The sequence below is a fragment of the Scyliorhinus torazame genome, chromosome 1 (genome assembly GCF_047496885.1).
Source record: "Scyliorhinus torazame isolate Kashiwa2021f chromosome 1, sScyTor2.1, whole genome shotgun sequence".
NCBI lineage: Eukaryota > Metazoa > Chordata > Chondrichthyes > Carcharhiniformes > Scyliorhinidae > Scyliorhinus > Scyliorhinus torazame.
Window position 1 is genome coordinate 340795724 of NC_092707.1, and position 72089 is coordinate 340867812.

Genomic DNA, 72089 nt, shown 5'->3' on the forward strand with positions numbered 1-72089 from the left:
GCATCCTATTGGGCTGCATCACAGCCTGGTATGGCAACTGCTCAGCCCAGGACCGCAAGAAACTTCAGAGAGTCGTGAACACCGCCCAGTCCATCACATGAACCTGCCTCCCATCCATTGACTCCATCTACACCTCCCGCTGCCTGGGGAAAGCGGGCAGCATAATCAAAGATCCCTCCCACCCGGCTTACTCACTCTTCCAACTTCTTCCATCGGGCAGGAGATGCAGAAGTCTGAGAACACGCACAAACAGACTCAAAAACAGCTTCTTCCCCGCTGTTACCAGACTCCTAAATGACCCTCTTATGGACTGACCTCATTAACACTACACCCTGTATGCTTCATCCGATGCCAGTGCTTATGTAGTTACATTGTATATGTTGTGTTGCCCTATTATGTATTTTCTTTTATTTCCTTTTCATGTATTTAATGATCTGTTGAGCTGCTCGCAGAAAAATACTTTTCACTGTATCTCGGTACACGTGACAATAAACAAATCCAATCCAATCCAATCTTTCCCCACCTCTGCCCACCTCCCTCACAAACTGACACCCGCAGGCCCACCGGTGACAAGCACCACCACCTCCGCCCATACACGCCCCCCCCCCCCCCCTTCGCCGACACAACATCTGGGTGAAGAAGAAGAAGACAACACGCTCCTGGACGCGCAGGTCGCGACGCTGGCGCCCACACCACAGCCGGGACTGAGGCGATCACGGCGGAAGGTCAAGGTCCCCGACAGACTTGACCTTTAAGACCACTTCACCCGCGCTGGACTCTTTTTTAAACAGGGGGTGAATGTGATAAACCACGTTATTGCATTATATGTACTGTATTGTATTGTGCATGCCTGGGCTTGTACAGGCTGGCTCCACCTGTGGGTCCTCCCCTCGGGCTTCTGTATAAAGCTGGCAATTCTTTGCCTCCGGACCCAGTTTGGATCCGGAGGCAGGAGGCTTGCTGTTTAGTGTATTAAAGCCTCAGTTACGTTCATCACTCGCATGTGATATTGATGGTGTATCACAAACATCATTGCTTTGTTTCTATGGTGACTAGTGAAAACTATCACGTCATCTCAATTTCACCCTTTGGCTAACTGCGTTTCCAATGTTCATGTTTTAGAATCGAAAGACCGATACCTCACTTTTACAGTATTCGCTGATTAATTTTCATGAGTTTTATGAGTCGTAAATTTGGTTGGATTGAATATTTTAGAACATTGTAACAACATACTTGTTTTACATTGATTTTCATTACATTTGTACAAACTTTCGCGGCACACTTGGACAGTTCTCACTGCACACCAGTGTGGCGCTGTTGCTAACTTTTGGTTGGCTCTTAATTTGGCTCTGTTTAATCACGTTTGCTCAAGAGTTGTCAGGTATCTTTCGACACCGCCACAAGGTTCAGAACCAAATACTGATCAATGACTCGATACACCAGTTAGTAAGTTCAAAAGCAATGCTCATTTATTTACACACAGTCAAATCTACTCATGCATAAACTCTACAAACTAAACTACCACTATTACTAAAGCCTATACTTAGCTTCGGGTGCCCACTCAGTCAGAGGAACAATGGCCATTGCTCGGTTTTGAGGCTGCTGGGTTGAGCTGTTTACAGGGTAGCAACTAGGAGCGTCTATCTTGTAGCGTGCGTTGACTTGGGACTTACTTGGCCTGGTGCAGCTGCTAGGCAGGTCTCTCATTTCGGTGAGAGCCAAAGCCAAAGGAGGGCGGTTCTCCCTTGGGGAAAACCTTTTATACTAAAAAGGGCTTCGTGCACTTTTGGGCGGGCCTTGAACTTGGCCTCAATTAATTGGGTCTTTCCCAATCATCTGTATCGATTTTCCTCCAATAGAGGGGTGGTTCCCTGATCACTGGGCATGTCCTGGTGACTGTCAGTCTGCTTTGTCTTAGCTTCTTCTGGCGCCGGGAAGTCTGCCTTAACATTGTGTATCTAAATGTTTCCTTTTTGTCCCCAGTGATGGCTCATTAGTATGTAGATTGTTTGATAGTTTCTGTCCTGTCTGAAAGTTTAAGGTTCTAATCAACAGACAGAGCTTGCACCTGCTTATTTTTTAGCATTGTCCAATTTTCCCTGCATTCTTTGCAGGTGTCCATTTTGTAATCGGGATGTGGCCATCCCAGATGGCTCCAGCGCAGTCTCACAGTTGAAAACCAATGATCTAATCAACTCTTCCTTTGTGTAATTTATAGGCTTGACCGCTGGATCTCCTGCATATATATGTATGTAGTTAATCTCCCGTATCACTGTACATGAGGAGAGAAGATGAAGCACAGACCAAGTAAAGCAGAATTACATGGTGCCGAATAACAAGTGTGCATAGGTGGAATTCAGTCCCCATTTGGATATCATGGCCGGGATTCTCCGAAATCTCGTGCTGGAGAGCTGTGCGCTGCTCCAGCGCCGAAAGGCGGCCCTTAACGGCCGGCGCGGGCCCACGTGCAACGACCGTATCTGCGCTGGCGCATGTGCATGGTTGCCATCTCCGCGCCAGTGCATGCGGGTGCTTGCCGTCTCTGCGCCGGCACGGAGCAACATGTCGGGGACCTTACAGCGGGCCACGCGGAAGGAGGTAGGCCCTCTCCAGATCGCAGCCGCCAGCCGATCGAAAGCCCCGTGGGCCTGGATCCCGTGGAGGTCCCCCCCCTCCCGGAGTCAGATCCCCCACCCCCCCACCAGGATGTCCAGCGCGGCCGCGGGTCCAAGCTCCCGCCGGGTGGTACCAGGTTGGAACCACGCCGGCGGGACTCGCCGGAACTCAGCGTGGGTTTGGCCCGTCGTCTGCGGAGAATCGCCGCGGGGGCCTATTTCAGCGGCTTACAATCCCGCCCCTTACAATTGCCCCTTACTTTGATATAATTTTTAAAAGTTAGCGACTGAGAAAAACACGCAACAATTATTGAATCAAAAATGTAGAGTTGTCTGAAAGCTGGATTTGCCCTGGAATACCTGCTGAACAATTGAAATACCTGAGACTGAGGTGTTCGAGCAGCACCAACTGGCAGGAGAATGTAATTACAGCGTGACACGTTTACATTGACAGTTTCCATTAGAACGAGTGGGCAATTCACAATTCTCAGACACTGACAGGCAGCTTGCTAATTTCAGCATGATAAAAAGAAAGGCAGTCTCTCTTAAAGCAAGATGCACTCCTTTAGAGTGGCAGTACCAGCTCAGCCTTACAGAATTTGGAGATTGCTGTATTGCGAGATGATTGATGAGGCAGTGTTGAAATACAAAAGAGGTTTATTGAACTAAGGCAAACTATATACACTGGACAGCACAACTAACACACAGTTCTTGTTCCCACGACTCCCGGGCTAACTCTGACCGGGATCATATGGCCAGAACCACGCCAAAACTCCTGAAAGGCTAACGTTTGCATGTTATGTCCCCAGAGGCTCTCGGTGTATTATGTGGCCCATGAAGTGTCAGCCCTTAAAGGGACCATGCTACCACATTCCTCCTCCTTTAAGTTCCCTTACAGACCTCTGTAAAACAGGAACAGAAAAACTCTTATTTACAGTTATATACATACAAAAGGGAGTTTAAAACAACGTTCTTAAGGTAAGTCTATCAGGTGACTTCCTAAGGCTTGCTGAATATCTCAACGTGGCCACTGGCTCTTGCAGCGTAGGAGCATCTGAGTCTCCAGCAACGATAGGTGGACAGTAGAGGTCACAACAGGGGTTGCGCTGACTACCATGTCAACTTCCTCAGTGGCCCTTGTTGAATTCCCTTGAGAAGATCTCGCTTCTAACACTACCGCCTCAGTAATGGTATACTGGTAACTGGGATTGGACCCATCTGCCCCTTTTAGGGCATGTCAGATTGTCTCCTCCTCAGATGGTTAACGGACTTTCTAGCCTCACGGCCGTGGAGGTTTATGACATTGCATCCTGGCCCAGTCCTTCTAACAACTCTACCAGACAACCATTCCAGTCATCCACCAAGGTTCTGCACGTATACTAAATAGTCTGCTTGAAACCACCTATTGTTCTTGGCTGTATTGGGGTGACTTTTCTGTAAGACTTGCTTAGCCTCCACACTCCCAGACAAATTTGGAAAAGTAAGGTCGAGCTGGGTCCTGAGACGCCAGCCCATTAACAACTCAGCCGGGGTAACCCCAGTGCTGGTATGCGGGGTTGAATTGTACGAGAGCAAGAAGCCCATTAAGCGAGGTAGTGACCTATGAGCTTATTTCTTCATCGATGCTTTGAAAGTTTGGACAGACCTTTCAGCCAGTCCATTTGCGTAGAGGTGGTAGAGGGCTGTCCTTACCTATTGGGTCCCATTGGATTTCACGAAGAGTTGAAACTCCATGGCTGAAGGCAGTACTATTGTCTGAGAGAATCACCTTAGGCAAGCCGTGAACTGCAAAAAATTGCCATGGCTTGTCCACTGTGGTCGAAGGCAGAGGCTGGACACCCAACCACTTCGAGCGGGTGTCAACGACAACCAAAAACATCATACACAAGAAGGGACCCTCAAAGTCTACGTGGAGTATTGTCCACTGATGCCCATGCCATTCTCACAGATGCAAACTTGCTGGAGGCGGAAGGTTGTGTTGAGACTGGCAGTGGTCGCACCGATTAACCATACTTTCTATGTCCACCATACATAACTTCTGGCCAGTACCTTCATTTAAGATTGCCCCCAGTGACCACTGTGTAATTCTTGAAGAAGAGGCTGCTGCCCCAGGGTGGTGCTATTACTTTGCGACCCCATACTCACAAGTGATTTTGTCCCTGCGTTGCATATCAGGCCTCATCTATTCTGACTTCTCAAAATGCCAGGCTTAAGAACCATCTTTTTTACTCTTAACAACGCCAAAAACGGCGCGAATCAGTCCGGCATCGCGCCACTCCAAAGGTGCGGAATTCTCCGCATCTTGGGGGGGCCGAGCCCTCACCTTGAGGGGCAAGGCCCGTGCCGGACTGATTTCCGCCCCGCTAGCTGGCGGGAAAGGCCGTTGGTGCCCCGCCAGCTGGCGCGGAAATGACTTCGCCGGGTGGCGCATGCGCGGGAGCGTCAGCGGCCGCTCACAGCTTCCCCGCGCATGCACAGTGGAGGGGGTCTCTTCCGCCTCCGCCATAGTGGAGACCGTGGCGAAGGCGGAAGGGAAAGAGTGCCCCCACAGCACAGGCCCGCCCGCGGATCGGTGGGCCCCGATCGCGGGCCAGGCCACCGTGGGGGCACCCGCCGGGGCCAGATCGCCACGCGCCCCCCCCAGTACCCCGGAGCCCGCCCACACCGCCTTGACCCGCCGGTAAGAGAGGTGGTTTGATTCTCGCCGGTGGGACAGGCATTCCAGCAGCGGGACCTCGGCCCATCGCGGGCTGGAGAATCACCGGGGGGGCCCGCCAACCGGCACGGCGCGATTCCCACCCCCGCCGAATATCCAGTGCCGGAGAATTCGGCAACCGGCAGGGGCGGGATTCACGCCAGCCCCCGGCGATTCTCCGACCCGGCGGGGGGTCGGAGAATCCCGCCCCTGATGTTTCTTCAGGGTCTGCCTCAAGCTTGTTTACTGGAGTCGCCGTTATTATTTTGTTTTTTGAACTTGAATTGGACCGTCTGCCTCTGCACGTGGTTTGCAAATGGCCCTTCTTATTACATCTAAAACAACTGAATTCTTTGTACCTGCATCAGTCCTTGGAGTGTTCTCCCCCACAATGGTAACGAACCTCTAAGCTTTGTGACTGCCTGTCACTTTTCATCTTTTCAGGTCCTGCTGCTCCCTGGCTTCAGGAACCTCCAGTGGCCGCCGTTTCCCGCCATTACTGTTTCACCTCGGTCTGCACTCTTTGCAATTCGAAAGCATTTCGCTCAATGCTTTCAGTCACTTGATCCCAACACAACCACCTTGTTTCTGCCAGCAACTCCTTCTGAATATTTAAGTTTTTGATCCCACAGATCCCATTGGACAGCACAACTAATACACAAGTCTTGTGTAAGGCAAACTTTCTACACTGGACTGCACAATTTATACACAGGTCTTGTGTAAGGCAAACTTTCTACACTGGACTGCACAACAAATACACAGGTCTTGCTCTCACGACTCCTGGGCTAATTCTGACCAAGCCCCAATGGCCAGAACCATGCCTAAACTCCTGATAGGCTTATGTCCATACACTGTGCTCCCACACGCTCTAGGCCCATCATGTGGCCCGTGGAATATCGCCCCTTAAAGGGGCCACGCTACCACAAAGATGAATGACAAGACCAGCAATATTTCAAGAAAGGGTACTGAGATCTTCCGATACAAAGGTACCGAGATCTTTCGATGCAGCCTCGGAGATAATAATGCAGGAAGTGGGGGCTGGTATGGTCTCTTGTATCCCCTTCACTATAAGTCTGATCTTGTGCTGAACTGAAGAGATATTCACATCAGATAAATGCAGTCAGCTTCACCCTCTGGACTTGGCTTCAATACTGGAAAGCATTTAATGATCCTACACAATTGGCCAAGGTAAGGATGATTTCTTTTCATGTCTCTTTCTATGCATCACACATCACACACCCAAGTACGCCCACCTCTCGCTGCCATTGCTTATATTCCAATGAGCAATGGGAAGAAAACCTTGCCTCCTCATTTCAGCTGGACTATCACATTCTGCAACATATTCCTATTAGCTGGTTGCACTTTTATTTTCTGAAATGTGAAATATCACCCTGCTGCTGCTTATCTACTGTGTAAGACCTCCTCATTCTGCTCATTGGTGGCTCATTGCTGGGGTGGCACGGTGACACATTGGTTAGCACTGTTGCATCACAGCTCCAGGTTCAATTCTGGCCTTGGGTAACTGTCTGTGTGGAGTTTGCACTTTCTCCCCGTGTCTGCGTGGGTTTCCTTCAGGTCCTCTGGTTTCCTCCCACAGTCCAACAAAGTGCCAGTTAGGTGGATTGGCCATGCTAAATTGTCCCTTTGTGTCCGAAAGGTTAGGTGGGGTTACAGGATAGGGCGGAGGTGTGGGCTTAAGTAGCGTGCTCTTTCCAAGGGCTGGTGCAGACTCAATGGGTCAAATAGCCTCCTTCTGCACTGTAAATTCTAGTGATTCTATAATATCACACATTGACATACCTCACAATGCTTCTCACACTTTGATATACTCACTCACCTATAAGCTCTCCTTTCTTCTGCAAAGAGAGTATAGTTCCTGCTCTGCCCAAGACCGCAGGAAACTACATCCATCATGCAAACCAGCCTCCCATCCATTGACTCTATCCATAATTCCCGCTGCCTCGGAAAGGCAACCAGCATAATTAAGAACCCCACGCACCCCGGACATACTCTCTTCAACCTTCTTCCGTCAGGAAAAAGATATAAAGGTTTGAGGTCACGTACCAACCGTCTCAGGAACAGCTTCTTCCCTGCTGCCATCAGACTTTTGAATGGACCTACCTCGTATTAAGTTGATCTTTTCTCTACATCCCAGTTATGACTGTAACATTATATTCTGCAGTCTCTCCTTCCTTCCCTATGTTCAGTATGCGCTGTCTGTATAGCATGCAAGAAACAACACTTTTCACTGTATACTAATACATGGGATAATAATAAATCAAATCAAATCAAAACATGTTAGCACATAAGGACCAGAAGCATTTCACAAGTCAGTAGTAAAGTAAAACAGTAGAAGGGATCATTCACAAGCAGGTCTTGAATTGAATGAGGCATTGAGGCTGGAGGGATGAGAGGTTCAGAAAAACATTGTCAGTGATTTGATCTATTTCATTTAAAGATGCATGACATTAAGGGGAAAGTAGGAGCATGGATAGAGGATTGGTTAATTAATAAAAAGCAAAGAGTGGGGATTAATGGGTGTTTCTCTGGTTGGCAATCAGTAGCTAGTGGTGTCCCTCAGGGATCAGTGTTGGGCCCACAACTGTTCACAATTTACACAGATGATTTGGAGTTGGGGACCAAGTGCAATTTATCCAAGTTTGCAGACAACACTAAGATAAGTGGTAAAGCAAAAAGTGCAGAGGATCCTGGAAGTCTGCAGAGGGATTTGGACAGGCTAAGTGAATGGGCTAGGGTCTGGCAGATGGAATACAATGTTGACAAATGTGAGGTTATCCATTTTGGTAAGAATAACGGCAAAAGGGATTATTATTTAAATGATAAAAAATTAAAACATGCTGCTGTGCAGAGAGATCTGGGTGTGCTAGTGCATGAGTCGCAGAAAGTTGGTTTTCAGGTGCAACAGGTGATTAAGAAGGCAAATGGAATGTTGTCCTTCATTGCTAGAGGGATGGAGTTTAAGACTAGGGAGGTTATGCTGCAATTGTATAAGGTGTTAATGAGGCCACACCTGGAGTATTGTGTTCAGTTTTGGTCTCCTTACTTGAGAAAGGACGTACTGGCGCTGGAGGGTGTGCAGAGGAGATTCACTAGGTTAATCCCAGAGCTGAAGGGGTTGGATTACGAGGAGAGGTTGAGTAGACTGGGACTGTACTCGTTGGAATTTAGAAGGATGAGGGGGGATCTTATAGAAACATATAAGATTATGAAGGGAATAGATAGGATAGATGCGGGCAGGTTGTTTCCACTGGCGGGTGAAACCAGAACTAGGGGGCATAGCCTCAAAATAAGGGGAAGTAAATTTAGGACTGAGTTTAGGAGGAACTTCTTCACCCAAAGGGTTGTGAATCTATGGAATTCCTTGCCCAGTGAAGCAGTAGAGGCTCCTTCATTAAATGTTTTTAAGATAAAGATAGATAGTTTTTTGAGGAATAAAGGGATTAAGGGTTATGGTGTTCGGGCCGGAAAGTGGAGCTGAGTCCACAAAAGATCAGCCATGATCTCATTGAATGGCGGAGCAGGCTCGAGGGGCCAGATGGCCTACTCCTGCTCCTAGTTCTTATGTTCTTATGTTCTTAATTGGCATGCATCCCTGTCAGGGAGACAGGTAAACTATTGCTGGTTCACAACTCCCATGTACCTGAGACCCTGAAGAAGTGGGCCTTCATTTTAGAGAAGGTGAACCAAGCTAGACAATAGCCTGTATGCTCAACTTTCAGCACAGATCAACACAGAGATCAGTGTGCCGGGTGGGAATTGGAATGAGTTTGAGGGATCTGCACAGAATGAAATTTATGAAGGATTGTGAGCAGGAGCTGTAAGTGTGGAAAAATGACACTGCTGAGAGGACGGAGGTGATCGGATCACAAGCCTAGACACAAGCACTCTTGAAGATCACAACACTTCAACTTTTAAGAAGAAGCTTAAATGTACATGAGCAGATGGTGAATGCATTTGACAACTTGATAAGGAAGAGTACACATCTAGCACAAGTGGTATTCTTCTATAATAAATTTAAAGTACCCAATTTCTTTTTCTTTCAAGTAAGGGGCAATTTAGCGTGCCCAATCCACCAAGCCTGCACATCTTTGGGTTGTAGGGGTAAGACCCACGCCAACATGGGGAGAATGTGCAAACTCCACACGGACAGTGACCAGGGCGAGGATTGAACCGGGTCCTTGGCGCCATGAGGCAGCAATGTTAACCACTGTGACACCGTGACACCCTAGCAGTCTGGTATAATTAATCTGTTTCAGACTACCATGCAAACAGGACATTGCATACTCTGCTCCATTTTTGCAGTACTATTATTTAATCCCCACCAGATGGTCCAAGTTAAAATCGCCAATATTAGCGAGGACATTAAGTATTTTAGTGGTGAAACTTGAAGGAAGTGTGCATTGATATAGTATTTTTAATGTATTATATGCACAAGAAGTGAAAAGCTCATGTACTTAATGGGTCACCAAGAAGAGCATCAAGTACTGCCAATTTATTAATTACATGTTTTTAATGTATTGCATTTACTGAAACTGAGATGGGATTTCTACATCACAAAACACTGACAGGGTTATATATTACTAAATACTGTTTTATTGAGGGAGAGCGAGGGCAAGTGTCTATATCTGGTCTGAATGTGCATCATAGCAGTGCTATTTTTTCCTGGAAACATAAGTCAGGATTACATTGATAAGATAAACCAGGGGTTACAAATGGTCCCTGTTAAATATGTCTAATTATACAGCCACTCGATATCAGTGAATAAGCCATTAGAGGTTTTAAAACAAAGTTGTACTGTGTGCGAACAAAACTACAGGCTTCCCGTTTGCACTGGCATTAAGTCCTACCATTTCTCTACTGACTACTAATAGGGAAATAATATTTAACAAAAGGAAATGGTTTGTAACTACAGCAATGCAACAACTGTCTCCTGTTCAACTAATTGCATAAAATCCATAAGGGATAAATGTCTTCTAAAGTACCTGGAAGCTAAGACCTTTAAGTGCATTAAAAGCTTACATTTACAAAATAATCCTGGCAAGATTTTTATAGAGTGAGATGTGACAAAGGTGGAATTTGATCTGATGAAATATTTTGGGGCCCTATTTTCTAAACCTCAGCAATGTTACCCTGAGTTAGAGCCGGGGGGAAATTGCACTCTTGCTGTTAAAGGTTGATTCAATGGTGTTAATGCCATGTCACATTTTCTGCGATTGGTTTATTTGAGTGGTAAACATTTAGCACTGCTGTGTTCAAAACACCAACTGAGCCAATTATTTGAGAATGGGCAGACCCTACCTACTGAAGCAAGTCAACCATTTTCTGTTTTGTTCAAGCTTTTATGCAACCTGCGTTGGACTTGATTTTATTGGCATTAACAAATTTAGCTTGGTATGTTTGCTCTTGCTTGTTTTCTGTATTGGGAATAATGCTACACATATGTGAAGCTACTGGTGCAGTAAGAAACAATAGAATTAATTTTGAAAACAGTGGCAATGGTGCAGTGGCAATTTAAAAAGTTTGCTTTCTGTTTATCCAGCAGAGTCGATCGTCATCCTCCCAAAGAAAAGTGTAATTTCAGTATTTTCTTTGGTGTTTTTTTGAAGGACTTTGCATTGTAATCTTCAGGCAAGATAACAGAACCCACTGATCTGAACAATAATCTTCCATGTGGTTCTTATATGTTGTGGTAATACTTAATAAAATATCTGCTGGTTTCTCGTGTTGAGACTTTCCGCTCCCGCCCACAGCAGGTGGAACGGTGGGCAGGAAGGGAAAATATTGTGGGTGCTAAAAGTCAGTTTAGTGGGAAAACAGGTTGTGATCGTCCACTCCAGTAACGTTTCCAGCTGAGCCATGTCAGGAAGGCAATGTGATTACATTAGAATATCATGATTGCTCATTATCAAGGCAGCTTACCAGAATCATGGCGCGACGCCGGATCAAAAGGCCACGTCGGCATCTAATTAGAACAATGTACATCACGACTGGGCAGCACGATAGCACAGTGGTTAGCACAGTTGCTTCACTGCTCCAGGGTCTCAGGTTCGATTACCGGCTTGGGTCACTGTCTGTGCGGAGTCTGCATGTTCTCCCCGTGTCTGCGTGGGTTTCCTCCGGGTGCTCCGGTTTCATCCCATAGTCCAAAGACGTGCAGATTAGGTAGATTGGCTATGCTAACTTGCCCTTAGTGTCCAAAAAGGTTAGGTGGGGTTGCTGGGTCGGGGGGATAGGGTGGAGGTGTGGGCTTTAGTGGGGTGCTCTTCCAGGGCCCGGTGCAGACTCGATGGGCCGGGTGGCCTCCTTCTGCACTGTAAATTCTATGATAAATTCTATGACTGGATATAAGTGACGTGCGCCTTCTGAATGACACTTTGCTCATTACTTCGAGGTACATTCACTTGCCATGCATTGTGCTTCACTGCACCTCCACAGACTCCATGCCAGGCTTTAGCATATTGACTTCAGGAGGCTATCTTCGGCAGACTCAATTTACCATTCTCAGTGGGAAGGCAGGGGGAAGGGGGGGTGGTTTCTAATCTGCTGCGGGTTAAAGGTTTGACTCGGTAACGGGAGACAACACAGAGGCAAGGAAAGGGGCTCAAAGACAAAGGCTTGACTGGGGTGTTGGGGGGAGAGGGGTGGAAGGCTGGAGAATGTTGAATGCAGATTCATAATGGTTTGGCGGGGTGGGTGATGTTAGAGAGAATCAAGGGCAGCAGTCCCAATGGAGTGCCGGGCAGAATAGCAAGACAGCCGTCTAAATAACCACTTAAGTTGTGATTTGAGCTTGAAAAATCTATCTTTATCTGAGTCGAGAGAGGGAGAGGGCTTGTCAGTCCACTATTAGTAGTGCTCAATATGTTGTGCAGGGGCCGTAATTGACACTGCTCACATGGTGATCCAGGGGGTTTCTGGCATAGTGTACAGCTGCAAATGGCACAGCCATAGTGAGGCATTTGTAGTCTTAGATTAGGATAAGGTAGTATATTGGTGGACACTTGATGGTCTCATGGAGCTGGGGTCCCTACATGCCACGGGAACTGTAGGCCTCAAGATGGGGAGGGGCAAGATCTACAATCAAGCTCAGGAACATCCACCTGAAATGACTCCGGGGGGTAACACAGGGATGTTAACCACCTTGGCAATAGGATCCAGAATTACAGGGGGAGGACTGAGAGTAAAGTTACAAACCTGGTGACTGTAGTTTATTGGGCTCAACCAAGGACGACAGGTATTTTAAGTAAAATCAAATTTCACCTGTGTTGCAACTCCAGGCCAAATGGAGCTGAAATTGACTGTGCACTAGCCCCGGGTGTCATGAAAATAGTCACATTGGGAGCGTTGAAGCTGGTCTGGTAATTACCCCTGAGGACCACCATCTTGAAACCTGAAATAATTGAGCAGTGGAAAATGAAACTTAAAAACAATGCTGCTGTGGGGTCTATCCTGGGAGGAGTGCCTCACAACACTGAGGGGGGTGGGGGGGCAATTAAAGGGGCACCCATTTGAAATCTGCATTGCCAAATGAGACACGTTAGGAGACAACTGAGACACGTTAGGAGCATCACTGTTACAGCAGAGCCAATAATGAGGCAACAATGTAAAAGCACATTCATACAAGATTCATTCCAATTAATTCCAATTATCAATCTCTGTGTAATCACCTTTTCCAACAATTGTGGTTAGTCTCCTCTGTGATAGTGACTTCAAAAACAAGAAGGCACTTGGACAAGCAGGACAAGCCTTTTGGAAACCTCACCTCAGAATCTCGTAGCTGCCGGGTTATGAGATGGGAATCCCAGGCCCCCCAAAAGAATCTCATGCCCTCACAGAACACCTGCCCTCGTGTGTATTGCAAAGAATGTTGCCATTTAATCCACTGAATGAGTAATGTGTAAACTGGAATAAATGCAGGCCATCCAAATGCCTGGCCAAGTCCATCTCATCGCGATCGAGATAAGGCAATGGGTGGCGTGGGAGGGGGAGGGGGTTGGTTTGTCAGGGGGAAGGATAGGGAGGCACTGAGAGTGTGAATAGCCATGGCCATGATCGCTTTGGCTAATAGGTGCCTATACTGTAAGCAAGCCGTTAAAGTCATAGTCACTCACGTCAGCAAGAGAAAAATAACCTGTGGAGACTGCTACTAAGTCATGTATTGATTTCAATGATCCAACAGAATGTGAAAAAAATGAAGGCTGCATTTAATGTCTGCACCATCGCAAGGCAGACAAGACCATGCACAACCTCTGAGTATGACCTTTTAGATCGCTATCCATCAGGGATGACAGAGAGTACATGGAGATGAAGAAGAGGTTACTCTTCTTCATGCACATCTGCATCTCTCCTAGCACACTGTGATGAATGGTTACTGATTTACTATAGCCTTATCATCATGTAAGGTGATGTCCCCTTTAAGACCGGGCTTGGAACCCTGGGGGATTCCGCCTCCGGCTCCACCCACCAGGGAGTTGTATATAAGGGGCCGCCCTGTAGGCAGCACCCGGTAAGCACCCGTCTCGGCATCAGGCTGGTTCTCAGCTTATTAAAGCCTTCTTTACCGTTCTAATCTCTTGCGTCGTTATTGAGGGTACTACACACACTACACCTTCACCTCACCACATTGCAGATGAGTCAGAGGACTACATGAGCCTCCATCTTACATAACCAATAATGAGCATCATTTATACCCGCAACCTTGTCAACAGGATTTAACGCACAAACACATTGTACATGGAGGGTGGCACATCGCTGATGTCCAAGATGAACTGAGAAGGGACACATACAGTTATGAGCTGGCTTCACACAACATGCACCGGTGAAGGTTTACATGCTGTGGCCTCTGATAGACCACAACATAACCCAGCATACAGAGGAGGAATACACAGAAGGAGATGTGGAATGGGTGCAATTGTATTTACATATGAAGAAAGTAGATACATGTGGTGAACACCGGTGCCACCATTGTGCTCCAACTATTTCTTGATCTTCCTAACCTTGCCATTGTGTCTCGTGGCTTCCCCGACATCCACAGCGGAGGTGAAGACTGCCTACTGATTTTTATGCCATGTTGTCTGTAACAGATTTGGCTGGTATCCCTTAGAGGGCCGAGACCTGGAGGGTCCTGTCGGGATTTGGCTCTCCTGCTGAGGGGCAAGTTCACCCTTCTTGGTCAGTGAAGCTGATGGGGTCGCAGGCAGAAGGGGTTGGGTTTGGCTGGACACGCCTGGAGTCACCTGGGTAAATGGCTCCAGCGTGTCCAGTTGCTGGTCCTGGTACCTATGTTTGCCCAAGAGCCTCTGGCTGACTCTGAGAAGAAGGGGCACCTGGAGTGAACTTGAGGTGCCTTAGTCTTCTCTTGCATAACCACTGTTAGATTCCACCAATGTCTAATGTGATGGAGTGCAATTTCTGTTGTGGTCCCTGCAGGAAGGTCCCAATGGCAGTTGCTATCCTATCAGTGTTGACCTCTGTACCCTGGCATGCCAGCGCTACGACCTCAGACTGAATACAGAAAGATTATTTGATTGTATGTTGCAATCCGTGGAATGCAGATAACAACCCTGCCTGATATTCCATTGTCCTTCACTGCAGCTCCAACATCTGCATTAAGACCAAGTCTGGAGACTTGTTATCTGACTGGGACTCAGCAGAATCTTGCAGCCATCCTCGGAGTGCCTTCAATGTCAATGTTACCATGACAGGGCGGGCAAACCACAGGCTGCCCACCGACACTACAGTATGTTTCCTGTTCATAACTCTTTAATGAGGTGGGAGGCAGTCAATAGAGCACAAAAACCCCACTATTACGTTCAGAGGGGAAAACACCCCCAACTTCCTGCCACCGTGCATAGTCCACGGAGGGGAAACTCCTGCCCAGGGTTTTTATTTCAAGTCAGGATCAGGTGAAATTGATGTGGGCATCCCCTTATTGTCCATCAGGCACGCAGCCAGCACTATCTACACAATTCATTGGCTGTATGCCTGTGTGTGGATACTGGATATGAGGTATCCTTGATTCCACTTAAAGGTAGCCAACACCTCCTAAAGAGGAGGCACAATCTGGTTGTAGACAGCTGGGAATACATGTAAGGAGAGAAACGGCTGCAAAATCCCTCAGTTTTCGATGTTGCTTCGGGGACTCTGCTCCAGTGTCAGATCTGTACTTCACTGGAGTGTCAGATTAGATTTAGTGCTCAGGTTCCTGTACGGGACTTGAAGCTACAGCATTCTGACTCTAGGTGAAAGAGCTACCGCTGAAAGATTTTGACATTTAAAAGGCCAGAAGATAAATAGGGTAAAAAAAGAATATTTCAGGAACTATTAGATGAAGATTTACTTGGAGTTATACATAAAGACAGGTCAGTGAAGTAGAATGGAATCGGACGTGAAAGAAGAAAAGATTGAAAGTGAGGTAGTTTGAGGCAATACTGCAGAAACGTCTTGTATAACCAAAAGGGATGTGTTAAGAACAAGGGAAAGGTAAACTACACACAGACATAGAGGCCTCTGAAACAGGTCTTCACTTTACTACTCCTGGGACCACACTGCCCAGACCCTTGCTCCAACGGCCCTGTGCTTTTTCCCCATTGGTCGAGTTCTCACGCTCACACATGATATGTGGACCACAAGGGATCTCCCCTCAAAGGGGCCGCGCTACCAAAGAGAGGGATAATGAAAACCATTTACTCACTCTCCTGGTGATTCAGGTGGGAAATACTCTGTGATATGTACCAGAATCAAATATGGGTTCATATTGTCTCTTTAATTGGGATCCTATAGCAGAACCTCACTATCTTCTGAGGTTGTCCTGTACACATTTAGACTTGAGGGTGAAATTGAAAGCATAAAAGTCAAGAGGTGTTTATGGTTGTCAGTTTCGTTCATTGAATTTCGACAAACCTTTCCTGGTTTGATTTTAAGTAGGGTCCAAACCAAAGACAAAGTTAGGGGAGCGGCTGCTGCACATGCCCACATTCATGCCAACATCTGCCCAAGATATTTTGAGGCATGTCATCATGAACACCCTGGTGGCAGCAGTGCCCCTATTGGACCCACCAAAAGAAAAGAAAAACAAGTTTCCTCAGCCATTTTATGAGTGGATTTTCAGCAGTGGCCCTTTTCAGGACCACTGGTTCGGTCAAGCGACGTCTGGTACACGTGGGCCGAACATGCATTGCACACATTTGGCCGATAGATACCTGGAAATATCAAGTGTGGCCCTAATCTCCAACCGGAACTTGCATATGACAGCAACCTCCTTCCTATTTGAGGTGATGTGGTGCTCACCCATTTACAGGCTCACCTGAAAACTCCAGGCAACCTTTGGGCTTTAATGGAGCTTCCAATGAGACCACCCTCCTCCTGGATTGTCAATGGTTGTGCAGCTGCTTTTCAGGCCCACCCCGCACCCACCCCACCCTGGTTTCTGTTTCCCCGCCCCCCCCCCCCTGGTTTCTGCTCCAGAAACTTACAGAATTCTGCTTTACAATAATGCAGAAATTACATTTCAATGCACCCCACTGAATTGGCTATAAACTACTTGGTTGAACGCTGTCTGTGGTTGATGTGGGGAATTGTTCATTGGCAGTTTTCAGTGGAAAGGGATTGTACTAATACACTAAAACCTTCTCAGCATTCACATTTAGCTGGCAAACAGGAGTTTAAGTTTTGCATGAGCTCAACAGGGATTACTCACTGGATTGCATGAGCACAGTAAGCAGTGCCAAAGGTCATTGAATACATTTCAAGCTATAGAAGATACAGCAGAAAAACAGTCTTTTGCAATAACTTCGGCCCAGTACACATATTCAATGATTTTAATATCACTCTGAACTTTAAACAGCTCCTGTAGTCCACAGGTTTAGAGAATGCAGTGTAATACTGAACAGTCACAGAGATGTTTCTGTAGATCTCATTGGATGAAAAATGAAGGGCGGCACTGTGGCACAGTGGTTAGCACTGCTGCCTCACAGTGCCAGAGACCCGGATTTGATTCCGAACTTGAGTGACTGTGTGGGGTTTGCACTTTCTCTCCGTGTCTGCGTGGGTTTCCTTCGGGTCCTCCGGTTTCCTCCCATAGTTCAAGGTGCAGGTTAGATAGATTGGCCCCTTAGTGTCCAGAGGTTAGGTGGGGTTACGGGGATAGGGCGGGGGGATTGGGCTTAGGTAGAGCGCTCTTTCCGAGGGTCAGTGCAGGCTCGATGGGCTGAATGGCCTCGTTCTGCACTGCAGGGATTCTATGATTTTATGATTAAAGACGCATTGGAGATTATTTTAAACAGGTGTTCACCTATTTACTGTTGATACGTGGAGCATTAGGATTCTGGCAATTGAACTGAAATCTCACCTGCCCAATCTGCACCAAAAGCATGCTCACAGCAGTTAGGGTTGCACTTCTTCATAGGTATCCAACAACATTCCGACCTCCGGTGACTGTCTGTGTAAGGTTGCACATTCACCCTGGGCGGAATTCTCCGCAATCGGCGCGATATCCGCCGACCGTCGCCAAGAACGGCGCGAATCAGTCCGGCATCGCGCCGCCCCAAAGGTGCGGAATCCTCCGCATCTTGAGCGGCTGAGCCCTCACCTTCCAGCTGGCGGAAAAGGCCTTTGATGCCCCGCCAGCTGGCGCGGAAATGACTTTGCCAGGTGGCGCATGCGCGGGAGCGTCAGCGGACGCTCACGGCATCCCCACGCATGCGCAGTGGAGGGGATCTCTTCCGCCTCGGCCATGGTGGAGACCATGGCAAAGGCGGAAGGGAAAGAGTGCCCCCACAGCACAGGCCCGCCCGCGGATCGGTGGGTCCCGATCGCGGGCCAGGCCACCGTGGGAGCACCCCCCGGGGCCAGATTGCCCCACGCCCCGGAGCCCGCCCGCGTCGCCTTGTCCAGCTGGTAAGAGAGGTGGTTTAATCCACGCCGGTGGGACAGGCATTCCAGCAGCAGGACTTCGGCCCATCCGGGCCAGAGAATCACCGGGGGGGGGGGGGGCCCGCCAACCGGCGCGATTCCCACCCCCGCCAAATATCCGGTGCCGGAGAATTCGGCAACCGGCGGGGGCGGGATTCACGCCAGCCCCCGGCGATTCTCCGTCCTGGAAGGGGGGGTCGGAGAATCCCGCCCCCTGTGTCTGCTCGGGTTTCCTCCCATGGTCCAAAAATATGCAGGTTAGGTGTATTAGACATGCTAAATTTTCCCTTAGTGTCCAACTCGGTTATGTGGGGTTACTGGATTATGGGGATAGGGTGAGAGCGTGGACCTAGGTATGGTGCAGGGTTGGTGCAGACTCGATGGACCAAATAGCTTCCTTCTGCACTGTAGTGTCGTGTGGTGAACATACCCATTTGAAATTAGTGGGCACCTAATCAATAAGTATGACTGAGGGATCTATACTTATTTAAAGGATCCAAAAACAGTTCAGCAGTTTTAGCATTCAATTTGTTGGTTTTATGATGTACCAACAATCAAGGGCAGCAGTACTTGAGAGGACGTATTACGGATGCCTGGTCAGCTCTCAACAGTGGTTAAGGGACTGGACCAGATGCCATAACTTTTTTAAGTTTTAATGTGGTGCAGAAATATCAATTCATTCCAGGAGTGATAATATAAGAAATGAGGCTTGGTTATTTTATTAAAATATTTTATTACAATTAAAAAAAACAATATTTAAACTTTTACTTCAGATCTAACATGAACAAATTATATGCAGTTTATTAACCTTAAAACACTAGTTCCTGTTAAACATCACTCAGAACAATCATACGGCTCTCATGCTGCTTACACAGATAGGCCAAGACAATACTTGCATTTCCAATGCAATTTTTCTTCTGTTAAGGACATTGGTTCAGAACTCTTTTCCAAAGCCGGCCTCAGTGACAACATTCATGACTGTTATGACATCCTGGGCTAGTACACAGTCAATTCCAGTCCCACAGGCCCCAGAGTCCCAACACAAATGAATTAACCAATAATTTGTATAAAGTTTCCGAGACCTTTGGCTCTTGACTGCTCCAATGACTTACAGGCACCAGATTTGTAAGTGAACCACAACAACTGTTTATTTATAACAACAGTAGAGATAAGGCATGCAATAATTATACTATAATAACGGCCAGCTAATCTACTACGCCCTTCTTTTACCGTACCACCATCTACCTAAACACACACAAGACATATGCATGCAGAGGGAGGGAGAGGAGAAAAATAAAAGAGGATTAATGTGAGATTGAAGATGAATGTCCTTACTTTGGGTGTTGAAGTTTTTTTTTCAGCTGACGGTCCTTCCTGTGCGCTGAGTGATTGAGAATCTCTGGTTGAAGGGCTAACGAGGATCTTCTGGCAGGAACATTCAGTCTGAATCCCCAGACTGTGGTTCCCCTCACAAGATTTTAAAGTGTGTTCTTTAAACAACTGGCCCTGCCTGCAGCTTCTGCTGGACTGAACTTATTTGCCAGTAAATCTGACTGTAGAGAGAGAAAGGTCTTTATCTTGAACATTTAGACAGAGTCTATCAATCAGAAAGAGAGATCAGGCTTTGATCCTCCAGCTTCTTGATCAAACCAAAACTAAAAACCAGATGAAGCATTCTTGTCCCTGGCAGAACATTCTGGAATGGTCAGCATCAATCAGCACAGGCTATCAGCCAAGAGCAGGGCAAAGTAAACAGTTCATTGGCCGACAGCCAAGTCCATCAAGATGAGTCATCATCGATTCCAGTAAATCCTGTTGGATTCCTTTTTTTAAATTTATTTTAAAAGGCCATCTTACATGTGTAGGTATCAGTAGATGTACAGGTACTGTTGCTCTTTTTAGCCTTAGTTTATTAGCTCTGATTATGTCACCTTTGCTCACGAGTCGCCAGGTATCTTTCTGATACCGCCACGTGGTTCAAGCTCGAGTTATGATTAATAAGTCAGCACACCGCTTAGTAAGATTGAAATCAACGGTCATTTATTATATACAACAACTAATGCTTACACAATAATCCTACCATCTATATCGAAACCTACTACTACTGGCCAATACTTAACTTTAGGAAGGGCCCACCAGGTCAGGGAAACAAATGGCTTATCGAATCGGATCTGGTCCGCGGGATTCAAAAGGCTGATACGGGTCGATGGCTAGGAGTATTTATCGGGTAGCGATCGCTGGAATCAAACTTACGGTACTTTGCTAAAGGTTCTTGCGAAGGCTGCGAGCAGGTGAAGAAGGGAGAGAGAGAGAGATCTGAACTTGGCCCCTTACTTTATAGTGCCCAGGGGCTTCCCGCCTCTCGGGGTGGCCCTTGACCCTGAGTCCCAAGTGATTGGACTTGTCCCCAATCACTGGGTTCGATATGCTCCAATAATGGGGCAATTCCTCGATCGGGGGGTGGTCGTTCACCTGTCTTTGTTTCGGCCACTGCAGGCGCCGACAGGTCTGGCCCGGCATTCAATTGCTAATATGTTGCAATTGTTCCCGGGGATAGCCGATTAAACTGCAGATGTCTGGGTTGATGTGCTGCTAATAGTCTTGTGTATCGATCTGGGCCAACATCCCCAGAGCCGAATACGTTATTCTGTCTGCAGCTGTCCGTTTGTGTCCTGTTGGCTGCTTTTCCCATCAGCCTTTTCGGTTAGCCATTTTAAATCAGGTTTTGGCCAAATTAATAAGGAATCAGCCATTTTAGGTGGCTACAGTACAAAAATGATAAAAGCCAAAACAAAAGAAAATAAAGGGAATAAACAAGGGACAAACAGGGATTAACAGGAGGATCCTTACATCACCCGTCTGGTCGAATTTCACAGTCTTCTACTCTGTTACTGTTCACAACAGCATTTCCTGTCTTTCTCCCTTTAAGCTCCACCCAGTCCCTCAACTAAAGGTTCTCCCCTGAGGTGGTTAAACTTGAATCCATTATCGTTATCTTGGTTGATTGCCCTACTCCCATTTATACAAAAGAACAGAGTCATGCCATTCATATGAAACTAACCTTCCATTGATGGACAAATAGGTCATCAGACTCTGTGATAGGCTAATGGCTGGTTAAACAAGGTTGTCCCAAATGATAATGGATCTTGAGTGGATTATCCTGGCTGAATCGGGGCATCCTGTGTCTTCCCATTAATGAGGTTAAGTCTGGGGCTTCCGGTTGCGGCTATGCCTAGGTAGGTCGCACGTTCGGCATCTCCCGCCGGGAACGGACCTTTGGGCTCTTTAGAGGGGCCCCAACAGCAATTGTTCAACGGCTTCCAGTGTGGGAAGGTGACAGCAAGGTTCCCCTGACATCATATGGACTGGACCAGGAGTGGAGCAGTTAAAAAAGTGATCCTGGTGCAGCGAAAAGTGCGAGGGAGGAAAAGCAAGATGGCGGCGGGTGGAGACTGAGCAGCGTGGGCGCAGTGGTCGCAGGAGCAGCAGGAGTTTCTTAAACGCTGCTTTGAGGAGCTGAGGACAGAAATGCTGGCGCCAATGAAGGCGGCGATTGAGAAGCTTGTGGAGACCCAGAAGGCCCAAGAGGCGGCGATCCGGGAGGTGCGGCAAAAAGCCTCGGAGAACGAGGACAAGATCTTGGGCCTGACGGTGAAGGTAGAGGCGCACGAGGCGCTGCACAAGAGGTGGGCGGAAAGATTGGAGGACCTGGAGAATAGGTCGAGGACGAAGAATCTTCGGATTCTGGGTCTCCCTGACGGAGTGGAGGGGCCCGATGCTGGGGCATATATGAGCACGATGCTCAATTCGCTGATGAGCGCGGGAGCTTTCCTGAGACCCCTGGACCTGGATGGGGCACATCGGGTCCTGCCAAGGAGACCCAAAGCCAACGAGCCGCCAAGGGCTGTAGTGGTGAGGTTTCACCGCTTAATGAACAGAGAGTGTGTCCTAAGATGGGCCAAAAAAGAGCTGAGTAGCAGGTGGGAGAACACAGAGATCCGAATTTACCAAGACTGGAGTGCAGAGGTGGCTAAGGAGAGGGCTGGTTTCAACCGGGCTAAGGCGGAGCTCCATCGGAAGGGGGTGAAGATCGGGATGCTGCAGCCAGCGCGATTGTGGGTCACGTTCCAAGATCGGCACCACTATTTTGAAACGCTTGATGAGGCATGGAACTTAATACAGACTGAAAAGTTGAACCCAAATTGAGGGTTTGTCGTGGGGGGATGTTTACTGTGTTTACTGCGTTTGGGGAATGTTCTTTTTGTTTGAGTGCTGGGTGGGGATGGGTGAATGGATTTGATGTGGGGGCTGGGGGAGAGTGTGGGTGCCAGTGTTGGAGGGGCATGGCCCCACGGAGGAAGAGGGGGGGGGGGGAGGCCGGGGGATGGGGAGTTGGGGTAAGGCCGTAAAAAGGAGCTGCGCCGGAGGGGGTGGGGCCGGCTCAGGAAAGCGCGGGCTTTTTCCCGCGTTAGGGAAGGATGGGTGCGGGGCCGGGGGGGGGGAAGGGCGGTGCTGGAGAGGAGCGTACATTGGCTGCCAAGGGGTGGGGGGATTCTCACACTGGGGGGGTCGAAGGAATGGCAGGAGAGGCCGGGGTCAGCAGGAGTCAGCTGACTTACGGGAGTGTCATGGGGGGAGCAAAATGGCTAGATGAGGATCTAGCGGAGGGGAGGGGGGGTGAGGGGGGTGAGGAGGGGGAACTGGGATGCTGCTGCATTGGCCAAAGGGGAGCTGGAAGTAGGAGAGGTGGTCGGGGCGGGGGTCCGCCGCCTGGGGGACTGGAGGGTGCGGGAGGCGCGGGCACGTGGCTGGCCTAGAAAATGGGGGATTTTAAGGGTGGACAGGAGTTATGCAGAGGCCCCCGAGGAGGGGCTACTTAGGGAGCGACGGAACCTCCAGGCGGAATTCAACCTGTTGACCACGGGGAAAGCAGAGGCACAGTGGAGGAAAGCGCAGGGGGCGACGTATGAGTATGGGGAGAAGGCGAGTCGGATGTTGGCACATCAGCTTCGTAAGAGGGAGGCAGCGAGGGAGATTGGTGGAGTCAAGGATAGAGGGGGGAATACGGTGCGGAGTGCAGTGAGACTAAATGAGGTATTTAGGGACTTCTATGGGGATCTGTACAGGTCTGAGCCCCCAGCCGGAGAGGAGGGGATGCAACGATTCCTAAATCAGCTGAGGTTCCCGAGGGTGGAGGAGGAGGAGGTGGCTGGTTTGGGGGCACCGATTGGGCTGGAGGAGCTGGTTAAAGGATTGGGGAGCATGCAGGCGGGGAAGGCCCCGGGGCCGGATGGGTTCCCGGTTGAATTCTAGAGGAAATACGTGGACCTGCTGGGCCCGTTGCTAGTGAGGACTTTTAATAAGGCGAGGGGTATCGGACGAGCCGGGAATGCAGGAGGCGAAAGAGGCCGGTATTCTGGCCTTTGTGTCCCTAGTAGCCCGGCGGAGGATTTTGCTACTATGGAAAGATGCGAAGCCCCCTAGTGTGGAAGCTTGGATCAATGACATGGCAGGGTTCATCAAGCTGGAGAGGATAAAGTTTGCCTTGCGAGGGTCTGTGCAGGGGTTCCTCAGGCGGTGGCAACCGTTCCTAGACTATCTCACGGAGCGTTAGGAGGAGGTCAGCAGCAGCAGCCCAGGGGTGGGGGGGGTGAGGGGCGGGGGGGGGAGGAGGGAGGGGGGGTTTCTTTCTTTTGGGGTGGTGTTTGGGTGAAGGTATTTTTTTCCCCCCTATTTGTGTTTTTAAATGTTATATGGGGGGTTATTGCATATGGGGGAAATCCAATGTATACTTTCTGATTGTTGTGTTCTTGTTTCTTTCTTTTTGTTGGGGGGGGGGTTTGTTGAAAATTTGTTGAAAATTTTGAATAAATATATATATATTTTTTTTAATGAGGTTAAGTCTGAATGGGACATGCTGACGCAGGTGTATCCTTCTGATTCTGCTGTTATCAGTCTTTTCCCTCAGTCTGTTTAACCCCGAAAGTGCCTGCTACATTTGGACCCTATTTCTGGACTCACATTACTAATATATCCCCATCATGACAGATGCCATTAGCGCTGTGTCTCAGGTAAATCACTGATATGTTCATTTTGATCACTGGAGTATTGCTTTACACTTTTTCTGCTTTGTTGCCTATAGGAGCTGACATTAAACATTCCAAAGATGTATCTGACTGATTGGGTTTGGTGATTGGGATGTCTGTAAGAGGAGGAGGATCAGAAACAGGCAACAGTCTAGTCAGGTAGTTACAGAAAAAATGGCAGAAGGAGTGAGGCAAAATTAGGCCTTATGCCATTCGTGTGTACAACACAAGGACTTCACAGTTGCAGTTTAATGCGCAAATAGGGTCTGGTTTAGCTCAGTGGGTAAGACAGCAGGTTTGTGATGCAGAACAAGGCCAGCAGCGTGCGTTCAATTCCCGTACCAGCTTACCCTGGAATGTGGCGACTAGGGGCTTTTCACAGTAACTTCATACTTGTGACAATAAAAGGTTATTATTATTAATAATAAAAAAGGCTGAGGAAAGGCTTTGTTTTATTAGGAACGACATCATTGAGCTCTCTCATCTGCTGTAGCACAAACTACAGCCCAACTGCAGTCCTGCCTGTTCTTTCCTTTGGCCCTGACAGCAACTATTCCCTGAAATGTTTGTGTCTGGGGTTAATCCAACTGCAAGAGTGACATTAGCAATATTCGACAATCAGCAAGTTCATGTTGGTAACAAGCAGGTGATGAAAGTACTCATTCTCAGAGCCATTAACCTCACCTCCTTCCCTATGGAGTCCATGAAGCAGAAAGACACGTCTCTGGGCTTTGCCAGGATTGCAGCCTTAACCAGGCACCATACAGCATTGACTGGGCATTCATCACCTTGTCTTCTACAACTTGAGATCCTGCGATGTAAATGTGATTTCTCTTCTGATCTGGATATCTCCTTCCTATTGTTGCACACAAGCTTGTCCTGCAACAAGATTGGGATTGCGTTACTGTGCTGCCTTCTGACCTTTACCATATTCTGCATGGTGAGGGAAAGGTGTAGAATCATGGAATTCCTACAGTGCAGAAGGAGGTCATTCAGCCCACCAAGTCTGCACTGACCCTCAATATACCACCCCACCTAGGCCGAATCCCCCACCCTATCCTTGTAACCCCACCCGACCTTTGGACACTGAGGGACAATGTAGAATAGCCAATCCACATAATCTGCACATCTTTGGACTGGCATGTGGAGAAAGGGGCATGGTAATTGTAAAAAAAGGAAGAAATATATGCATTTATATAGTGCCTTTCATTACCTCATAATGTTCCGAAGCACTTTCCAGTCAATGATGTACTTTTAAAGTGTAGTCATTGTTGTAATTTAGGAAACATTGCAGCCAATTAAAACACGCAACAATGTTTCCACAAACAACAATATTGTCATAATATACACCAGTATATCATGGTGCAGACACACACTGATGGACACACAGTGGGACCAATCAACATACACAACACCACAGCCAATCACCAGTGAGAGCACACGCACTATAAAGACAGGGGACATCAGAGTTCCCACTCATTCAAGTAGCAGCTGGCTAGGAGCACAGAGCTCACAACGTGCAACACAGACATTCACCATGTGCTGAGTGCATCAACTGGTTAGGACAAGGCAAAGGTCTTTAGTTAAAGCTGGTATCGTATTTACCCACAGTTCAAGTATGTTTAAATAGTTAACCTTTTAATAAAACAGTGTTGCACTACTTCAAATGTTGGTGACCTGTATGTGATCCAGAACACCCAACACATCATGATACCAGGGATGGTTGCATACTAGCACTTCTTAGACCTACCTGCAAGTGATCTGCCTTCCGCCAGCATTCCGTCATCCTGCAACATGGACAACATCAGCCCGCCGCCGCCACTCCGCATCGCCGGCAACCTCGGGACCAACTGGAAGATTTTCAAACAGCGCTTCCAGCTCTACCTCGAAGCCACGGACAGGGAGGGCGCCTCAGACACCAGAAAGATTGCTCTTCTCCTCTCCACGGCCGGGGACCATGCCATCCATATTTTCAACTTTCTCACCTTTGCAGATGACGAAGACAAGACGAAGTTCAAGACGGTTCTCCTTAGCAGCTGTGGCCAAATCATTTAATTTCTTCTTACAATCAGGTTCTGCTGCTCACTCCTTTCACTCTTCCCTCTGGCCATTATTGTTGGCCTATTTGTCGGGGCTCCTGCTTGAGTGTGCAGGGAGCATTTCCTCCCTCTTCTTTACCAAGACCTCAACAGCATTGTCCAGGAAATGGGGCATTTAAGCAGCAAACATCTTTCAATCTGGCCTGAACAGAGAAAACATCGAAAGGCTATTCAGAAGCCACCTAATCCCAAAATATTGCTCTTTGTGTGCTGCCACCTGAGAAAAAGTGTGGGGGTATCAGTGCTGCCTTTTTGGCCATATCTGACAAAGCCTCTACACATTTCTGTGAGCCCTGGAAAACTGGTCAGGGAATGTTTGTCGCAACCTGCCTTGCAAGGGTCCAGATCAACAAAGGGGAATGATGGAAAGATTTACCCATGTTGCACTATAACCAGATAGCAAGAGGAGAGCGTGGTTAAATCAGGCTAGCTCTCCTTAAAATTACTGCCACTTCCAAAGAGAATGAAATTTTGTAGCACATCTATTAGTTTGTGCAAATTGCAGAGGATCTGTTCTGCCATCACTTTTATTTATGCATTTTTCTGAGAAATGCACACAAGACATTCAAACTGTACACCCATGTTTTATTATTAATAAATGTACAATTTTCTGAGTCTTTCTCCATTTTGTTCAAGCATGGTGAAGTGATATGCTACATGTTCCTTATCAAAATAAAATCACTGTTATGATGGTGCTACAGTTCCGTAAAAAGAAAAAGGGTACATCATCCAGTGTCAAGTGAGGGGCTCCGAAATTTTTTTTTAATTGTAGGAGTTGCTACTGGATACTGCAAAGGTCAAAGCAAAGACTTTAGTGCTCAGTGGCAGTTATGTGAAGCGATCGTATCACAGATGGAATGGAATTTTTACTAAATGTGTACGATCTGCTCGAAAACAATAGGTAACCTCCGCACCAGATTCTTTTCCTTATCTGAAAGCTATCTAATTCGACTCCTTTCAGAATATCCCACTCACATAGACCTTGTTGCTTCCCCTGATGATTTCAATGGTCTCTGTTGTTTCTTCCCTTTGTACTGGGGGCTTTACCTCTCGCTTTGTCCCACTGCTCTCAACCGTCTGGCCCCATCACAAAATGAGGGTCTCGCTCAGCTGACTGGCCTAATCATTCAAAGCGACCTGTCTCCGTTTGATCACAGCAGGCTGCTCGCCTGAGTCCATGGGAAATATTAAAGGGGCCTCCATTCACATGACCTGCTGACAAATGAGGGGGTGGGGAAGTCCAGTGCATTAAAAAAAATGTGTCCTTTCTTTATTATTTTATGGTAATCAAACTAAGCAGTGGTTAGCACTTGTAACAAGAGCTCAATCCATTACTCATACTTTTGGCAACTGTGAATTTTTTCTCCTTCAGTCACTCATCAAGTAGGGTAAGTATCTCATTGCTATTGACTGCTATATATGTCTCCTACTTGGTCTAGTCAGAGTGCATAGAGGTTAAGAAATCAACAGAAGAAGCATATAAAAAAACAAGGAGTGACAGCTAAACATACTGCATAATTCCAAGGCTTTCAGAAAGGTACTTAGGACAGAAGACTTGTTTTCTTTGGGTTATAATCCAATCTCTGTTTAACATCTGTCTGACCTTTTGCTTGAAGGTTATCACCTTCCTCATGCTGAAATCTTGTTACAATTATGAAGTTTATAAGATTATTATGTTTTGGACTGTACCTTTACCTTTAGGGAACATAAATTGAGACATGTGACCTTTTTTGAAGTCTACCTGACAGGACGCCTGGCTGGGTTGATTATTAGAGATCAAAGGATAGCTTTGAGTGTTTTACTGGAAAAGAGGTGCAAGGTGTTTACAATGGAGTCAGCAGCAGCCTCTTAGTGCACAAGGAGAAGACCCAGAGTGTCTAAAAGTCCCAGAAAAGTGTTGAAAGGTAGTAAACAACTCTGTTGTAAACTGGTTATTTACTTTTAAGGTGAAAGAGCATTATAATAATAATAATTTTTATTAGTGTCACAAGTAGGCTTACATTAACACTGCAATGAAGTTACTGTGAAAAGCCTGTAGTCGCAACACTCTGGCGCCTGTTTGGGTACACTGAGGGAGAATTCAGAATGTTCAGTTGACCTAACAAGCACGCCTTTCAGGACTTGTGGGAGGAAACTGGAGCACCCGGAGGATACCCACACAGACATGGGGAGAACGTGCAGACTCCGCACATACAGTGACCCAAGCTGGGAATCAAACCCGGGTCCCTGCCGCTGAGAAGCAACAGTGCTAACCTCTGTGCTACTGCATTAGGGTCAATAATAGTTTTTTAAAATAAATTTAGAGTACCCAATTCCTTTTCCAATTGAGGGGTAATTTAGCGTAGCCAATTCACCTACCCTGGTGTTTTGGGTTGTGGGGGCGAAACCCAGAATGTGCAAACTCCACACGGAGAGTGACCCAGAGCCGGGATCGAACCTGGGACCTCGGCGCCGTGAGGTGGCAGTGCTAACCACTGCGCCACCATGCTGCCCCAGGGTCAAGAATAGTTAATCAGCATTTCCACCTGTGTGCAAGGTTAATGTGCTCCACATTGCTTAGGGGAAGAGGGCTGTGGAAGCCAATTTTAAATTCAGGTTAAATGTGAAATCTGGTCATGTCATTTTTTTCAGGCAGTAAGTGGAAGTTTGAACCTCTTTTTAAAAGTTACCAGTCTCTACAGAGATCAGAACAATTCTGACATTTGATTTTATTCTGAAGTGCCAGTTGATCAACTTCAAAGCAACAACCACTTTTTGGGTCAGACTGTAAACATTATTTTAAGGTATTTATCTTTTATGCCATATTTCCCTTCCCTCTGTCTCTCCACAGGCTGCAGTTGAGAAATTGTCTGTTTCCAAGGCTTGGTCAGTGCCAGCCTCAAGACACATACCTGAGAGTGGTTCAAGTAAGATGTTCTCCGATATTCCATTGTCTCTGCACACATTTTCCCTATAGAGTGACAACTTCGGATCACAATTTAGAAAAGTAAAGATTCACAAGAATATCTTCATTAATGTCCATTTGTTGTTTTCCCACTTTTTTATGGTTTACTTTTATCACCCCTTTCCCTGATGCTGAGAAAGCACTAGGGGAGAACTTGCTCTCTGATCATAACAGGAAGTGTATAACAGTACGATATGTAGCCCTGTAACTTCCAAGTATCAGCAGAAAACAATGGTCCGCCGAAACTAGGAGAGAAAACTGCGCACTTCCTGCACGTAAAAATTGCAGCACATGTTCTGGCTCCAGTGACAGCCTTAGGCCTCCAGCGGGACAGTCTGCACAGACTCCTGCGCAGCGCAGTTTAAAAGTAGGCACGCCCCCTTGTGACGCAGCAGCTATGGGAACACCATTGAGGTCAGGCATTTAAACTGCAGACTTATATTGAAGACAACAGGCAACAAGTTTTACAGATGTTTCAAAGATATGTTGAAGTTTTTAAACAGTTTTTTTGTTATTGGTTCTTTTAAAGTAATTTTTTTAAATGTTCATGATTGAAGGTGTTTATTATTCACTTATAAGTGAACATAGGTTTTGTTATTTGTTTTTAATCTGTGAAACTATTTAAATCTGCACTATGCTATTATATCACTTTACGTGTGGCATGCTTAAAAGTGTTCATATGTTTTAATTTAGATTATGATAACTTAAAGTTTAGTTGGGAAGAAAAGCCAGGACTTCTCGGAGCATGGACAATGAAGATTATTGAAGCAGGACACAATGTAAATCACACCGTCTCCTTATAGACCTGCAGAAGGGGTCATAAAATGCTGTTACAACATGGTTCTGACCTGGTCATAAGATTTAAAGTGTCCCCCAGGCCTTTTTTGCTTTTATCTGTCACTGTCCTTGTAACATGTGATTTGTTTTGATTTGTGCTTCTCATTGCTATTTTTCTGCTTTGTCTACCTCAGCTATGCTACTAAGTTTAAATTATTTGATATTTAAATGCTGTGCTTTGATGCTTGAATAAAACATTTGCAGAAGTTTGTAAATTTTAATGCAAAACATTGATTACCAAAAATAACGGGCACAATTTTGCTCAAATGGGAGCAAGTCATGGCCGATAGATGCCAGGAGAGACCTTTTCCGGGATCTACCTGTCTTGCCATGCCTCACGAGATCTAACGGGATTTCACAAGACGTTGCGACCTGGATCCCGCCCATTGTGGGTGGGGTCAGTATTTGGCAAATCTGCTTATGAGAGTGAGTAGCCAGTCTCACTATAATATGCAGCACTCCTGATCTATTCAAGGCTTTGAAATCTAACCCCTTTGCCTTGGAGACCTTAGGCAAGCACGTCCAGTGCTGGTCTCCACAAGCGGGGGCCAGGCGGAATGGGGGTGGGAGTCTCCTGGAGAATTGGGTGCCCATAGGTGGTTGGCCTCTGGGCAGGGTGGCATCCTAGAACTGCTGGTGCCACCTGGGCACCATGGAACTGCCAGGCTGGCATTGTGCCCACACCAGGGGTCGGGCCCGGAGGTGTCCTGCCCGTGTGAGGTGGGTTGCAGGAGGGCCTGAGGACCACTTATAGGTGAGATAGGGATTTGTGGAGTCCGGGAGCCGCGTCAGGGGGGAGGGGGCCGAGAGACCAGGGCGCCTTTTTTAAATGGCGCCTGATCTCCTCCTTCATGAGGAGTTCTGGGGCGGGATTCTCTGATATCGGTGCGACGTCCGCCAACCGGCGCCAAAAACGGCGTGAATCAGTCCAGCATCGCGCCGCCCCAAAGGTGCAGACTTCTCCGCGTCTTGAGGGGCCGAGCCCTCACCTTGAGGGGCTAGGCCCGCGCCGGACTGATTTCCGCCCCGCCAGCTGGTGGGAAAGGCCTTTGGTGCCCCGCCAGCTGGCGCGGAAATGACTTTGCCGTGCGGCGCATGCGCGGGAGCGTTAGTGGAGACCATGGCGAAGGCGGAAGGTAAAGAGTGCCCCCATGGCACAGGCCCGCCCGCGGATCGGTGGGCCCCGATCGCGGGCCAGGCCACCGTGGGGGCACCCCCCGGGGCCAGATCGCCCCGCGCCCCGCCCAGGACCCCGGAGCCCGCCTGCGCCGTCTTGTCCCGCCGTTCAAAAGGTGGTTTGATTCTCGCCGGCAGGACAGGCATCCCAGCAGCGGGACTTCGGCCCATCGCAGGCCGGAGAATCGCCAGGGGGGCCCGCCAACCGGCGCGGCGCGATTCCCACCCCCGCCGAATATCCGGTGCCGGAGAATTCGGCAACCGGCGGGGGCGGGATTCACGCCAGCCCCCGGCGATTCTCCGACCCGGCGGGGGGGGGGGGGGGGGGGGGGGGGCGGAGAATCCCGCCCCTGGTGAGAGGAGCTCCCCAGTGCAGGAAACTGGACTAGGTGCAGCCTCGGCGGGCCATTCCCCACTGAGACCCTGGATTGCAACAGAGTCCCGTTTGATAGCTTGGTCTTTCTCGGTGCTGCGAGGGCTGGGAAACACCTGATTAAATGTGCTGGACACGGGACTCTGTTGCAATTTGGTTAGATCACACTTAATGTTATAAAAACCAAACTTTGTAACCAGATTACATTTAACTTAATGTTTAACTTTATCTGCTGGACAACAATATTTTGTTTAATGACCACCTCAACTTTTACAAATTTCTTTCACATAAAATATATTTTCTCACTTAAACACAATGGTCAATAAAATATATTTTACCACATTCCTCGTATTCATCACCATGCATACATTTACATGGCAAGCGATACTGAATTGCTTCTCAATTTGCACTCAGGGGGAACATAAATCGGTAGCAATTCTCCTCTGGCGGGAGAGCATAGTCTCCCAAATGGAGAATCCGGCTGATGTGTCAAAAATAATAAGCTTAAAAGCCTTATGATAACTTGCATTCAATACCTGGTGAATGCAGGTCCTCGCAGCATTCCGCAAAATGTAACATATGTCATTAATACCAGGCTGAAAGGACACAGACCCAAAAAGAATTCAGCACTGTCATGAGTTTCGTTTCCACTGTTAAGGCAGTGTGGCAGTTAGAGTTCAGCTTCAGGTCTTACTTCAACATTTCACAAAAGCCTCCCATTGCTTCCTTGCTGAAGTGCAGTCTCCTGGCACACTTCTCCTCTGACATCATTTCATATGATGCCCTCTCCCTGTGCAGGCTTAGGGGTGGGTAATTGATTTGTTTCTTCACCAGGTGGGGATGATGCCTGACTCTTCTCTTATGATCCATGTGCCTATATCGAAGCCTCAAAAGAACTTCAAGGTTTTTAAGAAGCCAAGCTATACGTGTGATGCCAGAGCAGAGGTGAAGCACGACTACAGATTTTGAATCTGCACTGGATTCTGCAATAGCTGTCCGAGAGATGGATTAAACTTTGCTAAAGCATCTGCAGTAATTTATAAGGCTTGTAAGGATCAACATTACATCAGGAGACTCTGAAACAACGCAGCTTAAAATACATTGCAAAATCCAAATGTACTTTAACTTTGAAACAGCTGTGAGAACAGGCGTGCAAACATTAGTGTCCTTGAAGGAGTCAAGACAATGATCATCCAAACCAACTCTGCTGGGCTCCCCATATGCTTAGAATGTCAGAGCCCTGACTGCCAAAGCAAATATTCTTCACCCAGCTCAATGAAGAATCCCAAACAAGAGGAGGACAAAGGAAGAGCTTCAAAGACACTGAGGGCTTATCTCAAGAAATGCAACGTAGACTTCAACTCCTGGGAGATCTTTGCTCAGAAGAACACTCCACTGTACTCTCTAACTTTCTTTCTTAATCTCTGCTTGCAATTCTCAATGCATCTTCAGAAACTTCCTCAGAACTTACCTATTTACCATGTCCTCAGTCATTTTCTCTAACTTCTCTCCTATGTCCTGGTTAGTGTACACCAGTACAGAAACTGAACTGCTGCAGCCACAAAAATACTTTGGCTACAAGAGTAGGTCAAAGGCTGGGTATTTTATGGAGAATGACTCACTTCTTGACTTCCATAAGTCTTTCAATCATTTACAAGACATTAGTCACGTGTAATGGAATATTCTCTACTTGCAATGCGAACCATCTACAAGATGCACTGCAGAAACTTCTTCAACAACACCATCCAGACCTGTGACCTATACCACCAAGAAGAACAAGGCACATGTGAACAGTTCACACACCATGCTGACTTGGAAATATATATCACTGTCCCTTCATCATCACTGTGTCAAAATCCCAGAACCCACCCAGGGACGCAAGTGTTTTGGGCAGCACGGTAGCATTGTGGATAGCACAATTGCTTCACAGCTCCAGGGTCTCAAGTTCGATTCCGGCTTGGGTCACTGTCTGTGCGGAGTCTGCACATCCTCCTCGTGTGTGCGTGGGTTTCCTCCGGGTGCTCCGGTTTCCTCCCACAGTCCAAAGATGTGCAGGTTAGGTGGATTGGCCATGATAAATTGCCCTTAGTGTCCAAAATTGCCCTTAGTGTTGGGTGGGGTTACTGGGTTATGGGGATCGGGTGGAGGTGTGGACCTTGGGTAGGGTGCTCTTTCCAAGAGCCGGTGCAGTCTCGATGGGCCGAATGGCCTCCTTCTGCACTGTAAATTCTATGTTAAAACTCCCTAAGCACCACTGTGGGATTACCTTTTTTAAAAATTTGTTTGGGGATGTGGACGTTTACTGGGTCAGCATATACTGCCCATCCCTTATTGCCCTTGAACTGAATGGTTTGCTAGGGCAATTCCGAGGACATTTAAGAGTCAACCACATGGACCAGGTAAAGATGTCAGATTTCCTTCCCTGTACTAAGGACATTAGTAAACCAGATGACGGTTTCATGGTCATCATTAGACTTTTAATTCCAGATATCTATTAAATTCAAATTTCACCATCTGCCGTGGTGGGATTTGAATCCTGGTCTCCAGAGCATTGTCCTGGGTCTCTGGATTGCTAGTCCAGTGACAATACCATTACGCCACCACAGGGATTTGTGGGAGTACTCACACCACACAGACTGTAAACCTTCACCTCCTCAATTAGGCAATTAAGGATAGGTATCAAACACTGGCCTTGCCAGAACACTCATAGAATTATAGAATCCTTACAGTGCAGAAGGAGGCATTTGGCCCATTGAGTCTGCATCGACCTCCCAAAAGAGCACCCTACCTCGGCCCAATCCCCCCGCTCTATCCTCGTAAATCCACCTAACTTTTTGGCAATTTAGCACGTCCAATCCACCTAACCTGCACATCTTTGGACTATGGGAGGAAACCAGAGCACCCGGAGGAAACCCACACAGACACAGGGAGAACGTGCACAGTCCACACAGACAGTCATCCGAGGTTGGAATTGAACTTGGGTCCCTGGGGCTATGAGGCAGCAGTGCCAACCATTGTGCCACATCCCATGAGTGAATAAGAAAAAAACAAAAAACAACTTCTGTACAGGAACTTGCAATAATTCTACAGAAAAGATACTGTCCAGAATTAAGCTGTTGGTTATTGCTGATCAAATGCTTTCAAACTGCTATCCTTGTTCAAGGGCATTATCAGACATTAATTATTACACATTACTACCAGTTTAATTTTAGATTACAAGCCATTCCTACCACCTCATTTCTACTGTCCAGCTGTGCAGGGCGGGAGACAAGATTTTATCTATGAGAATGACTTGCATGTCAGTTTTCCTCAATATTGATGGTGTAATCTTTCACATGGAGAATGATACAGGGCAAGGAATGTACAAAAGAAACAGAAAAAAGGCAGAATGGCGAGAAAGTCTATTCAGAGAATCTTAGCTGAAGAGCTGAGGTTTGAATTGCTGGATATAACCAGGGTTGAAAAGAAGAAGAAAAACTCCATCTGTCAAGGTAAATCAAAGTAGTAGATAGTTAGCACGAAGCTTAGAAACACCCTGTGGATACCAGCTCTGTTATAAACGCACAGTACTTAAGTTTTGGATTGGATGAACAACTTTCATAATGAGACTCCACGAAGGGCAGGATTGAATTTTATTTACCGCCTTGAGCCTTTGATAGTTGTGACATTCTAAATATTTGAGATTGATTAAAAAAAGGAAGGCGTAAAAAGCAGATTTATATTTATGTCTGCCCTCACAGACTGACTTGATCTGTGGGATCCCTGTGAACAGCAGAGAGGGGTAGAAATGCTCTGGTGGCAACATGTCAAATGTATTCAAAAAGAGTATATTTACAAATTTACTAGAAAAGAATAACTTCTATGGGATCTTAACACGTCTCTCTGAGCTGCGCCAAAACACTGCATGTAGATTGAGTGGCCAAGAGATTAGAAGGTGACACGGCTGCAAAAGAGGTCACATGTTGGGAGGGCGGGAGTTACCCATGGGAGGGCGGGCAGAGCCCAAGTGTTGAAGGCACTGCTAAGCTAGTGAATAACCTGCTCTTCATTATAAGTCCTTGTTGTCTGTGATTCGGGGACCCAACATGGTCTCAGGAGTTGGCAGTATGGCACAAGGATTTCACCATATTGACCAACTCGCCTTTGACGATAAAGTTGCAGATAGTTGGGAAAAGTTCGAGAAGGAGTGACACATTTAATGCGGTGCTGCATTGTCTGACAAGTTGAAAAAGGTACAGGCTTATACCCTATTATATTTAGCTGGCCCTGGGTGTGACATTATCATAAATGTAAAGAACTGTAAACGTTAATGTTATGTCCAAATCAACCACTAGAGGGAGCTAGATGTAGAACTATATACGTCATCAATGTTAAGCCTTGTGGGTGAGAGGTTGAGGAGAAAGTGAGAAGACAGACTGTAGGAAAGATAGTGTGAGTGAGAGCAGATCATAGTTATTGCATTAGTGTAGAGATTAGTAGTAGAGTGTAGATTGTATGTTTATTATCAAGTGTTTATTATATAGGAGTAAGTGTTGAATCCAATTAAGTAGTATAAATAAATCTATAGCTTTGTTCAATATAAAAGCTATTTGCGGTCTTTGTGAACACCAAGCCAACCATCCTAGAATTAGCAACACACAGAACACCACACTGGGGGCTTCAAAAAATTTGAGTCGTCTGTTTTCCATATTGCGGAGGAAAAGTGGACCCTGACCTAATCCTAAAAAGTCCAAGAGTACCTATCTTACAGTAAAAAATATAATCCTCAACAGACATGCATTCAATTCAGCAAACCAAAGAGCAGATTAATCAATACAGTCTTACACGGCCTTTGTGAAAATATTGACAAAGAAATGTGCTTTTGGAACTCTCACTGATTAACTAATCAAGATCGAATAGTTTGTGGAATTCACAGCGATTTAGTCTGCAAGCAGCTTCTGCGAGAGAAAGATCTAATATTACAAAAAGCCATTAGTATCTGCAGGTTAAATGAACAATCAGATAAAAAGAAGCGGATATTTTAGGTGGGAAGCAGAAGTATTCACGGTCCAGGGCATGCCCCAACTGCACTGGCCAGCACACTCGGAACATAAGAACTTGCTATGCTTACGGTAAAAGATGCAACAAATGTGGGAAATGGAATCATTCACCGAATGCTGCAGTTCAAAACCACGTTCCTCTGCCATCAGCAATATAGCAGCTGGTTGGACCACCATGTGTAGGTGCATCGGTAAGGTGAAGTTCAGCCATAGCAGTGGAACTACAGAGTCTCCGACAACACTCTGTTGCGAGTGTTGACAGTACAGAAAAGACTGAGACCTTCACCACCCTGAGCATGATTTACAGTAACGCAAGACTGAAGGTGAAGACTGAAGTGCAAGCGGGGCAAGGCTGAAGGGCATGAGTGGGAGGAACGTGAAATTACACCATGCTTTAAATGTGACGGGCAGCTGAGTGGAGGATGATGAGTGTGTCAGGCCCCGTCGTACAGCAAAGCCTGGCCTCCAATTATCTCAGATCTCCATTTCACTGGGCCAAGATCTCGCTCTGCTGGGACTGTGTGTGGTTGTGTGCAACGACTACACCATGTTAAAAGAATCCACGCACAGATATCTCCCACCACACCACACCCACCCAAATGAATTTGGGGAAATGGAATGTCAGGACCCTTATGGACAATCCCATCAGCAACTGACCTGAACGTCACACCACCATCAGAGCCCAGGAACTCCAATGCCACAATATGGATATCGCTGCCCTGAGCGACTGGCAGGAGAAGGCCAGCTTAAAGAACAAGATAGTGGATATACCTTTTTCTGGAAAGGTAAACCAGAGGAAGAACATCAACTCCACGGGGTCGGCTTCACCGTAAAAAACGAGTTGGTTGGACATCTCAATGAACCCTCCTGTGGGGTGAGCGAATGACTCATTACCCTGCAGACCGTTCTGGCCCAGAAACAGCACATCACTGCCGTCGGCTCCTTCACTCCAACCTTAGATGCAACAAAACGAGACAAAAGAGGCATTTTATTCCGGCCTCAATCAATCGCTGTCCCGCATTTCAAAGGGAGACAATCTGACTTTCGTCGGTGACTTCAATGCTAGAGTTGAAGGACGCAAACCTTTGCAAAGGCGTGTTAGGCAAGGAATGCATGGGGAAAACAAACGCCAACGGAATCCTCCTCCTGACAAAAGGTTTAGAACATAACCTAGCCCTCACAAACACCCTGTTCCATCAGTGGGACAAGCAGACGACCTCATGGCAACACTGACGCTACAAGCGCTGGCACCTAACAGACTACAACATCGCCCGGGTAAGGGGCCGCAAAGATGTCCGCAAATCCCGTGCCACGGCTGGAAATGACTGCTGGACTGACCGACTAATCCGCTCTACAATCTCCACCACCCTAGCCCCAAACTGACACAGGCAGAAAAGATTCTGCCGCAGGAGACTCAATTTCTCAGGACTCAAAGACCCCGAGAATAAAGAGCTAATCTAACGATGGCCAATGAGCCGGAACGCCCACAGTGCCTGGTCTGCCTTAAAAAAACACCATAGTCAGCCCCTGCGAGGAGCCGTTCAGGCTCTCGATCAGGAAACACCAAGACTGGTTCGACAAGAACAACCAGGAAATCCAGGATCTCCTTGACTACAAACGCAAGGCGTTCCTGAACTGGCAGCTCCAAAGTCCGACTGAAAGGAAACATACCTACAGACAACTGAAGGATGAGGTGCAACAAAGAACTCACGACCTAAAGAACAGATGGTGGGTGGAAAGAGTGCAGGAGACTCAGCAACTCACCGACAATTACGAAGGATGCAGCTTCTTCAGCACAATCAAAACCATCTATAGTCCGAGTAACCAGGGTCCACTCCACTGAGAACCAAAAATCGAGAGGTGCTCATCAAAGACAGTGAGGCAATCAAGACCCGCTGGAGAGAGCATGCCGAAAACAGCCTTTGACTCAAGTGTCCTCGACCCCATCTCGTAACACGCTACCCGCCACCACCTCAGCCCAACCCCAGCTCGATGTGAGGTTGGAAAAGCTATACAACAGCTGAAAAACAACAAAGTCTCTGGCGCAGATGGAATCCCCACAGAAGTACTAAAATGCAGAGGAGATGCACTCTTGACTTGAATCCACAATCGCATCAACCTTATCTGGAAGGAAGAGAGCAAGCCAGATGATCTCAAAAATGCCTTAATTGTGACCACCTTCAAGAAAGGAGACAGATCCTTGCACTGAGTGCTGAATTTGGGTGCATTTGAGTGCTATAGTGAGCGTTTGATGACTGAGGGATATTAAGGCTTCATTTTTATCTAAAGTCTAGTCTTTCTTTTATTTAGTTAATTAACTTAAAAGTTGCTGTTTGGGTTTAGAAGAAGGTGAGTTTTCAATCAACTTTAAACAGAGGTTCTACTTGCAGCTACTTGCTGCTGGAGCTTGTTAATTAGTTCATTGGATTTGGCCACTTGTCAGAGGCTAGAGTCACAGTATAAAGGTGAGCCAGCTGAGTGCTGAATTTGGGTGCATTTGAGTGCTGTGGTGACAGTTTGGTGACTGAGGGAGTTAGATGAGGAGGGCGCAAGGTGCTCCTTTCATTTCATTTCCTCAAAGCGCGAGAAGGGAGCCGGGAGTTTACAGAGAGTGCAGCTGACTGGAAGCAGAGTCTGAGGGCAGAGTTCCAGTTGGTCCACAGGGCAGCTACATTCTGTAAGATCAGAGGGGATGGAGGCTAGGGCAGTTGCATGCTCCTCCTGTAGGATGTGGGTGGTGAGGGATACCACCGGTGTCCCCACTGACTGCACCTGCAGGAAGTGCAACCAACTCCAGCTCCTCAGAGACCGCGTTAGGGAACTGGGGCTGGAGTTGGATGAACTTCGGATCATCCGGGAGGCAGAGGGGGTGATAGAGAAGAGTTACAGAGAATAGCCAAGTTACAGGACAAGAGTAGCTGGGTTACAGTCAGGGGAAGGAAAACAAATGGGCAGTCAGTGCAGGGATCCCTCGTGGCCGTTCCTCTTCAAAACACGTATACTGTTTTGGATGCTGTTGGGTGGATGACCTACTGGAGGAAGGCCCTAGTGGCCAGGTCTCTGGCACTGAGTCTGGCTCTGTGGCTCAGAAGGGAAAGGGGAAGAATAGAAAAGCAATATAGTGATAGGAGACTCAATGGTTCGGGGAATGGATAGGAGATTCTGTGGTCGTGAGCGAGATTCCCAGAAGGTATGTTGACTCCTGGGTGCCAGGGCCAGGGACGTCTCGGATCGAGTCTACAGGATTCTTAAGGGGGAGGGGAAGCAACCAGAAGTCATGGTGCACATAGGCACCAACGACATAGCTAAGAAAAGGGATGAGGATCTAAAAAGTGGAAGTTAAAGAGCAGGACATGCAGAGTAGTGATCTCAGGATTGATACCGGTGCCACGTGCAAGTGAGGCAAGGAACAGAGAGTGAGCGCAGCTGAACACGTGGCTACAGTGCTGGTGCAGGAGGGAAGGCTTCAGATATGTGGATCATTGGGATACCTTTTGGGGAAGGTGGGACCTGTACCTGAAGGATGGATTGCACCTAAACTGGAGGGGCACCAATATTCTGGGTGGGAGGTTTGCTAGAGCTCTTCGGGAGGGTTTAAACTAGTTTGGCAGGGGGATGGGAACCAGAGCTATGGATCAGAGGATAGGGTAGCTGTTGAACAATCAGAAATAGAATGCAACAAGTCTGTGAGGAAGGATAGACAGTTGATAGGGCAAAGTTGCACTCAGTGGTATGGGTTAAAGTGTGTCTGTTTCAATGCAAGGAGTGTCAGGAATAAGGGAGATGAACTTAGAGCATGGATCAGTACTTGGAACTACGATGTTGTGGCCATTACGGAGACATGGATTTCGCAGGGGCAGGAATGGCTGTTAGATGTTCCGGGGTTTAGATGTTTTCAGAAGAATAAGGAGAGAGGCAAAAGAGGAGGGGGAATGACACCGTTAATTAGGGAGTGCATCACAGCTGCAGAAAAGGAGGTAGTTGAGGAGGGTGTGTCTACTGAGTCAGTATGGGTGGAAGTCAGAATCAAGAAAGGAGCATTCACTTTATTGGGAGTTTTCTATAGACCCCCCAACAGTAGCAGAGAGATAGAGGAACAGATTAGGCGGCAGATCTTGGAAAAGTGTAGAAGTAACAGAGTTGTTATCATAGGTGATTTCAACTTCCCTAATATTGACTGGAACCTCCTTAGTGCAAATGGTTTGGATGGAGCAGATTTTGTCATGTGTGTACAGGAAGGATTCCTGACTCAATATGTAGATAGACCGACTAGGGGGGAGGCCATATTGGACTTGGTGCTCGGCAATGAACCAGGCCAGGTGTCAGATGTCTTGGTGGGAGAGCATTTCGGTGACAGTGACCACAACTCCTTGACCTTTACCATAGTCATGGAGAGGGATAGGAACAGACAGTATGGGAAGGTATTTAATTGGGGGAGGGGAAATTATACTGCTATTAGACAGAAGCTGAGGAGCATAAAGTGGGAACAATTGTTCTTGGGGAAATGCACAACAGTAATGTGGGGATTGTTTAAGGACCATTTGCTGCGAGTGCTGAATAGTTTTGTCCCACTGAGACGAGGAAGGAATGGTAAGGTGAAGGAGCCTTGGATGACAAGAGAAGTGGAGCTTCTACTCAAGAGGAAGAAGGAAGCTTACATAAGGTTGAGGAAGCAAGGATCTGGCTCGGCTCTAGAGGGTTACAAGGTAGGAAGGAACTCAAAAATGGACTGAGGAGAGCTAGAAGGGGGCATGAAAAAGCCTTGGTGAGAAGGATTAGAGAAAACCCCAAGGCGTTCTACACTTATGTGAGAAATAAGAGGATGATCAGAGTGAGAGTAGGGCCGATCAGGGATAGTGGAGTGAACTTGTGCCTAGAGTCTGAGGAGATGGGAGAGGCCCGAAATGAACACTTTGCTTCAGTATTCACGAGAGAGAGGGACCTTGTTGCTCATGAGAACTGTGTGAACCAGGTTAATAGACTCAAACAGGCTGGTATTAAGAAGGAGGATGTGCTGGAAATTTTGAAAAGCATCAGGATAGATAAGTCCCCTGGGCCTGACTGGATATACCCAAGGTTACTACGGGAAGCGAGGGAAGAGATTGCTGCGCCGTTGGCAATGATCTTTGCGTCCTCACTCTCCACTGGAGTAGTACCGGATGATTGGAGAGAGGCGAATGTTGTTCCCCTGTTCAAGAAAGGGAATAGGGAAATCCCTGGGAATTACAGACCTATCAGTCTTACGTCTGTGGTGAGCAAAATATTGGAAAGGATTCTGAGAGATAGGAGTTATGATTATTTAGAAAAACATAGTTTGATTAAAGATAGTCAGCATGGCTTTGTGAGGGGCAGATCATGCCTCACAAGCCTCATTGAATTCTTTGAGGATGTGACGAGACACATTGATGAAGGTCGGGCAGTGGATGTGTGTGGTGTATATGGATTTCAGTATGTATTTGATAAGGTTCCCCATGGTAGGCTCATTCAGAAATTTAGGGGACATGGGATACAGGGAAATTTGGCTGTCTGGATACAGAATTGGCTGGCCGAAAGAAGACAGCGAGTGGTAGTGGATGGAAAGTATTCGCCTGGAGGTCGGTGACCAGTGGTGTCCCGCAAGGATCTGTTCTGGGACCTCTGCTCTTTGTGGTTTTTATAAATGACTTGGATGAGGAAGTGGAAGGGTGGGTTAATATGTTTGCCGATGACGCAAAGGTTGGTGGAGTTGTAGATAGTGTTGAGGGTTGTTGCAGGTTACAACAGGACATTGACAGGATGCAGGCTGGGCTGAGAAGTGGCAGATGGAGTTCAACCTTGATAAATGGGAAGTGATTCATTTTGGAAGGTCGAATTTGAATGCTAAATACAGGGTTAAAGGCAGGATTCTTGGAAGTGTGGAGGAACAGAGGGATCTTGGGGTCCATCTACATAGATCCCTCAAAGTTGCCACCCAGGTTGATAGGGTTGTTAAGAAGGCGTATGGTGTGTTGGCTTTCATTAACAGGAGGATTAAGTTTAAGAGCCGCGAGGTTTTGCTGCAGCTTTATAAAACTCTAGTTAGACCACACTTGGAATATTGTATCCAGTTCTGGTCGCCTCATTATAGGAAGGATGTGGATGCTTTGGAGAGGGTACAGAGGAGATTTACCAGGCTGCTGCCTGGACTGGAGGGCATGTCTTATGAAGAAAGGTTGAAGGAACTAGGGCTTTTCTCACTGGAGCGAAGAAGGCAGAGAGGTGACTTGATAGAGATGTACAAGGTGATGAGAGGCATGGATAGAGTGGATAGCCAGAGACTTTTCCCCAGGGTGGAAATGGCTGTCATGAGGGGACATAATTTTAAGGTGATTGGAGGAAGGTATAGGGGAGATGTCAGAGATAGGTTCTTTACACAGCGAGTGGTGTGTGTGTGGAATGCACTTGCCAGCAGAAGTGGTGGAGTCAGAGTCATTCGGGATATTTAAGCGACTCTTAGACAGGCACATGGACAGCAGTAAATTAAAGGGGTGTAGGTTAGGTTGATCTTCGATTAGGATAAATGGTCGGCACAACATCGTGGGCTGAAGGGCCTGTACTGTGTTGTACTGTTCTATGTTCTATGCTGTATGTTCTAGGTTCCAGAGGGATTTCCATACACTTCGCCATTTTGAGAATGCTCCTCTATTGCCTCCTCCCAGTGGCTGAAGAGCTCCTCTCTGAGTCTCAGTGCGACTTCCACCCATCAAAAGGCTCAATGGACTTGATCTTCAGCGTGTAGCAAATCCAGAAAAAGTGCAGGGAGCAGCATCAACTGCTGTACATGACATTCTTAGATCTCGCAAAGGCCTTCGACTCTGTCAACCATGAGGGACTGTGGAGCATCCTCTTCAAAATCGGCTGCCCACAAAATTCGTCACCATTCTCCATCTGCTCCACAATGACATACAAGCCGTGATACTCTCCAACGGAACCACCACAGACCCAATATATGTGCAAACTGGGGTCAGACAGGGCTGCGTCATCACACCCATGCTCTTCTCCATATTCCTCGCAGCAACAATCCACCCCGTCACCTTGAGGTTCCTGCTGGAGTAGAGCTAACCTACCATACAAGCGAGAAACTGTTCAACCTCTGCTGCCTCCAGGCCAGAACCAAGACCCCCCTAACCTCTGTCATCGAACTGCAGTGAGCAGATGACACCTGTGTATGTGCACATTCAGAGGCCGAGCTACAAACCATCGTCAACGCATTCACCGAGACATATGAGCGAATGGGCCTCAGAATGAACATCCCGAAAACAAAGGTTCTCTACCAGCCCGCTCCTGCCACACAAAACTGCCCGCTGATCATCAAGATCCATGCTGAGCCCTTGAACAATGAGATTCATTTTCCATACCTCAGGAGCCTCCTCTTGGTGCGAGCAGGCATTGACGAGGAAATCCACCATTGACTGCAATGTACCAATGCAGTCTTCGGATCCTGAGGAACAGAGGAACCAAGACCTCAAACTCAGCACCAAGCCCATGGTCTACAGAGCAGCCATGGTCCCCACCCATCTGTGTACATCAGAAACATGGACAATGTACAGCAGACACCTCAAATCCCCGGAGAGATGTCACCAATGCTGCTGCCGCAAAATCCTACAAATCTACTGGCAGGACAGGCGTACCAACATAAGCGTCCTCTCCCGGGCTAATACCCCCAGTATGCTCGACCAGCTGCGATCGGTGGGCCACATTGCCCGCGTGCCCGACACAAGACTCCCAAAGCAAGCATTCTACTCTGAGTTTCACAATGGCAGGCGATCTCTAGATAAATGCAACATCCCCACAGATACGTGGGAATCGCTTGCCTTAGAACCCACAAGCTGGAGAAAAAGCATCCGCGAAGGTGCCAATCACCTCAAGCATTGTAGGGTGGAGCACGCGGAGGCCGAGCATAAACAGCGGAAAAAGAACGCAGAATCCAGAACTTCCCACCCACCCACCTCACCCACCCACCTCATCAAACACCACTTGCCAAACCTGTGGCAGCGTGGCCGATCCAGGATCGGACTTTTCAGCCATCGCAGAACCCACCTTCCCAGAGTGGTAGCAAGTCATCCCCGATACTGTGGGACTGCCAAAGAAGAAGATGAAGAAGCTAAGGTGTTTAGCATCCTCAATGCGAAATGTGAGTTCTGGCAAATTGTCTTAGATGAAGAATCCTCAAAACTAATCATATTCATGTCTCCAGTAGGCAGATATAATTTTCTTTGTATGTCCAATGGGATCCCCACTGGTATGGAAGTCTTTCAACAGTGAATGGAGCAACTCTTTGAAGGCCAACCTTGCAAGATCATCGTTGATGACATCCTGGCTTGGGGTCATTCAGTGCAACAGATGCACGTCTTTGTCTCTTCCTCGACAGAATCAGCACCATACAACTGGAGCTTAACCCTGAGATGCAGATTCAGGGTCAACCAGGTTCCTCACAAGAGTCATTTACTTTCAGCCAGTGGAGTAAAGCCCAATCCAGACAAGACAATGCATATATCAGCGGCACCTCCCAGCTTGGACTTGCCGCAGTCTGCATCCAATAGCCTGACATGGGCCCTCACTGAGGGAGAACAATTTGCTGAGATATAAAGAGCTGGAGAGTGTGACTTACTGGATTAATTGTCAAAAGAGCCAGCGCAGCCTTGACCTCCTTCTGTGCTCATCTATTCTATGATTCTGCATTGCGGATATGAATGCTAATGGCTGAAACTGTAACCCAGGGTCTGACAAACCTCCTGTTGTTCAATTAGTGCTCTAGGATATTTAATGTCACATGAAAAGGCTGATTTGTCATCACTTTCTCCAAAGAGTAGTGCAGTATAAGATCAGCAGTCCCTAAATCTTGCTTGAAGTATCAACATAACTTACATGTTCAAATTCTGTAACTTGCTTGAACCCACAATTTTATGACTCAGAGGTGAGTGTGCCACTACTGAGCCAAACTGACACATGTAACCTAACCAATTTGGCTCCATGTTTTTTTTTCCTGAGATCCTTTAATTGCTTGTCAATTCGTCATTCCAAATGTGGCTTTTCAAGAGGGCATTCTTGGAATCTGCAAGGGTATTCCAGGAGTTCACAAGGTCACACTCCTGTAGATTCCTGCATTTGTTTGCCCACCGTTCGGCTATTTCCATGTGTCAGATGCTATTCAAAAAAACACATGAGTCCAGCATAATAGCTCTATTTTCCATTAGTTAGCTGACATTCAGATGGGGTCCTTGGAATTCTCCTGCCATAACATCAAAAGGAAAATCACCATTTACGGTCACAAATGGATTTTCTGCCAAAGTTATGGTGGCAGAATTGGAGAACAGCAAGAAACTGTACACCCAATGTCAGCCAGCCAATGACATTCACCTTCCAACTCCTTTTGGAAGTCAGAATAGTGGGTTCCAAGCAATGTGTTGACTTTGGCAGGGGCTCACCGATGTAAACATGTTTTAAACACAGCGATTTAAAGATCTCCAGTTCATTGGACTCCAAAATGCTAGTCGGTTGCTCGTACACATGTTCTTTGAGGTCTGCAGAGTATTTCAGAGGCATTTTCTCTGTTAATTAGTTGCTTTCTTCCTGCCTGACTTTAGATCCAGGTTTGCAACATTTCCTGTGCACTGGGAACTGAGTGTATTGTTTGGATATCTGGTAACAAGGAAAACATCGTATTAACTTATCACAAGTTGGGTACAAATTAATTAACAAGAACAGTTAATTTTTACGGTGGAGGGGTACAGCTAAAAAGCATAAGAATAAAAGGTGGGATAATAAATAAATATTGTATTCATTCCCACTTTCAAATAATGTTGGGAACATACACAGCAGATGCAACATGCACAAGTCAAAGTATTTATCTTGAATAAATGTTAATTATATGAGTATAAATAAGTAGTTATAAACATAATGATGGATTTTTAGTACCTTTTAGATCATATATTTTTCCAAGGCAGAAAAAACTGTGCTAATTATTAGACAGCAGTAAAACGGTAAAATGTTGTGGAAGTATTGGATCCAAAAGTTAAGAATTTACAGGAAAAGCCATCCTACGGTCTCAATGAGTAAATGCACCTTTCACTATGGAGCACACCGAGAAGATCCCAAGTCTGTGTGGGTTTCCTCAGGGTATTCGGTTTCCTCCCACAGTCCAAAGATGTGCAGGTTAGGTGGATTGGCCATGCTAAATTGCCCCTTTTTGTCCAACAAGTTAGGTGGTGTTACTGTGTTACAGGGCTAGGGTGGGGGTGTGGGCCTAGGTAGGTACACTTTCCAAGGGTTGATAGGCCGAATGTCCTCCTACTGCACTCTAGGGGTTCTATATTCTATCGCCCTTCTGGAACTCCCAGCATCTATGTGAATGCCCAGGATGGGCTGTTAGCTAAGTTCAGTTGTGACAGTAGCCCTCCAATCAGAGGGCATAATCAAAGAGAAAAGGATTGCCCTTTTAAGATATAGATGAGGGAGAATTTCCTCTTTCAGAGGGTAGTGAATCTGTGAAATTCTTTACTGCAGAGGGCTGTCGAGGTTGAGTGGTTAAGTATGTTCAACACTGAGATAGACAGATATTTAATCAGTAAGGGAATCAAGGGTTATGGGGATAAGGCGGGAAAGTGGAGTTGAGGATTCTATCAGATCAGCCATGATCTCATTGAATGGCTAAGCAGACTCGATGGGCCTTCTACTCCTATGATTTATGGTCTTACGGTCCAATAGATTTCAGTTTCCATGGACGAGCGAATTGGAGCAGTTCTTGCTCCTGATCACCCTCCAGTAACCGTTGCTGGTAAACAGTACATGAGGACTGGATCATGCACATTCACGAAGGAGCTTCATTAATCAAGGGAAGTTAGAAACCTGAGATGCCCAGAGGCATCGATGCAGTTTTGAGGGATTGTTGTTCCATTTCCAGAGAAGGAGGCTTCAAATGGGTGAATGGAAAATTATTTGTATGTGACCAGGAGCATCACCCTCCAGCCTCGGCCTACATGCCTGACTAGCCTACATATTGTATCAGCACAGAATCAGTGAGCTGCGGGACCAGATCAAGCACATTGTATTGAACTCCATAGTTTAGCAACCTGAAGACACCTCCAGTCTGGGCCCATGCATGGAGAATGTCCCTTTGGATGAGGTATCAGAGGATGGTCAGTTTCCATGGAGACATACACCAGAACATGCTATGGCCTTCAGGACAGGGGTAGAAAGGTGAAGATCGGAAAATAAATACAGGGTTCAAATGGGATGCTGGAGCTGAAAACTGTAACTGCAATGAAATAAAAAGGTGCACAAGCTTGAAATAAGGGAAAGGACCGGGCCAGCAATGAAAGGAAATAGAGCTGGTGTTTGTGAAAGAGAAGAAATGAGAATACTGAATAAGGAACAACATGGTTGGCACATCACTGAGCAAGGTTGTGAACCTGGCAGCAAATAAAGGCATATCAGGTGGCCTGTCTGTGATGTGGACGGGCCTGTGCCTTACCATTTGATGGGAAGCACAGTCAAATCAGAGGGCCATTGACATGACATTGGCAAACTGCATTTCTCAAATGGATGTCCCGCTGCCGCTCACTGATTCTGAGCTGACACAATGTGTAGGCTAATCAAGAGTGTCGGCCTAGGGTGGAGGGTGGTGCTCCTGGTCACACACAAATAATTGTCCATTCACCCTTTTGAAGCTTCCTCCTCTGAGTGGAACAACAGGCTCTCAAAACTACATTGGAGCCTCTGGACAGTTTCTAACTTTCTTTGATTAATGAAGCTCCTTTTTGAATGTAGAGTCCATGGCAGCAATTTATGATTTAATTCAATACCATCAATGTGCATTTATATAGCATTTTTAAAGTTTAAAAAACACCTATTGGGTTCTCACAGTAACATAATTAATTCAACATTGACACCAAGCCAAAGACAAAACTATGAAGGGGAAATGATCAGAAACCCGGTCAAGCAGGTGATTATAATGAATAGTCTTAAAGGAGGAAAGTGAGGTGAAAAAGAAAAAGAGATTTAGGAAGTGAATCCCAGGGCTTCGGGCCTAGACACACTTAGTGTATGGCCACTGATGGTATGGTAAACCAATTGGAGTGTGCACAATGGAGGAGCACAGACTTTTCAGATGTAAGGCTGAAAGAAATTATAGAGATAACCAGGGGTGAGGCTGTGAAAGGAAATGATCAGAGGAATAAAGTATTTAATTTTGAACTTTGAGATGCTGATGGACAATGTGGGTGAGTGCACATAGGGGTGAGGGGTGAGAGGTAGTGCAGGATCATTCAAAACAGTTGACGTTCATGGCTGATGTGTGGCCAGTGATGAGAACATTGGAATGGTCAAGCCTAGAGATATCAAAGATATGAATGCAGCCTATAGATTTGGCAGGGGTGGCGCAGATTATGTCACTGCAGTGGGAGTACACATGAAATGTAACATATGGAATTGGAAACTCAGCTTGCTGCTGAGCTCCCATGCACCCTGCTTCAACCTGATACAGTGGATGGGAAGGGGGTTAGATTGCTGGAAAGGGAATGGAGTTCTGCAGGGGACGGGGAGGGGGGGAAATGGGAAATGGCTTTGGTCTTTTCAATGTTTGTTGTAGCTTATCCAAGATTGGAAGTTGGACAAGAAAGCGCGAGGAAAATATGGAGACAAAATGCAAACGAGGTCACAAATACTTTGATTAGGGCTATTTCAGAGTTTTGGAAGGGATGAAAACTGGAGGGATTCAATTGCAGAGCTACAGGAAAGAAGGGCACAGATTTAGGAGGCAACGATACATTCAAGGACTTTGAACAGGAAAGAGCAGTTGAAGATGGATTGCAAAAACATAGGGCTTTCTGAGGAGGGGCCGATGGTAGATGGTTGGAGAACAGCGTTGACGATACCTAAGGGAAGGGAACCATTTACAATGTCAGCATAAGGGCCATAAAGGGAGGTTTGTTGGTCAACAATGTGAATCGGATTGAAAGGGTAAGAGGCAGGGATCATGGGGACCATGCTGGGAGAATGATCAGAATGGGAGAGAGTAAAGGGATGTCATTGGTCTTCAAGATTAGTGAAAACAGACAATAGTGGATCAGCAGGCTGCTTTATACTCTGCCCAACCTTCTCTTCTATTGACATCAATGGGGAAAAAAAATCAGGTGTAGTGTTAAACAGGCTGACTCTTCATTCTCATAACTTTGTACTATCACTAAAGATCAAATTCAATCCCTAAGGATTTTGTGCTCTTTTATGAATGTCAGAAAGCACTGAGATATGTGGAATGCAACAAGGATTGCCTCAATTTAAAGAAACATTGAGGTACAGAAACTAATGAAAGCTTGAATAAACCCCTCCATATATAAAATTAAAACTTCCGAAGTAATCTAAATGATAATGAATACCACGGATTCGTTCAAGGCTTTAACCTAATTGTTAAATTCAGATGAGGGCTGTAAACCACCCAAGCTTTCCTCTTATAGTTCATAAGGTCATTTGAACTCTTGGATCAGATTACAGTCCCTGTGTGTCCATTTTCTGTCTAATTAAACAACAGTATCAGGACACTTTGCCTTTGTGAAAATCAGACTAATCCACAATTGTAAATTACATCATATTTTGGTATAGAATGTTTTCTTAAATTCTTAGACACACACTCTTGGGTGGCCTGGTAGCTGATGTGATGGAGCTGAAGCGTCGATGAGAAGGTTGCCTCAGCTGGTGTTTGAACTTATTCACCCTCATTGGGGATTGTTTAATCGGTTTCCATCTGAACAGTGAGAGCAACCTGTGAAGCACAGCAAAGATCTCTGAAGAAAATTACACAGAAGAACCAATATGTTTTTCAGTGTGGCTTTGCCATTTTCTGTGGAGATACCTAAAGATAATTTCATCCTTCACCCCCCCCCCCCACCCCACCCCACACACACACACCCTTTCCCCATCCATCTAATAAAGGAGGAAATAAGGCACTGAAATGTAGTATTGGTGAACCTGAAACGAAGGGGGTAAAAGTCTGAAGATGAAATTGCACATAGCTGCTTGCAGGCATTGTATTTACTGCCATTAATCTAAAATTATGCATAAAGAAAATGCACTGCAGAAGAAAAGCAGCATGTATCTATGTTCCGATGGGTAAGTGCGGTCTCATAATGCAAACGCATGTCTCCATTGAAAAAATTGCCAAAGGGCTACATGAACATACAACAAAACATACTCAGATAACTGCTACTTTGTGTCTGCTGTGTAAATGGAGACAACTTTTGACTTTGAAGAGCAACACCCAAACATTCAATGGCACCCGTGTTCAAATGAAGCAGGTAAAAAGCCCTTTTGTGTTTCCATTATTGGAGGCACATACAATCCCTTAAAACCCCCAAAACACTAGCTGGTAATTACATCACCTGAATTACATATTGGCACGTTTTATATAAAGTGACAGTTGGAAAAAGCACATGTTAATTCCCCGAGTAAAAGGCACACTGATTAATCTTTTTTTAGGGTTCATTTAAGGTGTAAAGATATTCTCTATGTCAGGATTTTGACATGATTTGTTATGCTCTAGCAATTATCAAGATGTAACTACATTCTGAAAAATATGCCACTCAACAGCTCAAACCATAACACCTGACAAGATCACAATTATCTGTTGGAGAACAACATGCTTTAAAATCAGTAATGTGGAAGTTATTAACCAACTCACTGATTACAACTAACGTGCTCGGAAGACAGTAGTGATGAGTGTAATTCTTTTGCAATTCAACATTAACAATGTTTTAATCTTAAAGGTAGGTTTTCTAAATGGTTGAGTTGAAACTGAGCCTGTATTTTAAGAATGATATAGGGTTGCTGTTGAATTTACCACATGTTAGCATCTGCCCATTCGCTGTGATAAGATCAGCTGTATGCATTTTCGTGATGGCTGGTTATAAACAGGAATTTTTAACCATCAAAGTTGTTGGTGTTTTGCAAGCAATCAGCAATCCAGGAGTTTCCAATGTTTCCGCCTACATTTCAGAAAATAATCTGCTGAAGGAAAAGGCACAGATGTGGATTTAAGTAAACTAATTTTACATGTTGAAATATTTACATGTCTTGCTCAATTTGGTCATTGATTTTTCCTCTTACGATGTCAATTTCATTCTCTCATTGGCTGTGGGAGAGCTCCAGCATTCAGGAATAATGTAGCCATCAAACAGGCTGTGTGATTAATAGTTTTGAAGAATTCTCACACACAGCAAACCAGGGAAATCATTTTAGAGAGAACAGAAGCAAAAATGTCACAAACTTTAAAAAATAAAAATCTTTAAAAAACATTTTATGGACTTGTTTTCATGAAGGAATGGAGTGAATGGAACTCCAGACTTCTATGGTCAGATTTTTAGGGTTGAAGAAGCTGTTCTTTATTAGTCAGAGCTTAGCATGCCGTTAAAAACGAAATAAAGAGCTATATAAAAAATAGCACCATTTGCGATCAGCAGACATTTCGAAGTACTTTACAGTCAAGAAGTAGTTTTGAAGCATAGTCATTGTAGGGATCACAGCAACCAATATGCACACAACATGTTCCCACACGCAACATGATGATAATGACTAGATAATCTGTTTTGAGATGTTGATTGAATGATAAATATTGGCCACGAAACCAGGGATAATTTCCCTGCTCTTCAAAATCGAGTTGTGGGATCCTTCCCATCCACTGGAGAGGGTGGATGGGGCCTTAATTTATCATCTCCGCTGAAATTCAGCACCTCCAACAGTGCAGCATACCGTCAGCACTGAATTAGAGTGTCAGCCTTGTCTTACGCATTCCAGTTCTGGAGTGAACTTGAACCCAGAACCTTCTGACTGAAAGTCAGAACTGCTGTTACCTGAGCGATGGCTAACATGGAGTTAAAAGCTCAGTTACACTGCATTAAACAAGAAATAACATTTTCAATGTTCTTTACACTGAGAATATGTGAATAAAAAATTGAGGTTCACATTAAATTGTAGATTTCTGTGCTGATTGCACCTGCGAAAACTGCAACAGCAGTCTACAGAGAAGCATGAGCACCTTTTATTACTCAGCACATTGCAAAGCACCTTGAGGACAATAGAGTACTTTTTTGAAGTGACTGGTGTAATGTTGGAAATGAGGCAGGTAATTTACTTCCACAAATAGTCGTATGGCAATGTATAGATAGTTTGCTTTAGCGATGATGGTTGATGGATAAACATTGATCAAGACATGCAAGAGAATTCCCCTGCTATTGTTTTTAAAACAGTGTTATGTGATCTGAGAGGGCAGACATCCAACGCAAAAGGCAATTGGGACAGAAACAAAGCTCCGTTTTGGGCGCGTTTAGCAGGGTGTTTCTTGGCTTCTGCTATTTAACGGCACTTTGCCAGTGAAGGAAGAATATTCGTGGATTGAGGCACTATTTTTAAAAGCCGCCCGATCTTTAAACCCCCTTCAGCATCCCCACCGTGGCCTTCTGACCCTCCCCACTGTACCCAACCTACATCTTACAGGGTCCTTGAGCCTTCCTCACAACCTATCCCTTAAGTGCAAGGCAACCCTGGTCCTGATCTTGGCACAGGCATCCTGGTACCTGGGCACCTTGTCACTGCCAGCCTGGCAATGTCACACGGGTACCCTGGAAGTGCCAGGGTGGCACTGCCAGGGTGGCCAGGTGGCACTGCCATGGTATCAGGCTGGCAGTACCAAGGTGCTCGGGTGTCAGTGGGTGTGCGAGTGTGCCATCCTGTCTTAAATAGACCCAGGTGTCTCTAATAGCCTGGGAGACCCCCAGGTGTCGTTACACCTGGTCCATGTTTGTGGAAACCAGTGCTAAACAGCACCATGGCGAGGTCCCCCATGTCAGGCTGTTAGTTCCAGGGCCCTGGGAGAATCCAGTGTAGACATATTTAAATGAGCCAAATTGTTTACTTAAATAGGTTAATCTGGATCTTGCCCTCGCTGATCGAGATCCAGATCATGACATCTCGCAAGATTTCATTAAATCCCACGTAGTGTTTCGAGCATCGCAGATCTCATGAGAGGCCTCTTGCGAGTTTCAATGGCCTTGTCGTGTCACCAAGTCAAGCCATTAAATCGTGCCCAATACCTCAAACATTTCAGCACTCCCTCAGTATTGCACTGAAATATCAACATAGATTACGTGTTCAAGTATCAAGAATGGGATTGAACCCACAACCTGTGGTTTAGAGGGGAAATTATTACCACTGATCCACAGCTGATGCAATGGGCTGGATTTTATGTGCCCCCACTGGATGTGTTTTCAGTGGGAGGGAAGTGGGGCAGCGGTATGCTAAATAAGGTAAATAGGGTTTCTGCCCAGCCTTCCATCTTCCCACCCATCGCTGAGTTCACACCCATAACATGTTAGGGTCAAACTGGTCAGAGGTGCTAAGGGTCACTTGGAGTGTGGGTTCGAACGGTATGCAAAGTGATAACAAGCCTGGAGGCACACTGTGCCAATGCAACACCTAGCCAAATTGTTTCGGTAAGTTATTTAAAAAAAAAATTAAAATTGATCTATGGAACATTATAAAAATGGGCAGTTTTCATACAACTCTGTTCATTGGACAATCAGATTTGAGACACTCTTCGAGCTAATAACAGCTCTAGTTTTCAGCTTTAAAAGCACCTAATTTTATTTCGGCCTGGATTTTATTCTACCGCACATTGGGTGAGATGGCTGTGGAAACAACAGGGACAAATCAGGTAATATGTCCTGCTGTCGCATCCCTGTTGTAATCTTAATTTCCTTCCTTGTCCCAATGAGGCTCCCCTAGCTGCCACTTCCCTACAATCCACCTGCAAATGTCACCAGGAAGATGGAGCCTGGATTGCCAGCTGATTTATCTCATTCCCATTTCATTTGCCATAGCTTCATGGGATTGCCAGGTGAAGTCTGTCAATAATTGGTGGGGTGATGGTCGGAACTTCCCAGAGTGTCCGGATAAAGGAAGATGCCCTAGCTCTGGTGTCCACACCCTTCATATCAGCCACATCCCATCCCCACTAAAACCTTTGATGCTGGTCGAGGGCTTCATAGATTTGCTGCTTTCTTTTGATTGATGTTAAACCCCCGCCTAGGAACCTGGCTCATGGAATAGTTGGCACGGAGAGCTGAAGTCACACCATAACCTAATGAATTCAGGCAATAGTGGCATGCACTGGAGCAACCAAAGGTTTAGAGCTAACTTGAGTTGTGTCTGGTGTTTCAAAGATTTCTGCACTGCAATTAGCAGTGGATGTGAAACAGATTGACAGCAGCAGCTGTTAATGTTGGATCTCTTCATTCTTTCAGAAAAGGTTTAAATATCTGAGCTGAAATAGATAGAAACTCATAGCAATAGATACAGACTGACATGATCAAAGGGAACATTGCCTACGGATAGCAACGCGTAGGGTTGAATAACAGAGGTATGAGGATGAAATATGTTTTATGGAATATTGCTTCATTCCGTTTGTAAATCAGTGATGTGTATGCAAAACTTTCTGTTAGGGGATTAGTTGGCTGGCATAGCATTCATGATAAGGTCGATTGTAGATGGTCCCAAGAACTAACAGGATTGATAGGCTGAAATGCTGTTGCCCATCCCATGCAACCTTCCCTCTACGATGCACGCACGCACATGGCTACATAGTGAGTTGAATGTACTGGACAAGCTGCGCATGAGGAAAAATGAAAGGGAACATTCACTCTGAGTTGTTTATTTGTTCATAATAATGAACAATGCCGAGAGGAGTTGTGTGGCAATACTTTTGACTCTTCACCTGCTTAAATGATCTGGGAAGGTGAGAGAGGAAGACACCTACACAAACTGCACAAGGGAAAATTAGAGAACCAATTGCCTTTGCCTCAATTACATTTATCGACAGTGAGTTTCAGAGAGATTCATGTTAAGGTCTTGTCTAAATATTGCTGCAATGTTTGCTCTCTGGTTTAAATTTGTGAATTGAGTGAAACAATACCATAGTACCAATATGTACTATATCATTTTTCAGAATGTCTATGCAGTGACTCAAAGGATAGGAATGTTTGTCTCCCCCATTATGATTTATTTCTTGATGTCGCTTGTTGTGAGTCTTACACCAACTTTCCATTTAGAGCTTATACTTTTCCCATTGTCCTTGAGATGCTCGTCAATGACTCATGTGTTGGATCCTGAAATTTCCTTCTGCTGCTGGGCTTAAAAAACGTATGGCTGTATAATGTTTAGCAGCATATTCACATTGTACAGAGCTGTAGGGCCTATACTAATGTGTGCAGTGCAGGTGCAATTCCTTTCACTGCTTTATTCCCACTTGACGGTTTTCTAATGTTTTAATTGCTCTGTTGAGTTTTTTAATAAAATAAATTGAAGTTCCTCAGGCAAAAAACCCAAGGAGAAATTTTATTCATTATTCCCATAGTTTTATGTGTGTTTTATAGCTTTGAATTTCAAACCTAACGATCCTGGAAGTAGTATGTTAGAATCTCAAAAGCTATGCTCCTTTTCATAGTCGTAGCTCATCCTTCTCTCTCATTTTTGGGCCAATGTCAAGCTTTCTGTAACGATATGCTGATTTACAGATTTCTTCAGCTCAAATCAATCAAACCATCTGATTATCTGGAAGTTAAAAATAAATCCTTATTCATGATAAGGCTATGTGATCGGGTATCATCAGATACCTTTTCCCCACAGTGGTTTGAGTGAAAATAACAGGCTGAGGTTAAGGGATGTTGGGGCTCTTTTTTTTTGAACATTTGCTCTCCCTCTTGCTTATACCCCAACTGTAGTAGGCACTTCCCTCTCTCTCATAGACAGTTCTTATGAAAGCGTAAACCTTAAACGATGGACCGAATATTCCATCAAGGGCAGCACTGTAGCACAGTGGTTAGCACAGTTGCTTCACAGCTCCATGGTCCCACGTTCGATTCCCGGCTTGGGTCACTGGCTGTGTGGAGTCTGCACGTTCTCCCCATGTGTGTGTGGGTTTCCTCCGGGTGCTCCAGTTTCCTCCCACAGTCCAAAGATGTGCAGGTTAGGTGGATTGGCCATGCTAAATTGCCCTTAGTGTCCAAAAAGGTTAGGTGGGGTTACTGGGTTACGGGGATAAAGGGGATAGGGCGGAGGGGTGGGGCTTAAGTAGGGTGCTCTTCCCAAGGGCTGGTGCAGACTCGATGGGCTGAATGGCCTCCTTCTGCACTGTAAATTCTATGATTCTATGATTCTATCCCTGCAGCTCGAACAACGGCGCCAATTCATACCTGTGAGCATCAGTAAAAGGAGAAGGTTTTCTGCAAGTGCTCTGCTGTGATTGGTTAATGAGTTGCCTCTTCCTGAACCATGCATTTTTCTAAGTCATCCTAAAACACTTTTGAAAAATGACCTTTCACTCTGATTACATTGTGAACTCAAACTTTGTGAATTCATCTCGTAATTGACTGAGGACTTGATTTCAGTTGCGAGGCCCACATTAATATTCGAGGGTTAATGGTCGGATTTTTGTCTGGGTCCAGAGGTGCGTTTACGTACACGAATGACCACAGTTAGGGCTGGTCTCCCCCCCCCCACAAACACCGCCCCCCCACGACGTGTTTCCCAGCTCGCCATTGGTCGCCCACAGGATCTTCCGGGCCCGCCGATATCTACGGCGTTTTGTACAGCTCGCTCGTCCCATCACTGGGGAACACAAGGAACGAGGTGTGGGTGAGGTGGATTGGCCCAAACATTGCCACTTAGGGTCCAAAGATGTGCAGGTTAGGTGGTTACGGGGTTACAGGGTTAGGGTGAGAGAATGGTCCTGGGTAGAGTGGCTCTTTCAGATAGTCAGTACAGGCTCGACGGGCCAAATGGCCTCCTTCTGAACCGTAGGAATTCTATGGATCTATGAATCTATGAATGTAAAATATGTTCCAATGACATTACATAGAACCTGAGGTCTACATTGTGGGTGAGTGGCTATGGAGGATAAATGGAGGCATAGAAGTGACATGGTTGATCTGAGGGGAATGGGCTGTTATGAGGGTGGATGAAGCTGTGAGGGAGGTGAAGGGTGGGATTTAGGGGGCCTCTAAACACCTTTGGGAGCTGGGATACAGTGTTGGAGAACTAAGACGGGCCTTCTAACTGGCCTGCCTGTGCACGCACTTCCCTGGTGCATACCAACATAGCTTACAAACTGCACTGTGAGCCTGACCCTGGTGTGAAAGAATAAAAAATAGCATGTGAATTCACACGTGGGTCAGGAGTACAGCTTGCAAGCCACAAAAAGTGCACCAGAAAAACGTGAGGAGAAAAGATTTCACGCTGTGACTGGTTAGATTCTGCAATGCACGGCCCAGAAATGTGGTGGAGACCAGGTTCAATCAAGGCATTCAAAAGGAAATTAAACTGTTATCTGAAATGGGAGAATATGCAGGATTATGGGGACAATGTGGGGGAATGGCATTTGGTAAATTGCTAATTTTGAGAGCCAGTGCAAACATGGTGGTGTGATGGATACAGTGCAGACATCGCTCTGTGCATTAACAATTCTGTGATTCTGCAGCCAGGTTTGCCCAATCCCAAAGGAAGATTCAGCCCTAAGAATTGAGAAAAATCTTGCCTTGAACATGAAATGTTAATAGCATTCTGTTTTCTGTTGAAAGCTTATTTTCAGAATTATTCCCAACATTCAATGGACATTCAGGTCTTGTCAGTGTACACATTCACGATGAAAGAGAATACTTGCTTACAAGTCAGATTTAATGGTATGGAGCTAATTAAAAGGTGCTGTTATATCAGGGAAGAAAGAAGTTGTGGAAGCATTTTTAATTCATAGATCCAGAGAATCCCTACAGTGCAGAAATAGGCCATTTGGCCCATCGAGTCTGCACCAACCCTCTGAAAGAGGACTCTCTACCGAGGGCCGCTCCCTCACCCTATACCTTTAATCCTGCACATTGATCATGGCTAATCCACCTAACCTCCACATTTTTGTACATTAAGGAACAATTTAGCATGGCCAGTTCACCTAACCTACACATCTTTGGACTGTGGAGCGAAATTGGGGCACCCGGAGGAAACCCACGCACACACGGGGAGAACGTGCAAACTCCATGCAAACTGTCACCCAAGGCTAGAATCGAACCCAGATCCCTGGCTCAGTGAGGCAGATGCCTTGGCATCTGGATATTGCTGGCAATGCCTGCATTTATTGTCCAAACCTATCTGCCCCGAGGGGATGGCAGTGAGCCACTTCCCGCCGCCTTGTGGTCCATTTGGTGAAAGTTTTCCCACAATCCCGACAGGTGGGGAGTTCAAGGATTTTGACCCAGCAGCGATAAAGGAAAATTAATATTGGAGGAATTTTCTCAACGTTCCCCCTGTCAAAATGTTGAGACCATTAGTGAGTCAGGAACCCAGCCAAATCCCCAGTGGGCTTTGCTGTGGCTCTTTAATTGAGCTACATTATGAGCATCACCCTTAATGTTCCCTGACTGATCGGCATGGGTTAAACTGGCTCACCTGCACATGGGTTTTTGAGGCTGCAGCAAACATAGAAATGCAAACGGGGGCTAAGAAGGCTGTTCCCTTGGTCTTTCACTCTCAGCTGGAAGTCCAGTAATGAGATCTGAGGGAATGCAGGGAGCTGATTTTTCCCAAAGATGGGAGAAAGAGGACAGTCTTTCTAATCAAACAGGCATGGATGGAAGTGGCTAAGGAAGATGGAAGTAGAAGAATGATCCCTTCTGCCTCGAGACTCTGCTTTCTCTCCTTGCAGGAGAAGAGAGCAATGGGGAAAGTAAGAGACCCAGGGGGGTAACAAGGACCTTGGCAGTCATTATGGCCAGGGGAAGGTTGGTGCAAAATCTCTCTCTTTTCTAGGCTTATCAAAAGGCCGAATCATTCTGAGGCTTGGGCAAACAAGCCCCTGAATGTCACCTGGAGTGTGGGCTGTGAGACAACAGTCATTGGCAAATAAAGGTTTACTTAGTAACTATTCTGCAATCTTTGTGGTGAGCCTTGAACCTTTGCAGATTGAAGAAGTTGCCTTCTGTCCTGAACGAAATGTGTACTCCTAGGTTGAGACCTTTGAATGCACACAGAGCATGGGGTTTCCTGCTGGCTACCAAACCTGCCCAGATGAAACACGCAGTGATCAGGGTGATACCGGGTCCCCGAATGGATGTCAGAGGGTTTAACTCTTTGAATGCATCAAATCCTTGCTGTAAAATTTCTCCCTCTATGTTCCAGTCACAATGGAGTAATTTAAATTTGGGAGCAGTGTATAGCAACATTTAAAGTGGTTTTAAATTTAAATAATGCTCTTGCATGGAATTTGTGAAGGGATTCCCGGCCAACCTAAGATATTGACAATCTGGTGAATTCCTCCTCAGACTTCCTAACCTCCACACTCCCACATTCTGCACCAGTGCAATGATCCCACCGGCTGGAAACATTTTCCTTTTATGTATATTAAAGGGCTTAAAGCTCTGAATGAACGCTCACTCCCTCCTGTAACAAGGTAGCACAGCTCACAGCTATAAAGCTCACCAACATACCTACTTAATCCAGAGATACGGTTCAATACAAGTCAGGAGCAGCAATCAGTAATGGAAAGCTTATTACACCTCACAGAAACCATTGCTTCTCAGTTGTATGAACCATCAAGTGAAATCATTGGCATTATTAAACAATTAGCATGGAAATAACAGCAGAATTTAGTTCCAGTTATTTTTGCATGGGGAGGAAACCGGTCTGACAATGCGAATGCATTTTTCTTTAATTTTCCATTCCTGTTAATGTGAACTTTCCATATGCACTGGCAGCAGTCAACATGGCCTTATATATCACAAAACATAGACACTTCATGAGGAATTGTGCATTAAGAGTAACTTAGAAGATATAAAGGCTGACTCAATGTAGAATGTCTCAATCAAAGACGTTGGAAACCAATTGTTCATGAAGGATTTATACCATTTACCGTGACCCTACTAACGCAAGCTTTGGATGCCTAGCTAGTAACATGTCTTTCCATTGGAGTTTTAGATTGAGGTGGTGGAATTATGCATTTTATCTTTGTCCTGATGAACAGAAAAGGTAGTGCTCCTTAGTGTGACTCAGATTTTCTGCACTCCCTCTGGGTCACTCTGACATGAGTTATGTACTTGTAGAGAATTTCCAGTTACTCTGTCCATAGTTAATTCAATTTGGCTTGTCATTTACCAGGTAAGTCATTATTTTCAATAATATGAAACATATTATTCACTTTCATCTCCAGCTGATCACCCTGTGTTCACATTCAAGACAAATGAGTAATAGCCAGCAGAGGCCTGATATAGTTGCAGCTTTCCTCTCAGGCTACTAATGAAAAGAAGGATCATGGGCCCACAAAAGGTAAGCCTTTTGTTTTACTTCCCTTGTGGATTCAGGAAGTGTACAACAAAGGTTTAGGCCTCCCCTCACCTGCTGTTGCCCCACTCTCTAATTGCAAGGCCTTCCTGAACCCCCAAACCCGACCAACCTCCTGTAACTTAGCTCAATGTTAGCACCATTCTCTTGTCAAGCTGTTGCTCCTGCTCGACAAGGGCTGTTTTCCACCAGTTTCGGGCAGGAATCTGCCTGAGACCACGCCGCTGAGATTCAGGCCTCAAAATCTCACAGGCCTCACGGTTAGTGAGGCCAGGATTGTTGCTCATCCACCTTAGTCCCCGTCCACTAGGCTCCCACACCCTGTTGAAATGAGGCTTCATATTTCCACAATCCTTTGTGAAATTATTTTTACAAACTAAGTTTAAATTTTAAGATTATGGCGTGAATATTTTCCTCGGTGCGCGCTCGCGATCTGCGTGTGTGGAAGCCAAAATAAACTCCACTCCCACCCAAAGCAGTAGCTGACAGCAATCATGCGCTGGCTGCCAATTAGTAGGCATGAAATGTGAAACATGTTCTCTGAGAGGGCCAGTGCTGCTGGTGGGGAAGGAACCGTACCAGTCTCCCCAAACAGGCGCCGGAATGTGGCGACTAGGGGCTTTTCACAGTAACTTCATTTGAAGCCTACTTGTGACAATAAGCGATTTTCATTTCAACAGGGTGTGACAGCTGCAGGCAGGTGGCTTTGAAAGGTCGACAGTCACTCTCAGCAGTTGGATTTGATCTCAGGAACTATCATCTCACAGATGGAAGTCACTGTCCCCTTGAGAGGCAGATCCTTTTTCTGTCCTACACCTTGGTCATGTCCTAATAGCTGGACCTAACTCTGTACATGTTTCTAGCAGGCTTCTGCCACCTCTGCTGATTTGTGACCATCATCTGTGCATCATACACATCTGCGTCCGATACCTGGGCAGTGTGCATAACTCCTTCATCATAGCACACTCAATGAATCCTGTCATGTTCGAGATGCCCCCCCCCCCCCCCCCCCCCCCCCCAGCTGGGGGGTTGGCTCCTAGGCAACAGGGGTTATCCACTGCGGTCGTGGCTGATGACGCCTATCCGGAAGCCACGGCCCAATGCGGAGACCCACTACAACGACGCCCATGCAGCCACTAGAAGCGTAATTGAGCGCTGCTTCGGCCTCCTGAAGATGTGGTTCAGGTGCCTGGGCGGCTCTGGAGGGGTCTCCAGTATGACAATGGGAGGGTCGCCCGTGGTGACTGCTGCATCCTTCACAACATTGCGCAGCAGAGCGGCGACATGCGGAAGGAGGAGGAGGAATGGCAGGCCTCGTCTGATGAGGAGGATGCGGAGGAGAGTGAGGGTGGGCAGGACATAGGGTCCAGTCAGGCACAGGAGCCTGCACAAGGGGCTGGTGTAGCACTGTAAGGGGCTGGTTTAGCAAAGTGGGCTAAACAGCCAGCTTGTAATGCAGAATAAGGCAGCAGCGCAGGTTCAATTCCCGTACCGGCCTCCCTGAACAGGCGCCGGAATGGGGCGACCAGGGACTTTTCACAGTAACTTCATTGAAGCCTACTTGTGACAATAAGTAATTATTATTATTTCTTATTATTACAATATCTGCGACAGGGCCAACGCGCAAGGGATGCTCTCATCGTCTCCAGGTTCACCAACTTGGGTTGGAGGGGGTGGGGAGGACTTGCCAGGGACACGGACAGCGCATTCCACACCCACACCCCGCCGCTACCATCCCCGGCCACTGCCCCCCCCCATCCCTCCCCCCGCGCCTGCAACTTCCTCCGTGATACGTACTTGCCGCACTACAGGGTGCGGGCCCTGGGTTGGCAGTAACAGCGGGCCTGGTCCATGGGATGAAGGATGACGACAACCACTCTGCGATGAGCTCTGGTGCTCCACATAGATAATCATAGAATTTACAGTGCAGAAGGAGGCCATTCGGCCCATCGATTCTGCACCAGCTCTTGGAAAGGGCACCCTACCCAAGGTCAACACCTCCACCCTATCCCCATAACCCAGTAACCCCACACAACACTAAGGGCAATTATGGACACTTGGAAAGAGCATCCTATTTAAGCCTACGCTTCCAACCTATTCCCCGTAACCCCACATAACCTTTTTGGACACTAAGGGCAATTTATCATGGCCAATCCACCTAACCTGCACATCTTTGGACTGTGGGAGGAAACCGGAGCACACGGAGGAAACCCACGCACACACGGGGAGGACGTGCAGACTCCGCACAGACAGTGACCCAAGCCGGAATCAAACCTGGGACCCTGGAGCTGTGAAGCAATTGTGCTATCCACAATGCTACCGTGCTGGCAACGTCTGACTCCTGCCCATGGTAGCATTTTCCACTCTTCACCTGGGTGATCACTGCATGCGAGCTGGCCATTCTATCACACGGTCCATCAAAACCCTTGGGTGGAGGTGGTGGGAATGGTTTGAGGGGGGCCAGGGGGGTGGAGCCCAGGCAACCTACAGGGTCAGCCCATTCCCACCCATCTGACAGAGCACCAAGGCAGGTTGTAACGGTGTTAACAGGTGTTTAATGTGAACGAATATGCACAGATTTGTGCCCTAGCCCCTATAACTAAACTGTGCCCTGTGCCAACTTAACTGGTGACAAACTTTCTGGTGTTACGGGCCCTAATACTACTCTTGGTGGTTCCCCAGGAGTGGAGCAGCCTGCTGTGACTCCTGCCCTACGACTTGGGTCTCCATTGGCAGGCATCTCCTGAGGCGACCTGGCCTGGTCGGGCCCGGCTGCTGCTCGGGTGTCCTCAGTGGCTTTGTGCCACCCTGTTCTGCCCGCTGCCCACCAGATACACCAGGGACAGAAGGGGGGAGTCCGATATCCTGCAGTGTTCCGGCACCTCCCCTGTGGGAGTCATTAACACAGGCCCCATCACCTCCTCCTCCCTCAGGGTGCCCGATGGCCCCTGGCCTACTCCATGGGATGGAGGTACAAGCTGAACTATCCGCTGAGGTTCCTCTGTCACCTGCTAGTCTTGGAGGCCCGCTCTGGTCTCGACCAGGGTTCGCAAGCTCGTGGCCATGGAGCACAGGGAATGGACCATCTCTGTCTGGGACTGTGCCACATCACGCTGTAACTGTGCCACCACCTTCTGAGATTGGGCCACATCAGTCAGTTACTGCACCATCTCCTTCTGGGACTGGGCCACCTCACTCTGTGTATGTGCCATGTTGGTAAGTGCCTGGGAATGCCGCCAACGTTCCCAGCCATGGCCTAATGTGTCTGGGCCACGCTCAGTAGCGCTGCTGCGATGTCTAGATGGCTCTGGGACATGGTCGCCTGTGAGAGTGCAGTCCTGTCGTGGGCCTCGGCCAGCGCCTGCATAGAATGTCCGAGGCCTTGGACCTTCTGATCCATAGCCGAAACCGTCACCCCCAATGCCTCCTCCACGGATGCCACCCATGCGGTGTTGGCCTGGGTGGCATGAATTGTCGGCCCCACCTCTTGCTGCTGCACGACTCCTCCAACTGCGCCTGCAGGTAATGAATGCTCGCCTACAGATCCCCATGTAGCCCCTGGCTCTGCAATGGAATCTTCGCAATTGATGATCCATCTGATGGCAGCTAGTTTCTCAGATCAGCCTGCCCTCCGATTGGCCACCCCCTCGGGTGTTCCTGCCTCCACTTGCTGTACCCGATCAGCCTTGTAGTGCACACCAGAGAGTCCCAGGAGCCTCTGCACCACTAAAGTTCCTGACCTAGGTGAGTGTCTCTGGGATGGTGGCAGGTATTGGAGACAGCTATGACAGAAAATCACTGTCATCCTCCGACCCGAGCTCTGGGGTCTCCTGAGTCTCGGATGGAGGGCTGGTGTCCAAGCTGCTATCCCCGTCACTGCTCGGCTTATCGGGGGGGGTTCCGGCTGTGGCACTGGCTGGAGGTAGAGACTGGTCTAGCACAGGGCTAAAGAGCTGGCTTTTAAAGCAGACCAGGGCAGGCCAGCAGCACGGTTCAATTCCCGTACCAGCCTCCCCGAACAGGCGCTGGAATGTGGCGACTCGGGGCTTTTCACAGTAACTTCATTTGAAGCCTACTTGTGACAATAAGCGATTTTCATTTCATTGGGGATGCCAGATGGACCCTCTCCATCCCCAGCAGGTCCTGTAAGACATAAGACAAGACGCATGTTTAGACCAAGGGCCGGGGGGTGGTGTAGAGTGAGGGTGGTGTGCCAGTGAGGGTGGTGTTGGGGTGAGTGTGATTTGGGGGTAAGGGTGGTGTTGGGGTGAGGATGGTGTTGGGTGGGGGTGTTAACACACTTGTCAAGGGGAACTGCAACTAAGCAGTGTCTCACTTCCTCGCCTGCGACCGAGCTTTACTTCGCCGACCTTCCTTTCCTCTGGGTCATCGACCACGTCCAGGGCGCTCTGCTCTTCCATGTTGAGTGTCATGTTCTGTAGACTGGTAGAAGTAAATTATAAACTACAGAACATCTAATTTAAATAATATATTATTTAACAACTATGTGATTACGATAACTAAGATAAATAAAATAGTGAATTACCAACACTAATTTACGATTGTAGAGCTACTGCAAAATATGTCTGTCTCCTCGCACGATCTATTCCCAACTCCCAGAAACAGAGTCACGTGGTGTGTGAACACTGTTATCTAGTGGTCGGAGGTTGTGCATTTCATATATACATAACTGCTTTATGCATATTGCCACATTCCTTTCACTTGGAAAAAATAAAGTATTTATATACATTGGAGTGTTCTTTACATTACATCAAGATATGTATAACTATTTAAATGGTCAGGATTCTTTTTACAGTCTGTCATAAATTCAGTCTTTCTGGCTTGCGCCTGATCTCTCAGAGTCTGCTGAACTTGCAAAGGTTCTTTAATTTCTGTGCTGGCTGTAGGTTGAGTTTCATGTTCTTCGTGTATTGATGTGACATCCTCTTGTTGCGTTTGTTCTGTGTGTTCTTCAGATGTTTTAGGACTGTTGCATGCTTCCTCTGATGTTTGTATATAATTGTCATGATATTCAAACACACACATCATGATAGACAGACCAACAGACCAATTAGCACACATAACACGACAGCCAATCACAGACAAGGGCAGACACAGTATAAGACAAGAAACACGACACCTGGTGGACAGTCCATCTGGAGACAGGACAAGGACAGGACCTGATTAACAAGACACTCACACTGTCACCACGTGCTGAGTACCAAGACAGATCTGTAAATAACAAGTTGGAATAAAACTGCGTTGTACCAATCGCAATCGTGTTGGTTCATCTGTACCTCAGAGCACCCAACACCACAATAATGATTTGAGGCATTTTGTAGACTCATTGTCAAACCTCTTTGCGGATTTGGCTTGAAATTTCACCCCTGCCTCCTTTTTTGACAGATGAAGCAGTTGCACCGTGTGCTTTTTGTTTGCTTCCCACGCTGTGTACAAACGTTCACTCTCCTGCACCGTGTGCAGTTTTGAACCATTGTGGTGATATCCTGGAGGACAGTATCTTCGGCTCTCTTTTTAAACTTTTTATTTCCATTGTGCTCTGCATGGAGCTCGCCTCTCTTTTTTCGGAGCAAGAGTCCACCTTCAACACGCAACTCTGCTCTGGCACCGGAGCAGGATTCTCTGGGCCATCCATCCTTCATGAAGATATCTTCTCATTTTCTGTAAATTCAAGTCCTTCTCTGAGTGAGACACCATTAATACAGGTCATCTATTGTGGAGGTTCCTTATTGCGCTTCGTTATATCGTTAATCCATTGAATTAACTCAATCTGTGGGCACCTCAATAGACTTGATGACCTCCAAATCAGTCATTCTCTCTAGCTCAGCCTTTAGTTTGTCCCTTAATGGCGCTGGCACATGTCTGGGTGCATGAATCACAGGTTATGCATCTTCCTTCAATTGAATCTTGTACGTGTATGGCAACTTACAAAACCTTGGAAAATTTCAGAGAAATCATTCAATATGGAGACTCTCGAGGGATGAAGGCCTGTTGCAGCACTGTCTGCACTATAGACTCATAGAATCAGCTGCAGCTCCTCACACGCCTCAACTCCAATTAAAGACTCACAGTCCGCTGCCACCTTGTGTGTTTTATTCTTCACCTCAGCCTCAAGCTTACGAGCTCCTAGCGATGAGAGTTTGTTACCATAATAATCTCTTAACAATACCGATTGGTTAACTATTTTTGGTGTAACCCGTGTTTTTTTTCCATTGGAGAGGTTGATGAGGTTGGCCTGCGCACCAGTATTGAGCTTGACTGTTATCACTGTGCCATTTATTTTTAATGGCATTGTCCGTTAATCCTCATGATTCTCTGCCTTCAATCCAGTATTGCTGCAAATTGGTATGAAAACATCGTTATTTGGTGTGACCTGAGTCTCCCTGTCTTCGCTGGAGTTCATGCCCACAAAGAATGTATCCTCTAGGCACACTTCATCAATAGCGCAGATACTCTTGTCTGTTCAGGTCTTCTCCTTGAATAACACTGGGTTGCAAAATGATTTCTGCCATTGGAAATAGCACATGTTTTTCCATATGCAGGATATTGCCAGAGTAAATGCCATTTGCCACCTCGCGAACATAAAATGGAGGATCGTGTCGGCCACTCAAAATTGCCCCGGTACATTTCTAAATTGGCTTTGTCACTACACTAATGATGTCAACTGCCTTAGATTAAACGTGTTGAGCTGCTTCGCAGCCAGCTCACCAGCATGACATATTTGAATCGCACTTTCCAGTTGCAGGTCTGTTTCCCGCAGAAGCCGCTCGTGCACTTTATCATTAGAGATTCAAAGAACTATTTGATCTCGTATCATCGATGCCTGGAGTGTGCTGAAGTTTCATGATGGCGCTTTTAATCGCAAGTCAGTAAGGAAGCTATCGAATGCCTCTCCAATGTTCTGGGTGCACGTACAGAATATATAGCGCTCAAAGGTTTCATTTGTTTTTGGGGAGCAATGCCGATTGAATTGTTTAAGCACATCATCGAAGCTTTTGCTGTCAGCCTTGTTTTCAAAAACAAAAGTGTTGAAGATCTCAATTAGTTGGGGACTCAATTGCAGCAACGCGTTACGCCTATCATCGGACTGTGCCTGCAGACCAAGGGCTGCAACATAGAGTTTAAACTGTTGCTCATTTGTGAAGATAGAACCAAAGTATGTATCTAGTTGCTCAGCCCAGTATCTGTCCCCCCATTGTATATTCCCCTGTTTCTGAATATAAGGGACCTACATTTCTCTTCGCCAATCTTTTTCTCTTCACGTATCTATAGAAATTTTTACAGTCAGTTTTTTTTTTCCAGCAAGCTTACTTTCGGACTCTATTTTCCCCTTCTTAATCAATCCCTTGGTCCTTTTTTGCGGAATTTTAAACAGCTCCCAATCCTCAGACTTGTTGTTTTTCTTGGCCAATGTATATGCTACTTCCTTAGATTGAATACTATCTCTAATTTCACTTGTAAGCCATGGATTGACCAGCTTTCCCATTTTACTTTTGTGCCAGACAGGAATAAACAATTGTTGCAGTTGCTCCATGCACTCTCTGAATGTTTGCCACTGCCTACCCACTGTCATTCCTTTAAATAACATTCCCCAATCGATCATAGCCAACTCACGCCTCATTTCATCGTAGTTTCCTTTGTTAAGATTCAGGACCCTCGTCTCAGAATCAACTACTTCACTCTCCAATTTGATGAAAAATTCTGTCATATTATGGTCGCTCATCCCCAAGGAGTTGTGCACAACTAGATTGCCAATGATTCGGTTCTCATTACACAGTACCCAACCCAGGATGGCCTGTTCTCTAGTTGGTTCCTCACCGAATTGGTCCAGAAAACCTTCCTGTATACATTCCAAGAATTCCTCCTCTAATGTATTGTGGCTAGATTTTCCCAATCTTTATGCAGATTAAAATCATCCATAATTACAGTTGTTCCGCAGTTCTACTGCGTCTCGAATTTCCTGTTTAATGCTATTGTCAAAAATATCATTGCAGTTTGGGGGTCTATATATGACACCCACTAACATTTTTTGCCCGTGCTGATTCTCAGCTCTACCCATGCAGATTCCACATTATCGGAGCTAATATCCTCCCTCACAGTTGTGTTATTTTCCTCCTTAACCAACAAAGCAACCCCTCCACCTTTTTCTTTTTGTTTGTCTTTCCTGAATACTAAATACCCCATGGCATTCAGTTCCCATCCCTGGTCACCCTGCAGCCATCTCGGTTATCCCGGCTACATCACACCCATTCCCGTCTATTCGCATGATTAGTTCATCCACTTTATTGCGAATGCTCCATGCATTAAGGCACAAAGCCTTGAAGCTTGTCTTTTTAACATTACTAGTCCCACTCCCACTTTTTACACTGTGGCCCTATTTGATTCTGGCTCTTGGTTTATCTGCCTATCACTTTTCTTATTACCCTTTCTGTCATTTGTATTTATCTTCATTTCCTCCTCCTCTTACTCCTTGTGTTGGCCCTGGCGCACATGTCATGTAGCCTCCCATGCCTACCTGGGGCACATGCCATGCCCATCCTCGCCCTTGCATGCATCCTCCTCGTCGGATGAGGCCTGGTGCTTATCCTTCTCCTCCAGCACATCACTCCACTGCTATACAATGTGGGTGACCCTCCCATCATCATACTGGAGGGCCCCTCCAGAGCAGTCCAGGCACCTGAACCGCATCTTCAGGATGCCGAACCACTGCTCAATCACGGACCCGGTCGCAGTATGGGCATCATCTCTGTGTCGGTGAATGATGCGCAGCTGATTGTCACATATCAGCTGCAAGTCCTCCCACATGCCCCTGCGGTCTCAGGTGTGCCATCATCTGGCAGATATGTCGAACTGTCTCTCTACTCAGCCGGAGTCTTTGACGGCATGCCCAGTCCGTCAGGTCATCGAATGACAGGCGGTGCCAGTATACATGAGGCCTCATGTGACACCCCCTAAGCACTTCCTCCTTGGCCAGTTGGGTGGCTCGCTCTCCATCCTGGGCAGCTGCCATCTGTCCCTCTGCAACACGCTCAGCTGCTGCACACTCCACTTCGGCCCTCTCTGCTGCTGCAGCTTCCTCCTCCTCGAGCAGCGCCCGTTCATACCTCTGCAGGGCATCCCCCCAGGCTGCGGCGACTAGCAGGAAGGCAACCATTTCTGGTTGAATTCCAATACCCTTTGTCTGCAGGAGATGAAACGCTAACATGTTAGCATGTGACTACCCCTGTGCCCACCCAAGTCCAACGGGCTACATGGTGGCCCTGGTGGCCCTGCAGACTCATCCCAGCATGTCTCGCCCCCATCTCCACACCTCTGGCCCTGTCGGTGGCTCTGATGCCGTTCCCTGATGCCAGGGGTACCGTTGGCTGCCCTCGCCAGTAGTACGTTCCGCGGCCCCCTTAGGGGCTACTGTGGGTGTTGCCTGGGGTGGGCTGCTGACAGGGTGGGTGGAGGGGGGGTGGCAGAGGGTGGGTTGTGGATGTGGGGTACCCATATGGCCGATGGCACTCTGTAGAATCAGGGGCCAGGGTGGGTGGTCAGTGGGTACACAGTAAGATGCCACGGTAATGGTGGTCCATGCCTGGACATCGCCCCAGTCCCATGGGAGTCACCCCAACTCTCAGCCTGTTCCCCTGTCACCCTCCCTCCCCCAGCACTTGCAGGGCCCCCTGCACGCCAGCCAGCCAGGCCAGCGTCCGGCCCAGCGGCCCATGGTCGCTCCTCTCTGTGTCCTACCTCTTCTCTCTTCTTCATCAGCCACGATGCTGGTTTCATGATTTTTAAAAGCACAAATCAACGGCGCCGTCTGGAACTCAGCCCATCGGAGGAGGAGAAATGGGGAGGCCCTGGAGAATACCTGGTCGGGCCAGCTAATGATATGTAAACGGTGTTTACTGTACATGCATTCCGGTATGCATTGATGCCGCTGTCGAGGTGACAGAGAATTGCGATTTGGGGTCAAATCGGCGTCCGCCGTGATTTTGCCTGCAGAACCCATTTTCACATTTTGCGACTTCGGAGTCGTTCATTGGTCCCTGAAAAATAATCTTATCACCATGGAGTGCTGTCATGTGATTAATACGTAGATTTTTAAAGAGAAGTTAAAATATTTGTTATCAGTTTTATCAGAAAATATTAGCTTCTTCCGTCACCCTGCGTATATGTTCCAATCGTTAATTTGTTCTCTGTAAACATTCTTAAAAATGTTATGATTTTACTAGTTTTGGTTTCCTGGTTGGGTGTCTATGAAAATCCTTTAATACGATTGGCTGCTTGGACAGCGTGAAGCCATCACTCCAGTTCCATGCTGGGAACGTCCAATAAAGAGTGCTGCAGCTCCATTAGTTGCAGTACCACAGCACTGAGACTGAGTTGGAATCCTTGCCATTGCTTCACCGCTGAGTCACAACCACCAGGCCAATCATAGAATCATAGAATGTACAGTGCAGAAGGAGGTAATTCGGCCCATCGAGTCTGCACTGGCACTTGGGAAGAGCATCCTATTTAAGCCTACGCTTCCAACCTATTCCCCGTAACCCCACATAACCTTTTTGGACACTATGGGCAATTTAGCATGGCCAATCCACCTAACCTGCACATCTTTGGACTGTGGGAGGAAACCGGAGCACCCGGAGGAAACCCACGCACACACGGGGAGGATGTGCAGACTCCACACAGCCAGTGACCCAAGCCGGAATCGAACCTGGGACCCTGGAGCTGTGAAGCAACTGTGCTAACCACTGTGCTACCGTGCTATGTTTTCATAACATGTGCCAAGTTACTACTTTCCACTTTATGTGGGTTCAAAACCAGTCAGAATCAAGATTAAAATCACAGCATCGCAATATTAATGATTTGTTAATGAGCGCAATGTAAATGCTCATTATT

General features: G+C 46.7%; 2 long non-coding RNA genes across 2 annotated transcripts; one reads left to right on the forward strand and one right to left on the reverse strand.

The window, feature by feature from the left end:
- Positions 1-24764: 24764 nt before the first annotated feature.
- Positions 24765-36941, reverse strand: LOC140399040 (uncharacterized). The gene is made up of 2 exons (XR_011937662.1): positions 36869-36941; positions 24765-25208 (listed from the first exon to the last, which is right to left on the reverse strand). It is a non-coding gene; the product is annotated as an uncharacterized lncRNA (long non-coding RNA).
- Positions 27667-30794, forward strand: LOC140398566 (uncharacterized). Its single transcript, XR_011937556.1, has 3 exons — positions 27667-27816; positions 29259-29334; positions 30066-30794. It is a non-coding gene; the product is annotated as an uncharacterized lncRNA (long non-coding RNA).
- Positions 36942-72089: the final 35148 nt, after the last annotated feature.